This window comes from Triturus cristatus, chromosome 11 (assembly GCF_964204655.1).
Source record: "Triturus cristatus chromosome 11, aTriCri1.1, whole genome shotgun sequence".
Classification (NCBI taxonomy): domain Eukaryota; kingdom Metazoa; phylum Chordata; class Amphibia; order Caudata; family Salamandridae; genus Triturus; species Triturus cristatus.
In genome coordinates this window covers 766,817,060-766,889,148 of record NC_140594.1, presented here as the reverse complement: position 1 = coordinate 766,889,148, position 72,089 = coordinate 766,817,060, and the positions used below count along the sequence as shown (strand labels likewise).

The window sequence follows — 72,089 nt, the reverse complement described above, 5'->3', positions numbered from 1 at the left end:
CCTGAGTCCCAATGGGCCCCTCATATCAACCGTCACAAGCTCCGACAGCCGGGGACTCCGTCAGCAACCAATCGAGGCACCAGCCAACTAGGCGGGGACCCGGAGGGCCACCGCAGTACTGTGAAGATGGAGGCAGATGAGAGGACACCGGTGCGGCTGCGGAAGTCCCCCGCTGTCTCACCCCGCAGCCAGCCGCGGAGTGCCGTGCGACATCTCGGCCGGAGCTTCGTCTTTGCGGCGGTCCGAAACGTCGGGATCGATATCTCCGGATCTGGGCCGACGATTCAGGTCAGACAAGCAGCAGGCGATGCAGCTCAGCGAGGGGGTCACTCTCTCAAGGCTAGGTCGTTGAGACAGATGATTGAGGCGGATACAGGGGAATCAGTCGACGGCCGGAACTCTACATAGGCACGGCCATCTTGGGTGTTGGCAAGCCATGCCCCCCCTCCTTTTCAAAGTTGATTTGGTATCATCCACCAGTTGAGATCCCTCTTCAACTAGTGTGTCAGTATAATTTTGAAAGAGAGCTTCTGAGAACTCAAAGACCAATTGCTTAACATCCCCTGCAATAGCTTGATAAGGTGGAATCTTGCACACGGGACAAGGAAGATAGTTGAGGCTAAATCACCCTGAACCCTTCGCCATGCAGAGGCTATCAGTTCTTAGTGTTTCAGCAAATCTAAAATGTGATGTTGATGTTTGCAAAGTCTCTTTGTGGACAAAGGAACCATTCCAAGCTGTGCATGAAATCAAGCCCCATATATGATGTTAGGGATTAATCCTCCACAGTATTTAGGATGCATCAAACTCTGTGGTATTTCAAGCATGAAAGTTTAAAAGTAGAACCCATTATTGTGTTGCACTTTATTTTCATTTCTGTTTAAATAATGGCTGCACCCGCTGTTATCATTCCTGTTAATTGCAGACCTGCTGTCCATCCACATGTAGCACATCACGGACTTACTAATGCAGGTGGTGCTTTTATCTTTGATGCTTATTGTTTTGAAGTATTTTATTCTTGGGTCGGTTTTCTGTGGATGCTAATTCAAACACATTTCATACAAATACTACTCCTGCACCACCAGCACAATGCAGAGCATATGCACACATGGACATACCACTGTCTTAGTGAAAACACAATTATTGGTTCCTTAGTGCACCCGCCCCACATGTGAATAACCCCGCACACATGGGTCCCCTGGCCAGTACTAGTTGGATACACACTATACCCAGATATTGGAGCTCTTAATCTTTTGCAAATAAAAACATTATAAGATGCTCTAGTTACATTAAAGACACCTGGCTCAATATGTTTTCTGTAATTTGTTGCCTGTGCTATGGCCTTGTCTGCTAGGAAAAGCCCTGTTGCCAGCAGTGCCTACTATAAGTCCTGTAATTGTTTATTCAGTTATGAGCAAGGTGTCCCCCAATCGTGAGGATGTTCCATTTTGTATTGCCCAAAAAGTAGATCAACTTGTAGCTGTATTTTCCCTTAAGGGAACACAAGACAAGCACAGAATATTAACTATGTGCTTACCACATGGGATGCTTTTCCGGAATAGGTTACTGTCAAGCTTGGGGGGTAGTTTTTGCCGCTGTATATACCATCAGTCATGGCACTCCATCCTTGTCAGTTGTGCCGGATGTGTTAAAACAAATACAGAACATGAATGGGGCAGCTGCTGCCCTAGATTTGGGGATGAAACTAATGGGAAACTTTCCCGTGGTCTTCTCAAAGATTCTATCTAACATTAAAGGCAAAGGGGCATCTCTGGTTATACGCCAGAGGCTCTCAGCGGTCGCACAAGCCGACAGTAAACTTGAGCTACCTATAACGATTGCTGATGTGTACATATCCTTAGGATGCAATAATTTGGGAGTCAGAGCTACTAAACCACCTCTTGGCAAACCTAGTACTGACAAGGAAGCCAAGCAAAATCATGAGTTTGCTAAAAAAAAATGATATAAATCTAAACAAACACTAAAAGGTGAACCTCACACAGGTTCTCCACCCCAAGAGCCCTCTGAGAGATGCTATGATTTTCGTGTTTGCACTAAAATCAATGTTCCAGACAGGTATCAGAGTTCTGATACACATTCTCCTTGTTCCTTGCAGGACTCATCAGAAAAGCAGTACGAGAGAGGAGGGCGATCTGAACGCAGACAAGAAGAGTATGTGACACCGGAAAAAGACTCACAAGAAGGAGGAGAAATCTCCTCCATTTAGACCCCAATTTCAGAAAAAGAAGGTTGCGGCTATCACCTCAAAATATGCCACACTGAAGTCCCTCCTCCAGAATAGGAGTTGGGTGGTGACTCCCCTCGAGAGAGCACCAGAAGTCACCATAGTGCGAGGGAATATCCAGGCGTTTCTGGTAGCGAAAGTTGAGGGACCAGACAGGCATGTAGCCCCTCCTGATAGATTATATGATCTAGACATTCAAATTGAGGGTGAAATACAGCGCATCATTAAAGCAATATTCTGTGAAAATTTTACTTTTTCTTTTGACATCCTTCTAGCGGAGGTCAATTGGCCCCCACAGTTGCTACAAACATCCCCACAGGGTGAGGATGTCATAGTTTCTTCCTTATCTGCTCTTGTCCCTCAACATGTCAAACCAGCTAATACCAAAGAGTGTACTCTTGCACTAGCACCTGCGCAATATCACAATCATATTGGCTCCAATAAGGATTCTCCTTATCATATCATACCCATAATGTCCAGCCCGCAAGTGCAACCACAATATCCCATTAAATGAAATGCTAAGGCACCTGTTAGAGAAATACTCTCGTAATTGGAATACCAGGGAGTAATAGAATGCTGTGTCTCTCAGACGAATAATCCTCTTTTTCCTTTTTTGAAACAGGTTCATTCAGATTAAACAGTCTAAGACTAAAGACATTTAAACAGTCATACATGCACATTTGCAATACAAAATGCACACAGTATGGCACTAATAAACAATCTAGTCCATAAAAATTATTAAATAACATTGGATATTTCCCAGTCATTTTCAGTCACAATCTAGCGCCTGAGAGCAGGGATTGGACAGCCTTTTCGGCACTTGGCTTTCAGCGTCGCTTTGTCCACTTAGCTAAGGGATATAAAAATAGTCAGGGATTATATGCTGCCTGCATAGTGTCAATTATACATAATATTGACCTGGACGCATTGTCTTATGTAGATGACATCTTCCTGACGGACGATGAGTTAAACCCATTCTTGGCCAAAGAGGATCACATCATTTTAGGATTCACTGCATATGGCTATACATAGAGCTTTCAGAAATCACTTATTGCATTTCTAAGTGTCCTTTGCTTAGGATATGAACTTTACACATGAGGATAAGAGTCTTGTTCCTCACTTTTTGGAGAAGTGTGCCATTTGTAACCTCCAAATACTTTAAAGAAACTACAATCCAAATTAGGATTCCTCAATTTTCTTAGAACATACATTCCTTATTATGCCCAATGCATTAAATCACTATATAAATTAATTTGTTCTAATTTGTCCAATGCACTTTGGACATCATAATACACAGATACACTCAGATCTTTACAATCTGACTTGCTCACCACTTATCACTTACATACACAAATAAATACTGAAATCCGTGTTTCACCGGATGCAATTGGATTCACGTATATCACTTTTAAGAAAGGAGAGACGGTACCAATGAAATGTAAATCATATTTATATTCCAATACGGAAATGTGTTTTGCCTCCACTGAAAAAATACTGACTGAGGCGCAGATGGCTATTCATAAGGAGAGTCCACTCGCACAAGGGAAACACATTATTGTCATAGGCTTGAATTCCTTACACTAAAGCCCTCCATCCTAGATGGATACAATGGGCAGCATCCTTAACAGCTGTTGATGTACACTTTGTCTTTGACCCATCTTTACAGACACAAGAATTCTTGCAGTATAAGCATGTTTATTTCATGCCCACTTTGGTCTTACCTCTTGCATTGTTTACACTGATGGTTCAGCCCAGCCTGTTATAGGCTCTAAACATCATGTGCCACAGCGCCACCGTTGCTGGTGTGATCTTGGGCAGAAAATTCCAAACACAAAAAACTCACACTCAATCCTTAGGGGACTGCACTACGGAGTTGGCTGAACTAAAAACTTTGCTTCTTGCACTCAAATGATTGGATCCTGAATTTCCCACACTTATTGTGTGGGATTCGCATTACTGTGTAAATTCCTTTAATGATCATTTGCATTATTTGTGACAGAATGGATTTAAAAATTCCAAAAGCAACACAATCAAGCTTAAAATGCTTAGGGTTAAAGCAGCGGATCTCAAAGATAGGTTCCCACCTGCTCACGTTAAACATACATTGAGTCATCAACATGTTGGAACGCACATTGAAGGGAATTCTTTGGCTGATGAAGTGGCCATAGCTGCAGTTGTGACTGCTACTGTTGCTGCAATTACTCGTTCTAAACCAAGAATAGACTGATAATTTAGCACCCATTAATGCTTATAAAAACGGCATCCGCTTACCTAATGAATTTTCATCTAAATATACCTAACAGTTGAGTGAACAAAACATTTCTTTTGTAACTATTCCTGGAGTTGGTGATCAATTGATTCCCAACCAAGACTGCCAACAAGCTTTAGCGATACCTGTGCAACACAGGTATTGCTTCGGCACTTGCAGGTGTGGAGGCCACAATTTGGCTGCTAAAGCAACGTTTTTTGTGGCATGGCTTATATCAGCAGGACAAAAAATATGTCTTTTGCTGTGTCATTTGTCAACAAATTATAGCTTCCACTGTGGCTCGTCCACTGCAGACACACCTGTTAATTCCTAACAAACCTTTCAGGTGCATTTATTTGTACCACTGTGGTCCTCTTATTTTGGATACAGCATTTACATTAATCCTAGTTGCAGTTGATACTTGCTCCATGTTCCTCTGGGTTTGGGCACAGTATCCAAATGATGCTCACACTGTTATTAAAGACAAGCAAGTCTTCATAGGGATGCATGTATGCTGTTTATTCCACTCGGACTAGGGCCTGGCTTTTGCCTATAAAGTGTATAGGGATACTATGGATTCTTTGGGTGTACAGGTGCATTATTCTTCTCCATATAGGCCCAAGGGCAATTCTGTTGTGGAGAGGATGAACCATGACTTAAAACAGTTATTAACAGCTAGAGTATTAGGCACTAGGTGTAGTTAAGTCCACCAACTATATGAGGTTCAGCGGGTCTTAACATCCTCCCTAAAAGATCTCTGGGTGGGTGGACCCTATACAAAGTACTCTTTGGCATTAAAATGTTTATTCCTGACCTTGATAGTCCAGACATTGTGGCGGCAGCCACACCCTGTGACCTAGGTAATCGGTGTGCTGTCTTACATGACCTGCAAATGTTCTGTGACACCCAATCCAGTGAGCAGGTGAAGACGTCTGATTCTGCAAGAAGAAAGGACAAACCAGAACCTTCAGGCTGGATTCCATAACTTTGGGATATTGTGTGAGAGAAGATGGAGGTAAAGAAGGAGTTTGGCACATCATACAGAGCACCGGGGCCAGTCCTTGGCATTCAAGGTGCAAGAACTGTAATCTTGCCACCGCTTCCTGGTTCTAAAGACAATTGTTTGGTCTCCATTGATAACATTAAGTTACATAATGTGGCAGATTCTCAACACTAGGCCATGAGGAGTCCTTGGTAGTTCCCTAACTCGTCACTCTAACATACAGGAAATTCCTCTATCAGAGGATTTGTACCTTAATTCTGCTATGGTGAGATGTTCCGTTACCACCATTTTGGACATCATTATTTATATCTAGCTAGTGTTCAATGCACACCTTTTGATTGCTCACAATGGGAGCATTGTCCCACTCCCCCACAATGGAGTTCCCAAACATTTGCATATTTTTCAGGATATAACACGTCAGATTCAATGACATTTTATTATTAACTTGTCCCTACACCCTTGAAAAAATATATGCTTACACACACTAAATTAATCTATACGGAATCATTTGTTGCACAATTGGCTATGAGAGGCTATGATTATTGGAAGGACACCATTGATTTGAAATGTATTTGCCGTACCAAAGCCTGGCAGGTCCAGGGTACAGATACTTTATTTCAAGCCTGTTTAATTTGAACTCAAATGATTTTCCTGAATGACAACGTTCAGCAGACTACATGTCTAGGATTGGCTAAAATTAAAGAAATTAATGCACCAACCATTCCTTCCTTTGCATGATTGGACAATTGGCAACATCTAACAAATGTTACTCCTGACTAACTCAATAGTATGTTACAGATTGATACATTTAACACCACACTTTCATGTCCTCACGGACGGTTATTGTGGCCAGTGGACACAAATTGATGTCATGACTGTTTTTTGAACTCCACACCAGGGTTTAAAGCTAGCTAACCTGATCTTAGCTATTCTGAATTCCAATACTCAGGAATTGTTAATACCTATTCAGTGGGAAAATTATGTCAACAATGGTTAGAACACTCTAGTCTATCTGCAATGAAACAACATCTTTCTCTCCTATGGGAGGACATGGACCTATCTGATTCTCTGTTGGGTCCAAAATCTCAGCGTACTAAAAGATTTATTTATGCTAAATATAAATAAACTTGGAAATTGTCACAAATGGAAGCTGCTGCATGTTTAAGACAAATAGCTCAAGATAATTCAGATAAAGTACTTGCTGTTGTTGATAATAGTATTAATATGTTATCTTCTTGCATTTACATTTTGAATAACATTGTGTCATCTGTTATTTATATCAAACAAAGTGACCTATCTTCATTGTACCATGGGCAAGGTCAGCTTAGATCCATCATGCAGTTTAGCTGAACCGTTCAAACCCTTAAAAATGGGCACATCCCTGGGCGTTAATTCCAGCCATCTATTCTTGCCTTTCAATCTGACACATAACCAACGACTCATGGCAAAAAAGGACGCAACCTACACAATGTTACATCTTGAGCAGTCAGAACAGCTCCATTTCACTTTAGCAAAAACCTCTTCCATTGTATGATTAATACATGGCATAATATCTCTGCTGATTTCAACATTTCAATTTATAGCTTGCAAGAAACTTTCCCTGTAGGTAGATGTGAGCCCCTTGGAGGCAGTTTTATTTCTAAATTATGATCCCTTCCATTTTCTTACTGTTGTGAATGTGTGAATTAGGAGGTCTACCCTACTGGAAAGGAATGAGACTCCTCTGTTGGACATTTACTTATTTGTCAACATGTTACCATTCATGGCACATATAACGCATCTGTACTGACTTTGGTCTGCTTTTCAAAAGGAATACCAGATGCTGTGGAATGAAAGCCGGGATCCCATATATGTTGTTGGGTTCCCAGATAATCACCATCTGCAATAACGTGCTCTTTCCCCTTCTACAAGGAGGATATAATAGCTCGTTGTGGCCTTCCATTCCAATGTTGAAGACAGATTTTAACAAGCTAAGCAGACTCAAAGCACTGTTGTTTCAAAAAGAAGTGGCGCGGACAGCTGCTCGAGAAATTTTTTCTTTGCAAGTTGCCAGACACTCAGTGAAATACAGTTCTTGTCATCATCATATTAACTTTTTTACAATCTCAGAGATTCAAAAAAGTACATCACAGCACAGGTTCCATTTAAAAGACAATAACAGCATATGATAAAATCATTAAAAAAGGATTATCAATGGACATTGCAGCAATTCATTATACTATTCATAGATGAAAAGGCAAGAATCAGAGTAATAACTTCTTCCGCCTAACCCACACAGCATACAGAAAATGAGAGATACTGAAGACTATCAGTCTACGGGTATCCGTAGACAGCAGCCTCAGGATTTCAAGATAATGGCCCGGACCAACAGCTCTACATAGTGGCATTATCCATTTTTTTCTCAATAGTACATAATGCGGACAAAAAAATAATAAATGAACAATAGATTCTGATGAGGATTTACACGCGGGACATAAGTCAACTACAGGAGGATACGTGCACCATCTCGAACAGAAAGAGTTAGTTGGTAGGGTCTTATATCTAAACTGCAAAAAGAGCTTGTGGGCCAACAGAGGAGTGATTTCATCTAATGCCGTTTCAAAACATGGAACACGTTTATAAGTTAAAAAAGCTTTAGTTAAACCTGTGGCTTGTTCTGTTATTTCCAACTGTACTATTTTTTCCCAGTACATCTTTTTCAGCTTATCTCTCGAGATACTGCTCATGATTCCTGGGCTAGACCAAAAGCTGTCCATCCCCAGTTTCCCTAATAGATCACGCAAGTGGGAAAACCACCTTATAGATGCTGTCTGAGGAAATCTTAAGAGATCCCTTAGTGCATCCCGATAGGGATCCAGCTCGGCTGTTGTCCATAGTCTAAACCAGGATGATATTATTTTGTAATTTACTTTATGCTTTAGTTGTTTGTGGGCTATGTCAAAGTAAAAAGGGATCAAAGGGGAACTGGCAGGGAGATCTACAAGCGATCTTAAAATCGATTTTCAACTGTAGACAGTCCTTGTTAAAACCTCCCAATACATTTCGGCAAATTAGCTCATTGCATCTTTAAGGCATTGGATACTGTAGGCCCTGTTCACTTTTTTAAAGTTCTTGGTTCTGGCATAGTCAGTTCCTTCCAAAAACATCTTTGGAGTGATACCGGCTTTTAATCATTCTTTTTTCCAGGGCGTTCTGGGGCACCCCTTTGGTATTATTCCTAATTTGTGGCATTTTGGTTCTAATTTTGCTCCTCCGCAATGGCTGTTCCACCTCAAAGCCCTCTGGAATGACCACTGGTTCAGCTATGTTGTGAACGCATGGTAAGGTTCTTCAGAATCCTATACTCCAAGAAATAGCTCTTGACTGGTCATTGGCTCTCTGACCTGTCTGGTTTGCCTAGGTACAGCTGATGTTTCATTGCCTATGGTGGCCCTTCTAATGGGCACTAGATATTTGCCTGGCTCTGCAAAAGCCTGTTCCTGTGGAGATGAACCTGTTGATGAGTCCTCTAATGACCCATTTTCTGAGTTGTACCATGGGCTTGCAGCTGCTGGATAACGCAAGGTATGAGCCCCTCCCTTCTGAGGAGATGAGTGCTTCGGCACAAAACTCAATAAACTTTGGCACTAATGGCATGGATGCAGGTTGCCCGGATAATTCCTCAGCATCAACTGATAACGAAGAGCATGTCTGTTTTCTGGATGTGTTTAAATGGGCTATAGCGGAGTCATTGTCTGCTGATATTAAATTAATGGGAGACATCAAGGATACCTCCAAAACAACTTCATCTGGCTACCATTCAAAATTGAAATCCTTTTTTTCAAATGATCATTATTATAATCTTTTTTTGAATAACCTGCTTATTAGCAATGCATTGAATTTGCCTACCTTGTGCTTGTTCTTTATTAGCTCCGTTACTAGCCCGACCACAGGAGGCGTGTCGTGTGTTTCTTTAAGGGCCCATATAGTTTGCTCACATTTTAGTTTGCTTGCACATTTAGGCTGCTTTGTCTTGCATACGTTATGCTTGCCACGTTTATTTTTGTGCCACAACATTATTTTAGAAAAGCACTGTACATGTTTTTGTTATTGGTTCGGACTGTCTGAACAAGGTCAAACAATACTGTGCCCGGTGTTCTTGTGATCGGTTAGCAAACGTAGCTTGGCACGTAAACACAACATACATTCACATCTGCTGTTTTCAAGAAAACACCAAGTGAAATATACATCGTACAGACATGCCATTTTGAAAACAGAGAGAAGACATTCTAACAGACCAAAGTGCCTGACAAGAGAGAGAGATCCACTGCCTGAGATGTAGGACAACTACCTAAGCATAGCAGGCATGAGGTTTGCCACTAAACCCAAATATCTATAATAGAGCATTGCATTTCCATAGAGGGGGGTAGGCTGAAGCAGATACATAATTCACCATGGTAGGGATTCTTATTGTTTATAGTTTACTTGTAATGCTCCTTACTCTGTTGGGATGGCTATGTTTTCTAGTTGCAACGCAAATGTTTTTTAATAGAGCACAATAGGTTTTAATAAATATCGTAAGGTGTTCTCATGTCTATTTTGGTTATTATAGACATGCATGAGTGAGAAAACAAAAGGTTGACGATCATCTGTTTCTATGGTTTCCTGAGGGGGACTACAGTATAGTGTTTTTGGGCGCTAACTTACTTTTCACTCTAGGAAGGTTAGGAGGGCAGGTTAGTATGAGCTAGTGTGGATTGATGGCTCATTCCCTATATACTGAAATTCTGTGGTCCCAGGCATAGTTCTGTTTACAAAGAATCCATGTAACACTCTGAACTACTTCCAATATACCATCAAACCCTGAGGCAGCCTCAGAAATCCACGTAGATCCAAATCACAATGCTTTGTACTGACCAGAAGTGGAGAAGCCTCCACATTACCCTTGACTTTTCTGGGTTATCATGCAGATAATGAAATAACCTCCCTCACAAAATTATAATATATTCTTAGTTCGCGTCCTTTGGAAATAGACTGAATGAGCTTCCACATATCTACATAACCTAATCAGTGTATTTAGCTTAAGTCACCCTGACCTACTTTCCTATGTGTGTCACCTGAACGATGTATTTCTCGCTCATGAACTTGCTTGCAGTCACTTTTGCCAACTGTTTAGCATGTATCTATGAGAACTGCTGCAGGCCTCCATAATAATTTACAATCTACCTGATCTCTACCTAAAACAACCATTGGCAAATCCAATAGGTGAGGCTGTGGTTTTGCAAAACGTTATTGTTTGGGTAGCTGCTGGACCCTCATCTACCTATAAAAGTGACAAAAAGCAAACATATTTTTTGGGGGTCTCAAAAAGCACACAAGTCTATAGCACTTAAAAGAACTACTTTGTACGTAGATGAGATCCTTGTCAAAGGGCAGAATACGCCACTCACAGTGAAGTCAGCCTGTGGCTGAAGTAGGATGAGTCACTGTCTCATTCTTTTGCTGTAATATCCAGATCTAAAAAAACAGACTAGAAGTTGACATTGGGTGCTAACCCTGTGTCTGCTAAGGTCTTGAAAGAAGAACCTGACCAAATGTATCCAATGCATATTTCCTCTACTATACACTGAATTATTCCTCTGTACATTATATGCTGATATCTCAATGTTGTAAAATGCTCTAACATACAATCAGGAGTATGTTCTAGCTTTAAAGGAAACTGAATAAATAAAAGAATACATTTCTCCTTTCAGAGGTGTTAGATTTGATTGCTATTTTTCCATAGGCAAGGGCGCTGTTCCTTCCGCTTTGTCGAGTGGAATTCTGTGTTCTCTGTTGGTAAACTGTGAATTCCAGTTCATTTTTTGGGTGCAATATCCCTAGGATGATTTAACAGGTTGTGGTGACAAATGAAGAGAATTAAAATGACACTGCAAGGACGAAACAGACTTGGGGAAGCAATCTGTTGTTGTGGTTCCAGGAATAGTGAAACTATGGCACTCATTTATGAGAACAGACAGATTGCTGATGCAAGGCAGCGATGTTTTAGAAAACGTTGCACTACAGAACAACAGTTTTAAATGCAATGAATGCGCTGTATTTATGGTTTGTGCACCATGTTATAATGTCCCAAGATCCATCACAAATATTGCTGCATCCATGGGATGGATGGTGCAGAAAAAAGTGATGCATTTTCAGCCAAAGTGATAATAAGCTACTTTGCGGGACGTAAAACAATGCTTACGTGGCGCAAATCACCTTGCGTCACATTGGAGTGCGTCATGCATCAAAATTCACTTAAGAAGCGATGCATTGGCAAGAAAAAATTTTCATACACATCAAAAGGAGATATGGAGCAGGCAGCAGCATTCAATGCAACAACCTCAACACCAGCCAGGATGTCCAAACAGACCACCAGGGGAAGAGGATGAGTAATTTCAATGAGGAGATCCAAAAATTAATAACTGAAGTGATATGGAATTAATATCTTCTCTTTACCTCAAAATTGCCATTAGGGAAAAAAGAAGCCATTTGGCAGTCCATTTTGGAGAAGATAAACAGTGTAGGGCAAACTAAAATAACAGTGTAAGAAGCCTGAGGGCAGTCATGTGGACCAGGAGTATCTGAAGACCAGGAGGTCATGGACCCCGTGGGGGAGCAGGTGGCATCAGTTATACCAGCAGAGTTGGTGGAAGAACAGGACAGTGCTGGTTCTGAGGACCAGCAAGACTGACAGGAGAAGCGGCAACAAGGGACAATATGGTTAAAAATGTCATGCTGTACCGAGAGCAAGCTACATTCCTGCACTGCACTGTTCTCTGTGAAAAGGAAAGGGCAGGAATCTCTCACATGTTAATTGATACATCACATAGATGTAAGTAATACTGCCCAGTTAAATGTTGTACAGCACATTCCAGCTCCATCAAGTTTGTCCACTCCATTGGTGATGTGCAGCACCAGTCTAGGTCCATCTTTGTATACAGGGACTTGTAGTGGAATGAAGAACATGAGTGACCAGGACTACAAGTCCCACAATAGAAAGCAAAAAACCTGGACTGGAGCAGCACATCATGAAAGGACACGTGATCCCTGCCCAACCGGCTTGTGACAATGCAGGCCTTTTTGCACCATGACCCTTGTGTGTCTAACTCAGGCCCATGCAGACAGATCTGGACTGCAAAGCAATGGAATGGAATTGAATGGGGTTTCCAGAAGAATAATTCCTCATCTACGAGGGGTTTTAGGTGTGGAGTATGTGAAGTATCACCAATTAGGATCATGCAAACAACCATGTGTATAGTTAGTAGTATGAAACTACATTTCATGCAGCTGTCCTGATGTGTGGGGTGAGGGCACACAGATGTTGCCCGCCATGTTAGAAATCACCCTACCTCCTATCATGTACAAATGTGTACTGTGGGTGAGGGTGTGGATGAATGCAAGTGAGGCACATCAGAGGACCATGATTGTTTGTTGGGATAATAGATGGAGTGTTAGCCTGGTTTGCCCTTGATAATGTAGTGCAATGTAGGTGTGGCTGAGCACATTGAATTGGCACTGTGTCTAAATGAGGAGCCATTGCATATTAAAGAGTTGAGTTGTGATATATGTACTGCAAGGTAGCCTGAGTGATAGTCACACACTGCTGTGTTTGATAGTGTCACACTTGTGTCACAGCTGGGAAAGGATGCTGTAGAGGAGGGCATTGGTGTACTACTTCCTACATGTAATATGGACTCGGGTGAAGATGTAGCAAGTGTCAGGAGGGAGCTGTGAAAACAAATGTCTGACTATGCCACATGTGTCAAAGCAGGAGGATGTGAAACAGGGAATAGTGAAATGACAGGATGATCTAGGTGTCCAGGATGATGGGCATGCTTTGGTGATGGTTGGAGGGTGAGGTGTATGGTCCTAGTTGTGTAACCAACAAAAGTAGGTACATGTCCTTAAATATCATTACTACTAACATGTTGGGTACAGCTTGAGGCATAGCTCTCACATACAGGTAGACATGTTGACCAATTGCATATGGTAAGTTATATTGGTGGTGTTGGTGTCACATGAGAGTCAAAGTATGATCTGGGTGCCATCAGTGTGTGACAGTAAGTAGAGTCTGTGGGTCTAAATGAGATTGCCAGAGGCATCATATACAGGTACAAGTGAACTGGCTGAGTTACGAGATATGTAATTCTCTACAGATAACAAACACTGGCAATGATGAAATGGGGCGAGAGTCAGTGGTTGCAATTGTATATGTTTGACGATGCCTATCCCCCACAGAGATGGTATATAGTGCCTACTGTTCTGAACTATGGAGACGACTGTGTCTGTTATGAAATTGCATTTTTACACCCAAATAAGCAAACCATGGTAAGTACATGCCCTTAGACATTCCTGCAGTGTAGCAAGGTTGCCAGCTGTGTATAGTAGTGTGGATGTGTGTCAAATATGAGCCTCTGGCCACATTTTAATGCACAAAGTGAATGCAAGACAGCACAACAAGGCAGAGTGGCATGGTATACTGTGTGAAAGACAGAGTGCAGGATCAAATCAAATACATGACCAAGCCTACATCACTTTCCTAGGAGCTGTGGGCTGATTAATGGCTAGAGGAAATGCTGGTCCCTGGTGTACATCTATCATAAATCACCAATCACATATTCTAATTTCATTGTAGAGAGAAACAACATCTCCTGGCTAACAGTCTGTCCTGGATGACCAACCTGTTGGCAATGACATCCTGCCACCCATAGACGATGACACCTTCCAGCAAATCCTGGACTCCATAGGAACACCTTCTCTGGTCATAACAAGGGATGGAAGCATCACGGGGTCTCCAGAGGAACCACCTACCCCAGGACATGCCCCAGATGCCAGTCCAAGCCCAGCTGTGGACTCCAAGGACCCCCAAGAAGCCTTCCAATGGAGATCGGTAGGAGTCCAGCGGCATCTGCTATATGAGAACGTTTTCATCATCATACTTGAAAGGTCTCAAGGTCATACAGTCCAGGTAGTGTGCCTCTATGTTGCTGGAGTAACACAAGGTATCACACAAGGCACCATGCATTGCTGACTTCACTTACTCAGTGTCAGCTAGCTACTACATGGATAGGAGCTGTCATTTAGTTCCTGAAAAACATGACTGGGGTACATTCCAAATATGTACCCTCAGACAAATGTACAGAAATGTGATATGTGGCTTCTGGTTCACACTTGTAGCTAAAACATGCTGAATAATAGGTAAACCTGTTTCTGTACACACATCCTTCCAGTACTGCATTCAGCTTCTGAGCAGTGTGTGTTTGTGTGACGGGGCACCCATCTGACCAAGTACTTTGTAGCACATATTGCAAGCACCCTTGCACCATGACACTGAGGAAGGCTCAAGTACCCTGATACTGGATTATAACAGCTATACCTCATGCTAGGCCACAGCATTGAAGATCTAGGTATCCACTTGATGATCTACAAATACATAAACAGACACACATGTAGCTTTGTCATTTGTTTTCTGTTATGGATAAACTACATATATGAGGAAGGCCTTTGTCAATCTGAAATACAAATGATACCAATAACACATGAAAAATATGCTAGATTGTGATGGCTACCCTGCTGACACTGGCATACATCTCTTCACAAATCAGCATTTTGTCTGACATATTGCTGCAGGGATAGATATGTTGTCTACAAACAAATTAGGTGTAACATATCAGGTATATTTGGCCACCCTTATCCTCAGTCAAACAAATATATTTTATCTTGGAAACTCAAAAGTATGCAGCATGTCTGAGCTAAGTCTGCTGCTTGTTGACGGCATAATCACACACTGTGCCTCTGATACCATCATAACTACCTGCAGGTGCTTGCTAACAGTATCTGTATTTAAATATTGCACATCATCACCACTTATGTCATACACAATTTTGGACACATGCAACAGAACCCTACCTAGACATGCTTAGCAATGCTCATTTCACTGTGCTACTACAAATGTTAAAACATGCTTGTATAGCTAAGTGCCATTTGTTGTATGAGCTAATGTGTTTCTGCTGACCACATGCAGATTCTGCACCAGGGGATGGTTACTGTGCCCAAAGCCACATGACTATAGATGTGCAAACATTAACACAAATGTTAATATGCTTGCATCCTGTGGGCCTGCTTACATATACCGTACATTCACCATGGAATTATTCCTTGTTCTTTCTATATGAATCTGTGGGCAGGTTCTGTTGTGTTCCACACACTGACAGCAAATTGATAGTAGGTAATCATTACCTACCATAGAACATCACAGTGTTACATTTCCCTTAGATCACACAGACTTAAAAATGCTACATAAATGTACTTATAACCTTTACTGGCAGCACTGGGGTCCTGGAAGTAATCCACCTCTCCCCGGGTGAACGGTAGATGTCCACCTACAATACATGATTTGGGACATTTCATTGTAAACAGTGCTTTAACATATACTTACATTTCAATCATACAAACTATGCTATCCCAGCATTTCAGATTTACACAGCAGCTTAGACACACAAGTCTGAATATTATTGGATGCAGTTAGTCCACGTGCAGACATGAGCTCACTGGATGATGTAGTTCAGATTTATCCATCAGCACATGCCTCAAGCATGCCTCAGGGTTGTGATGTATTAAGCTATGCTGGCCAGCATCATGTCAGACTCCATTGTACCATGACTCACTAGTGACAAGATTGACCATTGAAACAACTAAGTAGTGTAATGCTAGAATAGGACAGGTATACACCATATGTAGCATTAATGAAGCTATATAAGTTTTGACTTGCACGGGTGGACAGAGTGCTGACTAGTGTGCATTATTTGTACATTCCAGCGCTGTGTAAGGATGCATGCCTTATCGGTTGGTGTTGACCTGAAAAAAACACAGGTTCGCACATGTGGGATATATATGAGGCATAATAATCTGTGTAAATGTGTAGCACAATGCTGCACACATGGCAGATTGTACATATATGGACTTTGAACATAGATTGGCTGCTTGGTCTTCACTAGTGGGTGTGCTGCCAATTTAGAAACATCCCATGCACATTCATGTGTATCACATAAGGAAAAGCTCATGATTCCATGCATTTACATTTAAAACTGACACCCCATAGCTATTGAAGAAGCCCATGTGCCAGGGTATGGCAATGGACCAATTCACACTGTACTCGCTTGATGTTTGATTAGTTGAGGCACTCTGAGGCACACAAACTTCCCTTATCTTCCTTTAGTTCCTGATATCATTACAATGTGATATAAATCTTACACTTTGCAATAATTAAAAAGAGCTAGAAAAATTAAGGACCGTTCATGTTTATGTTTGGCTTTCAGATATAGCTACATCACACAATCAGAAGGCGCAAACTTGCATACCTACGGGTCTGCCAATCTCAAGTCCAAGGAGGTCAATTAGATTGGCCTCCCGTGCCACCATGTCAGCCAGCCTATGCTTCATGTGGATGCAGGTCTGATTGACCTGGAAGGTTTTCTGGTGATGCTAATGCACACACTCCCACCAATCGTTTTTGTCCTTTGCAGAGTAGCCCTGGCTCACCCTACTCCAAGCCACCACCATCCTGAGCAGGTAGTGGACTATGAGCCAGATCAGTTCTCCCAACTCTGGCTCACTAAAGCTTTTGCCCCTTCCCTCCTCGACATGTCCCTATCCCTCACACAGACACTGTAAAAAAAGAATTAACTTCCAAACCAGCTATAACTATACCTACAGGAAAATACTCCAAAAATGACAAACTCCCAACAATACAGTGACAATAACTAGACAAAACTTTACAAAAGGGCAAAAAGGTTAGGCAGAGACACAATATAGAGACAGAGCACACACTGACAAGACTAAACAACCAACAATCTTACTGACAGTCTCTAAATACCTCCAGCACCCAGCACAGACTAACAGCGAGTAAGAGAAAATGAAAGTAACTTTCCACTTCCTAGTATGCAGCCTGCCACACCTATTGCATAGTTTACTGAGTGTGTACCACCATTTTCGATAAAGTATAATTTTTTCTGGCGCGCCAGTACTGCCACACAACAGGGGCATTGCATGGTTTGTGACAAATCCTACTGGCCTAATGGATCTATTGTAATAGCAGACAAATTTAAAGTTTGGTTATGTGTGACATTTCATTAGTCATAGGGTACTTATATGTGACATTCTACCCTCTTAAGTGTTACATCTTGAGTGCCACTTTATTGTGAGGGGAACAACATTATTATTGTAATGTATTGAGACATTTAGCAAATGATCTACCTTTAGTGATATTAATTAGGCTTGTTGGGACTTGGGTAGCTGTGTTGGTGCCGAAGTTATTTAATGTATGCATTACTACATCCAGTGTTTCATGGTATTTGGCACAGCTGTGGACTGGGTTGGCACCACTTAACCGATTTGTGTGACAGAGGGTGTTGTCCAGGTGATGAATCTGGCTAGGATTGAATGGTTCATATCCCTGCCACTTCAGGGCCGTTGGCCCAGCACATGTCCCATGTAGCGAGTCTTGGTTTAAGGAGTGCATGCGCATTCCTCTGCACCCGGCCTGGGCAACAGCAGGCAACATGGCAACATCAAGGCTGGAATTAGGAGCATTTTCATCACACTTTTGTTGTTAGAGCCGTTACCCAGATACACACCTGAACGTCCCCCACAGTCATATGTTCATGTGAAGAATGCTCCTGGATCCCATGTGCCACGCTATTGAATTCCCTATTCTTCCCAATATATTTATTCATTCACTCTGTCAGGATTCCTCCCATGGGATGTGTTACGGATGTAACACACACTTAGGGAAGCCCAGAGACAGGCTGGCTCACCCATACTACAGTGTATGTGCCACCCAGATTGCTGATTTACTGGATATTTCAGAAACATATGTTGTATTTCCAACATGGCACATGTGATAGTCAGGCAGCCATTAATTTGCATACAAAGCTAGGCAAGGTCTGCCTTGTGATGTGGTACTAAAAAGAAATAATATGCGTGGGGCTTGCACAATGCACCATGGTAGATGTGCTATGGATATGTTTGCATATTGTTTGAGCCAAACAAAGGCAGCTTGGGTACCTGTGAGAAGTGTCATTAATCATGAGTGAAAAAAAGTATTGCAAATCATTGCGTTGGCTTTCTCTGCACCAGAGAAAGGCTCCTTGAGCATTGCATGGGGATACCCATACACACCTAATAGTTAAATACGCATTCCCAAATATACCCACCTAGGTAAATTGGGAAATGTGCCAGTAAGTAATTCATTCCCATGAGTGGCATTGCAAGCTCACCTCCTCACTTCATTTTCCATGTGTGCTGCATTCTGCAGTTCACATAGATGGTGAAATTCAGATCACAAATTATTTTTGTTTGCAAGACAATGCCCCTTCATGCACACATACATTCCTGGATGAGATAGTTGCATCCTGGAACCATGGTGCAAGTGTACCTGCATAGGACCTGGGCAGCCAAAACAGCACTGGCGCAGCGGAAAAGGCATGATTGTTTTGTATTCAGTTAGGTACAGCACATTTCATGCAGAAATCCAATGCAGTGTCCCTCACACATAGCCATGCAGTAGGGATATTATCTGTGCTGCACTGTGTGGCTATACACATTCTATGTCCATCTGTTTACAATCACTGGACATTAGGGGAACTCTACTGTGATCCACATGTGTCAGACGTAAACAAACATCATGAAGTGCAGCACACACACTCAGTCATTGTACAATGTTTGGACCCACACTCCCTTTCACCTGTGCTTAAGTGTCAGAAGGTGAACAAACTCTTGCAGCATGTACACATTGTTGCACATTGCAACAGTTCTGTTGTGTATGTCTTGCACAGGCACATATGTTATGCACATGGTGTTAACATGCACACATGTTTTAATAGACATAATGTTGGGCAGGGGTGAGTGTGACACACAGGAACAGACATTTGGAATAGGTGAGTGAGCCATTAGGCCTCACTGCAGTGAACTGGGGCACATGGTCAGGAACACTACTGAAGTTCAATAAACATTATTCTGCCAATGACTCATGTCTCTGTCTCACTCCTATCACAGGCAGTTGCAGCACATCTACTCTGAGGGCCAGCCTTTATGTGGGCCTCCGGGACCAAGAAGACAGCATTCCCTGACACAGGTCTATGTAATGGCACACACTCAAATCCCAATTCCCCATTGGGAGGATACAATATAAGCGAACCACTAAACTATGCACTTGTACACTCAGGGCACAGGTATAGTACTCTAGCCTTGCTGAGGTAAGTGTTTATCCTAATTTCTAAATCACACCATGTTAAATGAATGTGTGTGTAACCATATGGTTTTGACGGACTTTTCACATGAAGATATCACACTCTTGACAAGATATTGGAGTAGATACCTCACTCACTATCGTGACATGCTTCATAATCAGCACCTATCCACACCCTGGTTGAGTGGTACCACCAGGGGGGACTAACCCAAAAGAATGCAGGTATCCAGAAGGGAAGAAAGGGTTTAAAAATATCTATAGGTATACCCAAAGAATTTCTTTATTTGTAGGGTACCTGGTGTATGGATAAAAAGTTATTTCAGGTTCTTTATTGAATTTAGTTTGTCCAATTGACCCTAATATATAAGTGCAAAGATGTTTCGGCCCACATTGAGAGCCCAATCGGGTCTGGGGCCTTTGTCAGGGCTATCAAAAGAATCCCTGCCAACACTTCGCATGGATACCATGCACATACGTGAGGCCTAAGGCTCTCACCTGTTTCATTCTTCTGTCCTTGGGTGTACCCTTATTCTGGGTCTCTCAAGGGTCATACGTGTCTGGGGCGTGATGTCCTATAGTCATACAATCATCAAGGATCGGACATCACCTGCACACCGATGTGTTGCCGGCTCACAGAGCACGGACTAATACGCATTACTTACAGTATTTGACAATATATGTTGCATATACATTTGCCCACTGTATTACACATGTCTCTTACAGTTCTCTGTGTCATAGCAAAATGAACATGCCCTGATAATTTGGGCACTTCTACATGCAGGCATTCATGTTTGGCCAGTAGCTTTCTGGGATAGGTCTTTTGAGAGTGTCCTTACCGCTCTTATGCACACTCACTGAATGTGCAAAGTGACAGAATATTGATCTAATGTTTAACCTTTTGGTCATCCCTAGGTAGGCTGTGACAGTGCAAACATGTTTGACACTCACTCATACATATGTCCCTGTGGAACCACTGATGTTGGTGCTTCCCTACATGACAATGACACAGCCTTTCTATTTTTCACATCCTTTAGCATTTGAATTTGGGATGTCCAAAATAAAGATCTTAGTGAATGGCATACTTTAATTAAAAACTGAAACAGTCAGTCAGTCCTTACAGCTTTATTCGATTGTTGTTATACCAATCATAAAAGCACAATACAATAACACACATAAACATTTCATTATAAATTTAACAGGTTAAAATGTATTTACACAACAACATTAAAATCGCGCCATCAGGAGGGACAATACCCTTACTTTACACATCAAATACCATACTTTTCCTCTGGTAAAGCGCCTTTTTAAAAAAACGTACCCACCCTCCACGCAGTATGTTCATCTTCCAAAAATTGCAACCTAATAAAAGCTGGGTGGCATTGCCTTACGCCCAAAGATTTTAAAAGCGGAAGTAACCACACTCTCCTCAACTCTGTGTAGATCTTACAGAATAAAACTAGATGAATCGTAGACTGCTCAGAGTGGTTATCACGCAGGCAGGGTATCAAATTTCGGGTCCAGTCGTTCATAGTTGGTATTGACCGTAATCTATGAACGACACCCAGTCTAAATCTCGTTAGAAGCATCCTATCAAAAGTTCCAGGACCGAATAACAAGTAAGGCTCCATCCCCAAACAGGTGAGAGTTAGTTGATGCATCCTTACACTAGGTTTCAACACTTCATCTGCCAGTCTTATTGAACTCAATAATTGAAGGCCTTTTAGCTTTAGGGTCTTTCTCGATACTGACGTCATAGTAGAGGGGTCAGCAAAGTATTCCGGATGAGCTATATCCTTCATAAAGTTACATTTGTATTTAATCCAAGGAATCTTAGTGGCTCTGTCCAAACTCATGCTATCCTTTAAAATCTCTCTATTGAACTTAGTCTGCTCCTTGGTCAAAATCCTATGCCATAAAAGCACTGGTTCCATTTTGATAAGATCTGAAATAAAAGGGAGGCCCAACTCCTTGTGACATATATATGAGGACGTGCATGGGAGAGCTGACAAAATATATCGTAAAAAGGAATTCTCCACCAGCTGTAATAGAAGAGTGTTAACAAAACCCCACACTCTTGCCCCATACATTGTGGCTGTAATGCACTTTGTTTTATATATTTTCAAGAGTTCCACTGGAGTCTTCCTCCCTAGTTTCTTGGCAAAGGTGACAAGGGCTGTCGTTGTTCTGGTAAATGCAAGTTTTTTCGCGTTTATCATCTGAGACCAGGTGTCATTCTGATTTACTAAAATGCCAAGGTAGGTAAAATTCCTGGTAGATACTAACTTGTTTCCATCCAGGAAAATTTCCCTCACCCTCTGAAACCCTGTTCCGCATCTCATAATGAATGTCTTAGAGACATTAATGCTTAAAACTAGGTCCTTCATAAAGTCATTAAAAGTATCCAGGGCCCTTTGCAAACCATTTTGTGTACGCGCCATTAGGACCGCGTCGTCCGCTTAAAGGAGGGCTGGAATAGGTTGCCCTCCAATTTGCCGGAAGTCCATACCCTCATTAAGCAATAATTTGCCAAGACCGTTTATATATAGATTAAAAAGGATGGGGGCCAGGACACAGCCCTGTCTGACCCCTCTCTTGATGGGGAAAGAACCGGTACGTTCCCCACCCTGGCCATAGCGAACACTGGCAGAGGCTCCCCTGTACAAACATTGCAAAAGGGCTATGATATTTGAATCAACCCCTAAATCTATTAGAATCTTCCACAATCTTCCATGCTGTACAGAATCGAAGGCTGCGGGAAGGTCCACGAACACTAAGTACAAACAGCCCTTTTTTGCTTGTGTATATTTACCTATAAAGATGGATACATTTAAACATTGTTCTAAAGTGCCTAGGCCTTCTCAAAAGCCATACTGTAAGTCAGAAATTACCTGTTTGTCTTCTGCCCAGTCTTTCAGACGTTCCAGAGCCACACATCCTGCCACCTTTATCATTGAATCAAGTAAAGAGATCGGCCTAGAACACCCCGGGTCATGGCGGTCCCCCTTCTTAAAAATTGGAAATATAATAGATTCTACCCAGGTTTTTGGTATCGATGTCCTAACACTAGCATTTATAACTTGTGTTATTATGGGGCCCCAAAGTGACATGTTAGATTTAAATAGGTCGACAGGCACTCCATCTGGACCTGGGGCCTTGCCCCCTAGGCTACGACTAAGGTCTCTAGCACTTCATCCAGGGTAACCTGCAACTCTATCTTATCAAGCTGAGCTGGAGGAGTTACGGGTGAATGAGAATCAACATTTTCTTGCCCGTTATACACCTTGGATAAATGATTGACCCAAACATCCTCAGATATCGCGATCTCAATAGATGGGCCATCTCCCTCTTGTAAGAAGGGAGCCCTTACTGCTCTCCAAAATCCCACACTATCTTTTTGTAAGGCCGCCGTATGGAGTGTTTCCCAAGCTTCCTGCTGAAGGATACATTTCCTATCCAAGATGGCCTGCTTATACTCCACCCTGGCCCGTCTAACACCATTGTGGGATCTAGGTTGCCTATGCAACTCATGTTTCAAATTTGAGTCGGCTTGGGTGCACTTTTTGTCAAACCACCCATGCTCTTTGCGCTTGTTGTGATGTTTAGCAGTTAGTAGACTCCTAACCTCATTACCTATAGCAACAAAAGAATGAACAATAATATTTAAAGAAGATGTCTCACACAAACAGTTATCAAAAGCCAATTTGCAGTTCTTAATTAATTACATGACCAACTCGCCGGGATCGACTTTAGACCACCGTCTGGCATAGCCATTTACACTGCTCAATTCAAAGTTGCCTAGTATTGGGTAATTTATTTTGAACTTCCAGTTTCTAAGAGGAAGCAACGTAACCTCAAGACATAGCGGGAAGTGGTCGCTCATTGCATTGTCCCCGACGGTAAAAGAAAGCACCCTCTGTGCGAATGTACATGAAACTAGGATAAAATAAATGCCATTAAATGTACTAGGCATGGGTATAGGGGGAGTTAGAAAATCATTTATAAAGCCCAAATCGTTAGAAAATAAGAGCTCATTAAACAAATCGACCATCAAAGTGTGACAAAAGTTTGTGTTACACCTCCCAACATCGTTCTCAAATCCACATGTTATGCTATCAACATGATTACACAACGTACAGTTGAAATCCCCCATCAAAATTATCATACAATCATTGGTACCCACATTATGGATGTCAGTTAATACCCCAATTAATTTCCTAGTTACCATGCCCAGATCCCCCAATGGAGCATCATTATAAAGATTCACCAGGACAATAGAGTGGACTGGACTCAAAGAGAGTTCCAGTATATGATAGTACCGTTCCCCCCCACGGAAGGCTATACTTTCTGTCACCAGAGTGTTAGAAATATATGTGCAGAGTCCGCCCTTGGGTTTACCCCCTAGACCGTTAACCGCAAAGGCGTCGAACGTCTTAAAACCGTTAATATGAATGGGGTCTAAACACCATGTTTCCTGTAGGCCCAATATGTCGTGACTTGCTAAAACCTCACACCAGGCCGGGTCTTGGATTTTAGAGCGCTGCCCAGCGATATTCCTTGAGGTAATCCTCCAGGTAGGGTCTACGGGGGATTGCAAGGGACTTCTGGGCGGGGCAACTGGGGGGATATACTGATCGATACCACTTAACACCTGTGGGCTAATAACATAGGCCATTTGATCTGAACACTGAGCCAGCAAAACTCGATCGTTATTACTCCCTTCAAAGTCAGTTTCCATCCGAGTATAAGATGTTCTTTTCGCCACATTTATATTTCCTATGCTTGCGCCCTGAACTGGGCACCCCTCTTCACGGCCCATTTGCAATCTGCCACTCAAATCTGAGTGCTGGGAAGAGAGAGTCAGTCAATCAATATCTTCCAGATTATTAAGAGGTTCAAAATAATTGTAAATTGGTACAGTATAGCTATGCAGGGATTGCCCTAGACAAAAACCCTCCCCTGGGGGATTCTGTTGTAATCTGGGGGGTTGGTAAAAGAAGCCCAAAGGAACCACACTTATCCCTTTACTTCTGACCGGCCAATTTCCCACCCTGTCTAAAATTAAGCGAACTAAGGATGGGGTTCTAAAGGACAGTACTAAACACTCACCGGGCAGAGATTTATTAGATGATCCAACCCATCCAATCCTCCGAGCCATCTTGAATTCTGAAAAAAGTTGAGTATTCAAACCTGTTTTCCTGCTTAAAAAATGTAGTGCTTTATTTCTCAGGGTGGGCCACTGTTCGATCTCTCCTGATGTCAACGTAGGGACATTTGCCAACACTACAGTGTACGGGGTAGCTTCCGGAAGCAGATGCAATAACTTTGGGCCCTGTGGACTGGCCCATACGGACTTTTGAGTACCCACCCTTGATTTGACCACATTCCCCCAATTCCATTATAGCGCCCTCTTGGCCTGCTGTTACCCATCTTGGTTCAGGTCTGATATTATCTTTACCCCGAAATCCATCCTGCCTAAAATGAGAACCCTTTTGACGAGTTGCTTGCGCATGAGCCCCTTCTGCACTCCGAGAGTTAGCTTGTACTGGATTGCCTGAGGAAGCTTGACGGATGAATTCTTGATGAGACAATGAGTCATTGGTCGGAAGATTAACCTGAGGGTGTTTTAAGCCACTATCACCAGTCATAATGGCGGGAGAGGCATTAAAACTGCATAAAGGGCCATTAACACTCGCGACAGGTGGTGGGGTTTAAGAGATTTACCAAGCTAATTAGCCTCTCCTCTATGTTAGTCAACATTGTATGTAAAGGCTGTAATACATTTGAAACTATCTCCTCCAACTTTATCCAACATGCCCCTTGATCAAAAACTTTAGGGCCACTACTACTTACTCTAGCATTGGTGGGGGTACAGAATGCTGATCCAGCTCTCTCACCCCCATCGTGGCTTCAGTTGTTTTATGGCTAATGGAGAACTGCCCCTTTCTCTTCCTTACATGAGGAGCGGTGCTCTTAGCTTGAGTGTTTCTCGCCGTTTGACCTCTAGTAGTAATTTACATTGGGAAGTGTCTCCAAAGCCTCAGGTGTCTTAGGATTTTCTCGATACGTTTCTGGGGGACGGAAAGACGTGGATACCTTAGGATTTATCACATGGGCTATGTCTGGCTCCTGTGTGAGCTAAGGCAAGTGGGAGGGGGCTGTTAATGGGTCAAGCGAGAGTCTTTGTTCAGTTAGCGCAATATCATGAATTAATGCAGACTCAGCTCTTGTCTGGAAAGCGTCCAACGTTCCCACCACCCCCTTCCCTGTTAGTGACTTGCGTTTACTCATAACAAAGCACCCTACGTGAACAAGATTATGTTACAATCCAATCCGTTATCAGCGGAGGGCCAACACGTTCTTAATAGGAAAGTATAACTGTCAAATGTCAAATAACCTGGCCCAGCCTGGACTCCTTCGCCTCAGGGGGGAGAGGCAGCGCTTTATGCGATGGAAGGAGAAGCGCCTCCCCCTCACTCGCTGCACCTGTACAAAAAGAAGTGCGCCCTGGGGCTTGCAGTCCCTTCCCAGGGTGGTAGCAGCAATCACTGGTGCAGGTGCAGGGCAGGTACACTGGATCTCAAGGACTTCTGGACTCAAGGACTCCTGTCCCACCAAGGTATTCACCGGGAAGGATTCCCAGCACAAACGGCAAGTCTAAAAAAAAACTCCTCACAGGTGAGCGTAGTCAGTGGAGAAGCACGAATTAACACCAAATTGACACCTCTTTCAAATGACCAAGACGGTATCAGCCTTTCACTTATCAAACAATGCCCTTCGGCTCAGTTTCTGGTGGAATAGAGCCAGTCGTCACACATGTCGGTCAAGGAGCTTCGTCACCAGCAACAACGTGTGCTCTTGGCAGATAAGCTTTCTGATAAACACGGGCGCCGGTTGCCAGGCAAGCACTGTTCAAGCACTGTTCAAGAGTCAAAGGCCCTCAAACGTCCATGCCGAGCCGAGGAGGCGCTCATCAACTCGGAGCAGGAAAACACCTCCTCCTCACAGGTGAGCGAAATCCGTGTGCAGAAGCCTGTCTGCTTTATTGTGCAATACTGGGAACGGGGTAGCAGAAGAAGAACTGCCGCCTGCTTGGCTTAACCCAGCACGACCCCCCTCAGCTTGACCCCGACTCCTCCAAGCCCTGGCTCCAATACACTTAAAGCCCCGTGGTGAGATAGTCTCATATACATATTGATATAAATACTGCACGGTCACTGGTCGCTCCTCGGGGCTTTGCTACTCTTATTCCTTCATCTCCGCCTTTGCCTGTCTTCCCGTCAGACCACCTTTGGTTCCATCTGGCTCATCTGTTCCTGCGCCCGACCAACACAGCAAATGTTCTGAACATGTTAAACGCAATTGCAGAATTTACATGGGTAGTGGGGTATACGGTCAATCAATCCAAAATGGGGATCTTCTGTTCAATACTTCCCCTAATGAACTTTCTTGTGATCTTCAGCACCAATACTCTCGTCATTGCACCACCAGATAGGCTGTGATAGTGCAAATATGTTTGATACTCACACATACTTATGTCCCTGTGGAAACACTGATGTTGTTGCTGCCCTACATGACAATGACACAGCCTTTCAGTTTTTCACTTACTTTAGCATTTGAATTTGGGATGTCTAAAATCAAGCTCTTAGTAGATGACATATTTTACTTAAAACCCGACACATCAAATGTTCAGAATATGTTAAATGCAATTGCGGAATTTACTGGGGTAGAAGGGGTATAAGGTCAATCAAGCCAAAACAGAGATTCTTCTGTTCAATACAACCCCTAATAATCTTGCTTCCGATCTTCAGCACCAATTTTCACTTCAATTCTCCATTAGATACCTTGGCATTCACGTAACAAACCATTATTCTGAATTATTTGATTTAAATTACAAAGCAACTTTTTGTAAGACCAAAACACTTTTGGACAGACGGAGCTCCCTTCCTCTATCCTTAATCGGCAGGGTGGCTTTGATAAAGATGTTGATTCTTCCTCTAGTGCTATTTTTGTTTGCCACGCTCCCTATTACAGTGAATTATATTTTAAGGAACATGGCCAACTATTTCAAAAATTCATCTGTAATAATAAGCAGCCCAGCACTAGAATAGCAGTACAGCAATTAGATAAATCACAGGGGGGACTTTCTTTACCTCATTGTCAAACATACTATCAAGCTGCTCTTTTAGATAATATTGCCTGAACAATGGTCAATGTAGACTTTTGACAATTTTATCCTGTTGTGTATGGCCAATGAGTTATCAATCAATCTACAGTCATTTGTTTAAATAGCTAAACTTCTAAAGAAAACAAGATATAAGTTGCTTCATACCTTAGAGCATGGGTACCTGCAATTATTTCCCCAGGTGCCCCAGACTATGGTCTTTGTTGTGCCAGAGGGCCACATTAATGGCAGCATGGTGAGAATGGGGCTTTGTGGGGGGTTAAGGTGGGCGCAAAGGAATCGAATCACATACATGGTGTGGTGAGTGAGTCGGAGTTATTTTAAGGCTTTTCTTCCATACTGCCCTCTAAAATAAGCCTCTAATCTCTAGAAGAGTCATAGATTTCGTAATACTGTGTTATTCTGTATTTGAATTGCTACCCTCTACTATTCCTTGGTGTAAGCCTTTCTGCTTGCTATCACTACTTTGGGAGATGCAAGTGTAAGAACGAAGTAACAAATATTGAATTGAATTGAAATGAAACACAATTGCTCAACGTGAAACGAGAAAATCTAGGATCAATCCCAGCATCCCCACTGACCCAATTGTTTGAGCCTAGGCAATTACCTCCTTTTTTAGGTCTCGCCTGACCCAGCGTATGCACTGGTCTGGCAAGACATTTTGTGAGGGCTCCAAAAAGTGCTACCAGGCCAGCCTAGACCTACAGTGCATGTGCGCCGGCGCGCGCATCGCGCTTTACCGCTATTACTTTCACTTTCGCGGCCGCCTTGATGTTTGATCGCGATCACTTTCGCTTTGATGTTTTCCGTGAGGCTTCAATAGATTGCAGCAGTTAAAACAACCATTGGCATAGCCAATAGGTCTCGCTTTTGGGACCTTATAAGTGTTTAGTTATGCAACTGTTGCATGGCTAAACACTTATAAGGTCCCAAAGGCGTGACCTATTGGCCATGCCAATGCTTGTCTTCATTACGGCAGATAGGGGCACATTGTAATTAATGAGTTCAGGATATACGCTATATAAACCTCTTGTGCTTGATTTAATAAACTATAACGAGCCCAGAGGGCTCCATGTGGCAAGTGCCTTGCCTCAGATCACTTTTAGCATTGTTGTCAGGGCATGAGGAGGCATGAATATTTCTACACTCATTTTTAAAAATGATCAGTTTTAAATAAAATACTTCTGAATGCACTTATCTATTCTGATGTACTAATGTGTAATGCTTGTGCATGTTAATGAAATACACTTCTGAATTTTAAAGAGACTTTATCTTATTTTTACACATTTATGGGGTGATTTATTTAAAAATTAACGTGTTTCTAAAGTTAAGTTTTATAGGGCACCTTATTTGCTTTGTTTCTTTTACTTCTGTTAGGCTGTAAATAAACGCTTTCCCGTTTATATAACATATTTTTAAATGCTAGTACTTTCTGAAGTAAACAGCAACGCAGTGCAGTCATTCGGCTGGTCAGGTCAGGGGGGCCGCATGTGGCCCCCGGGCCATAATTTGATTATCACTGCCTTAGAGCATCGTATGAAGACATTTTTTTAAGCATGGGGGTCCTGAATTGCCACGTCTTTACTTTATTAGAGGACTCCCGACTCTTTGTCAAAGTCCTTCCTAACTCTATCTTGGAACATTGGAAGCAGAAGGGATTCACTACACTAGGCGATTTCTATACTAGTGAAAGGCGACTTATGTGGGGCGAAATAATCTTGCGTCTGGGGGATGAAGCCAGAGGCATAATATTTAGAAGCTGGCAGATATTTAGCCTACTTTCCACAACGTATTCTGTATTGAGCCCAGACACACATGTGGTGATGCACCTTTTATATAAAAGTCAACTAATGGGTTTTGGGAACTGGTATCGGTCTGACATATTGATTGTTACATGTTGAGCCCTAATTCAAGTTGAGCAGATATGAGTGACTTGATGTTTATAGTGACTGTGGCATAACATTTCCAAAACAAAAAATGAGTACAAACATATATTTACATTTTGCACAATTCAGTTCGTATCTGAGATTTTGTCTTTCCCGTAAAACGGAAATGTATACAAAGCAATTCTGCACAATGTGGTCGCTCACAGCCTACCAGCCACTGTGTGTCGGATCTCTCCTCCATCACAAGAATGCTATGTCTGGAAGAACCGCTACCTAGCTGACGGGCACACTTAGATTTAAAACGAACAAGTTTTTCAGCCAAATTAAATCCGTTCCATTCAGTGTTCATGAATGAATCTGGCATTCATATTCGTTTTTCATCTCTTTAATCATTCATCATCCTTCTTAGAGATGCTTCATCTTTGTGATTGAAACTGAAATCACGTAATCACCCAATGTATTTCGGGTCATGCAGGACCCTTCATCAGGGGTCTCCAATAAAGTGAAATCCTCCGCGTTCCCGCATACAAATCACAACGGTTATCCCTGTGTATATCCACCCGTCAACTAGGCAGCAATTCTTCCAGACCTAGCATTCTTGCAATTGAGATTTTTTGAGCGCTTAGAGACACAGCGCTAACGACTGGGACGCACATGGAAGAACAGAAATTTGAAAACAGAATATTTGAAACCTCAAAAACTTTGAGGTTTAAAGAAAGAGTGCACTGCGATTAATTTTGTTATCTCTCTTCCAGCCTCATCCTTCTCCTTGTTGTCCATTAGTTCCTGGTTTTCATGGCCCACGTCTCAAGGGACATTTGTCCCTACACATATGTTGTGTAGGATGGTTTGCACACCATAGCGAGTCAGTATAGGAATCTCCCCCGACGTCCAGGCATTGTAACCGGGACTTCAGCACCCCAAACGTACGTTCCATAATGTTCCTGATCTTGGCCAGTGCCTGGTTGGACTGTCATTCTGGCTCATTCTGGAGATGTTTAAATGGGGTCATGATCCATGGCTGCAAACCATATCCTTAGTCAGCTGAAATTAAAAAAAATATAATACAGTTAATGATTGTGCTGATTGGTACAGCCACATTCCTGTCAATGTGTCTTATGTGTACTGAACAACTCATACACATTACTTACAGTATTTGACAATATATGTTACATATGCATTTGGCCATGGTTTTACACATGCCTCTTCCAGGTCTCTCTGTCATAGCATACTGAGCATGTCCCTATACATTGGACACTTCTACATGAGGCTTTCATGTTTGGCCAGTAGTTTACTGTGATAGGTCTTTTGAGAGGGTCTTTGCCACACTATGTTCTACGCACTCACTGCATTTGCAATGTGACCGAATGTTGATCTGATGTTTGGCCTTTTGGTCATCCCTGAGTAGGCTGTGACAGTGCCTACATGTTTGACACTCACACATACCTATGTCCCTGTGGAACCACTCATGTTGTTGCTGCCCTACATGACAATGACACAGCCTTTCAATTTTTCACTTACTTTAGCATTTGAATTTGGGATGCCCAAAATCACGTTCTTATTGGATGACATTATGTTTTACATAAAAACCTGACACAGCAAATGCTCAGAACATGTTAAACGCAATTGTGGAATTTACATGGGTAGCGGCGTATAAGGTCAACCAAGCCAAAATGGAGATTCTTCTGTTCTATACTTCACCTAATTATCTTCCTTGTGATCTTCAGCACCAATATTCACCTCATTGCACCATTGGATAGGCTGTGACAGTGCCAACATGTTTGACACTCACACATACTTATGTCCATGTGGAAACACTGATGTTGTTGCTGCCCTACATGACAATGATACAGCCTTTACTTTAGCATTTGAATTTAGTGCGTACATGTGGTGCACTTTGAGCATGTTACAGGGATAGTTGTACAATTTATTGTCAGCCTTCAGCTGTTGCTTTTCATCAGACAATTTGTCATGGTGCACTTGGATTGACACATAGATATTGCAATGTGGGGCATCTCTATGTAGGACACACAGATGTTGTTCCAAGCATTGGTTTGCCACAGACCTGGACATGATACTTTGGTTCTCACATGTATGAGTATGACTGTAACTTGTAGGGGATTGTGTACTTCTACGCCTTGATTTTTCACCTGAATACCGAGACATGAGTGGGTGACAGGCAGGGAACACAATGCAAATAGGTATGCAGCAGCGAACAATAGAGGGGCAAGCCCTACCACATGGACTAGCTCAATTTCACTGGTGTATACTAGCTGCCGTCCAGCTCTTCTGGACATTGCACAGAACTCTTCCTTAGAACCCAATTGCCAGTTGAACATCGTATCCTGGAACGTTGCAGGGCTGAATAACAAAATCCACCTTCCTCATTGGAGTATTCCTATGGATAGGTTTGATATATGCATCTTCTAGGAGACCTGGAGCCTTGTGCCTTTATATAAACCAGGGCATGCTTGTTATTGCTCCCCAGCAACCACCGGGGAAAAGGACGCCTGGCACGGGGACTGATAATATGGATTAAGATCACATTGGGTGGCCGAATCACCTCCCTTGCCACTGGTAGTCCAGATACTCTGGGGATTCGCATTGAGGGCCCTTCGTGGAAACCCATTGTCATATTTAACATATATGTGAGGGAGACCAGAGGGGGTAGACCTTCTACAACACTGGTGCAATTAGAGGAACTTTTGGATAAAAGTTCACCGCAACTGAGAACAATAGTAGCAGATGACTTTAACGCCACCTTTGAACTTTTAATCCAAGAAGGCCCAATGGGAATATGTGAGGATGATCAGAAGTGGGCCGTTCCTCCTCTGGACCTTCACCTATAAAGAAATGGATGCAGTTGGCACTTCAGGTTGATGCCCTTAGCCTCGCGTACGGGCTAAGAGCAACGAACGGGAGAACTAAATCAGACAGCCAAGGTGCTAATACCTTTAATAGGGTAAGTGGTCCATCATGTATCGACTACATTCTCCTGGACCTGAGACTCTGGAGAAGTGTGGTCGATATGGCCGTTGCAGCCACAATCGACAGTGACCACAATCCACTCTGTCTTAGTATGACGCCTCTATGGGGCAACCTCTCTATTGGCAACCTACCCTTGAGCACTTCAAAGGAAGTCTTTCCATCTAATGATTGCCGCAGGTTGAACTGACGGAAGGTAGCCTCATATGAAGAAAAAATTAAGGACATACAGAAAGATCTGGTAGTGGGCACGCTCGAATTACAGAACATTGTTCAAAGTGCAGGAGGGTTAGCAGAAGTGGATTCAATCTACTCCCACTTCTTTGATCGAATAAGCTCACACTTCCTTGCACCCAGTAGTAATTTAAGGGCCAATAAACCCAATGGAGGGCCAGCTTCCTGGTTTATGAGGGAATGCAGACTTGAATGCTCCAACTTAGTACTGGCAATCAAATCAAAAGATGGCATTTTAATTTGAGATTCTAGAAGGCGGTACAAGATAACTCTGCTCTACGCAAAAAGGGTGTGGTACAAGTCCCGTTGGCAGCTACTTTAAGAAGCCTGTGCCGCCAAAGATTCTAAGAGGTATATTCACAAGAACGTGTGATAACTACCGCAACACTCCACATCGCAGCCCAACACGGGAAAATTATGCCATGCCAACCAAGTATTCATAACGCGGCCGTAGCATGCGATAGTCACCAGATAATGCAACAAATGGCCATGCAAAATCCAACGCCACGCCGTAAAAATGCAAAACGCGAACACAAAAAAATCATGCGATGAGGTCAATCGCGTTAAAAAAATCGCGAAAACCAGCCACAGGCCTGCATATCCCATGCGACTGGTGGGAAAATGCACCATAAAAGAAACAAAAAAAACCCACCAAAACCAATTCAAACTGCGTAGCACCATGGATGCACCCGGACCGAGTGCAGAGGACATGCCGAACACCCCAAGCCCCACGGAGGACCAGAATGGTTCGGGGTAGGGCAAGGAGAAGAGGAAGAGGAAGACGGGGTCCAGTCCGCAGGAAGACCGGATCATTGTCACAGAGGTGATAGAAAACTATCAACAACTGTTCGGCACCTCCCCTGTGGCACTGGCAACACAAACGGAAATATGGCACTCCATCATCACAAAAGTCAATGCAATCGGAGTGTCGAGGAGGTCAATGGAGGAGGTCAGGAGGCGCTGGCATGAAGTGCACAGCCAAATGAAGGAGAAACTCGCCGCCAACAGGAAGGCAGCAACGATGACTGGAGGTGGGAGTCTTGTGACACAAGAGGAGTTGGATGAGCTGGAGGAAATGGGGGCCACAGTCAGCAGTGTGGAGACGATGGCAAGAGTTGGGGGCACGGACACAGCCCAATACGACCTGACACAACAGCAACAGGGTGAGTAACCACCAGGGACTGGGGGGATGGGGGAGATGGGCACAGTGGCACACATGCACAAATATGTAGCACACACTGCTCTCCCACAATGATCATGGAACATGTCCCTGACAGCCGTGGCACACTGCAGCACACATAGAAAACACCAAGTAGGCCCCTGTCCACTATGTGCACAAAGGGGCACCCTTCCCCAACACCAATATCACAACCTATCCATGCACATGTGCTGAATCCAGGAAAGCAGCGGCTCTGTGAGCCACACTGACTATGCATGACCAATAGCATGGCTGCAGTCATAATACATGCCATGGCCCACGAATCGACATGGAGGTGTCTCATTGCGGATCACATCCATAAAGGAGCAGGTCACACTCTGACACATCCACGTGCACCCACAACCCATGTCGCACAACACACGTAGCACACAAACAATGCACCAGGCCACAAAATCTGTCCGAGAGCACATATGACCCAAGTCAAAAACAATTCAGCCCCCGAAAAGCACACAATTCAAAGGCACCCCGCCTCAAAGGGAGATGGGTACACGAAATCAGAGGTGCAGGGGCAACTCCCCCACAATGCAGTGAACACACATAGCAATCACAGTACATCAGCAATGACGGCAACGTGGTACAATGCGTAACACCAAAGGACAGAGCTCACAACATGTTCCGCTCGTGTGTATCAACTGTCCACTCACATCATGCATTGCCTGACACTGTGTGATGACAATGTACAGGTACTACCACATATCCGTCATGTAGATGGTAAACACACCGTCTCCCATCAAATATCCAGCTCCACCAAACCAGTCACAATGTACATTGGCATGCAGTCTGAATGTAAACATCTGCAATCCTTCAACATACATGTGCAACACTGTTAACCTGCATCACCCCTTTACATTTCAGAAGGACAAAGAACACCTTGTGCAGAGCACACCACACTTCCCATCAGTGATGATGAGGAGGACAACCTGCACATATTTCAGGACACCCTCCAACGGATAATTGACAGCCTCTACACCCCATCCCCAGAAGCAGGGCAGGCCAGCTGCCGCGAGGTGACCCCACCACCTGCACTGACCACACAGCAGGAAACACGCACCACCACGGCAGTCTCCCAGGACCCACCCAACCAAGACACGGAATTACAACAGCGTGTGTGTGAATGCCAGGTGGAGTTGGCTGATCAGCTGTGGGTGGGATTCAAGCTCGTGGCAGCCACATTTTATGCCATACGTGGGTGTCTGAGTCCCATCAGGGACCACGTACAGTCCCTATTGGACACCCCCTGCAAGCACCATGCTCCACCACAGACCTTGGCTGACCTCGCTGGGGCCATTAATCGGATACAAGAACTGTCTGGTAAGACAAACACCAGCGATGACAGCACAGAGTTGACACAGATGTGGAGGGCAATGGAGACCATGGAGCAGACGCAGGCTAGACGTCTGGCTGCCACGTCTGGACACCAGCGAGCAGTAGCTGGGACCTCAATGCCCTGCAGTACATCATCTTGCCATTGATGCCACTGAGCCTGTCACAGATGGCTGCAGCGGGAACATCGACACACACAGCACCGCCCCCTGATGTGTCAGTGGCACACGGTGATGCAGCCCCATCACCTTCGCAGTCTGATGTGTCAGTGGCATACAGTGATGCAGCCATTACACCACCACACACATCGGACACACTGAACACAGAACCCATATCAAGGGAGTAAAATGGGGATGGAAATTACTGTGTGAGGAAGGAGACAGTAGCATCCATCACCGCCATATGGCCTGTCCCTGCCTGGCTATGACCTATGCATCATGCCCTGGGACAACACCTCCCACTGACCCACGGACCACTCTATGACATTCACCTGGACCCCGACACGGACTGCCATATCCTCACTGTTGGTCAATCACACAGCAAGCTTGCTGTGGACTGCACTACCCCTCGTCCAAAACACTTTTCATTTCCCAAAGGACTCTGTGTGGCTCACCGCTGGGCTTCCATGTAATGTGGGCTAGGATGGCCATGTACAGCTCCAGCTCCGTCAATCACCTGCATGTGAATAAAACATTCTAAATCACACATATCTGTCATGACTATGTTCATATAGAGGTATGGCGGGACGTAGGGACAATGATGCACATGTAGGTACACCCTGGTAACTGACATCTATGAGTATGTGTATCCCTGAGACACATGGCCAATTGGATGACTGTAGAGGTGAGTACAAGCTGTGTCCCCATTCCACATTAAATACAGTCTCACAACCCCCCAACGTAGGCACACGTACATATATTGAATAGGGCTGTGTTTAGGAATGCCCTATCGGTAGCAGGCCACAGGTAGTGTCCTACAACACATGTGACAACTGGACCTCACGTCGCATACCTACATGCACACATCTGTGTGGTACGTCCTGTTACAATTCATGACATAGCTACACATGATCTGAGTTTGGACCCCATACTCACATTTCAGAGGTCACGTAAGTGCACAGGTCGGCCAGCAACTATCCCATAGCAATGTCTGGCCCACAGAGGTGGTGATTGCAAAAGGGAGCCACCCCCATTGTACATGCGTCAGTCAGTTCATCCCTGTGTAGGGACAATGCACATTGTGGCACACGAGTGGACATTCGATTTAACACTCATCACAGTTAGACACCAGTGGATTGGCATAGACTTTATTGGCATGTGTGTGTCAGTATAAATGAGGCAACAGCCACAACAGGCTGGGACAGGCTTAAGGCGCTGTCACACAGCATGAAAACATGTTGAGGTTCAGAAAATGGTGAGGCAAAAATGAACAACGGTCTCAGCACACCTTGCCGTTCTGGACGAGTCATGTGTTGTCTGGCGTCTGCCCATTGCCCTGTGTGAGGGGGCTCGACTCACTGCCATGTGACCAGCATAGTGCTCTGCCACCGGAGTGCGCAGATTGTCTGCTCTGCTGACAGTGATCAGGTGGAAGGGTCCGACCGGTTCACATGTCATCCTACATTGCCATGTGTGTTCACTCACCCCAGCAGTGTGTCCGAATTGTTAACGTTGCAAAACGATGCTGTGTTCCTCCGAGCATGGACTGGCATCACCTTGCACAGGTGGGTGTACACACGCGTAGTTCCATGCACATGCATCCAGAGTCCTGACGATGGCAGACATGTCCTCTGTTGTGGTGGGACATGTGAGCATTACTCATGATGCAACAAGTTGTTGGGACCTGTGCTGTGGGTGACAATCCGATGTGGCTGCAGGGACGTAGTTACTCGTCCATGAATGTCAGCGCAGCTTCATGTGCAATGTGTTCCAATAGTATGTTGTTGTCATGTTTGAGGAACACCAGGGTGAGCCAATCCATTAACTGGTCCGGGCAGGTGTGCTCAGCCCATGCCGTTTCCCCAATCCGCCACACAGCCCAATAGGGGAGCGCCTCGATGTGGTCACTGCACACGAGGAATTGTATAATCTCCCATGCACAACTGCCAATACATACGCAGTATGTCAATGCATCCCATGTACGGCTGTCTCGCTTACACTCCTGTGCGTGATCCAACAGGGGGCGCAGACACAAGTCATAGTCCAATTCATTTACAGTTGTGTTGGATAGGCAGACATCCATCGGACACTCGAATGTGCATGTTCAGCAGTGGAACCAGGGCTGATCCGCAGCACTGCCATTGGCAGTACACCCAGTGAATGCAGCATACATGCACGGTATGTTCCACCTGACGGGGGTTGTGCATGTGCCTGGGATGGCCTGACATTGTGTTGTTGCGTCTCATGGAACCGGCACTCTTCTGGACTGTGGCAGTTTTGTGGAGGATATGCCACAGCTCTGGGCTATGATCAGATTGAGTGGGCCACGTTGGGTAGAATGGGTTGCTGTTTCCGTGAGTATCAAGGGCATCCCATGCGGGGGTACCTCAGGCAGGGCCTTCTGTGTGTGGGGTATGGATAAGTTGGATTGTTGATTTGCGCAATACGTAGTGTGGGAGTCGTCCACGTCTGCCATGGCATCTCTCTCAGGGTGTTCCAGCCGCATTCAGGACAAAGGTCGGAGGTGCAGGTGTCCTCCAGCCTTCTGCATTGGTACAAAGGAGTTTTCATCCCTGATGTGTGTCTGACTACTACTTGCATTTTTGGAATGTGATGTGGCTTTGGTGCAGAGATTGAGGCAAGGCCTTGGGCTCATGGTGTCCCAATAGCGATACACACACACATGTTGGCATGTAGGGCCAGGTGCCCGGGAGGCCTTGCACTGCTTGTGCAGTCTCAGTCCGTCTCTCTTGCTCGCTCTCGCCCTCCCTCTCTCCCTCTCTTTCCTTTGTTGTGCGCATGGCACTCCTTCTTCCCTTGGATTTTGCCTTCCAGGCTGTGTCCTACAGATTGTCCAGTGCAGACCCGCTAGGACTCATCCAAATGCTTTTTGGGTTTTGGTTTGAATGGTGTTTTGTGTTGGTGATTGCATTGCTGTAAGACTGATTCTCCATTTTCTGGGCACGCATGTGTGTTGGTATTCCTGCTTGTGCGACATCAGTCAAAATTGTATTTTTAGCAGGATTCGTGGTGTGGGTGTGCAGTTTATTTGTCTGGGGGGGCTGGGGGGGTTGCAGGCCTGGTGTCGGTGGGTGGGTGTTGTGGCCTTATTGGGTGTCCGTGCTACATGGGCAGTTGCTCGGGAGCATCTGTGGTTCTTCATGTGTGGCTCTGGGCTGGGCTCCCTTTCGTGGTGCAGGCTGTGGTCCGACTTAGCACCAGGTCAGAGCAGATGTTTTTTTCCTGCAACTAACGCGCATTATCACCTGTTTTGTGTTCCTATCGCAGTTCTGTCTGGTCGTTGTGAATGTTGTGGAGTGGTGTTGTCGCGGCTTTGGGTACGGGAACGCCTACTCTGCACCTCATTAGCGATAGTTGCGGGGGTCTGCTGTGACGATGATTTTTGCGGCTGCTATCGCGGGTAAACTGGTGCTGTGGGCTCTTAACACCAGCTTGTGAATGGGACGATAAATTTATCGCAACTTTGGCTACGATGAAGTGCCGTCGGCGATAGTTCCTTGTGAATATGCCCATAAGTCTTTTCGGTCCCTATTTACTTGGGGTGATGAAGCAGGGGCTCAATCCCCCCAAACCATATTACAGCACAAGCTTGGTATGAGTTCTTCCATTTGCTTTACTCAGAAGCCTACTCTCCACCCCTGATAGAGCGCGCTTCATGTTCCACCCAGTTGCAGAGTAATAGTTTCATCTTGAGTGAGATTGAGGGTTCCATTTACCAAATAGTAAAGTCCAAAGCCCCAGGGCCTGCGACATTCCTGGGGATCTTTTCCTTTATGACACTGCCAAGTGGGTTCATTATGTCCTTCTTCTCGCCAACGCCATAGCGAGTGGCTCACCCGTCCCTGAGTCCTGAAAGGGGGCAGAGGTGAGCTCTATTTTCAAAAAGAGTGATAAAGGAGAACCCTGGAATTATTGGCCTATTAGTTTGATAGATGCACTACAAAAGGTGTGCTGCAGAGCTCTCCTCTCCAAGATTCAGAAATCGGCGGAATCCACCACAATCCTCTCACAATACTAAGCTGGTTTTAGGGCTAAGACACGGACCATCAATCAGGTTTTTCACCTCCTACTCCTCTTCTGGAAGTTTGTAGTGATTGGCTGGGGTAGCCTATATCTTGCGTTTATCGATCTGAAGACAGCTTTCAATTTAGTACCTAAGAAGATGCTATGGAAGGTACTTGCAGATATGGGTATCCCGCCACCTATCCTCAACCTGGTTATACAGTTGCATGAAGATAGCATTGCACGGATAAGATGGGGCTCACAGGGACAACTCACAGACCACATCCCAGTCAGCAGGGGAGTTCGCCAAAGCTGTGTCTTGGCCCCCACCCCCTTTTTCCTATATATGAACAGGGTGGTTAGTTTCTTATCACAGGACCCTGCTGATGCTCCATCGCTGGGAGGGGAGAAGGTTGTAACCCTTTTTTTGCAGATGACACCTTCTTGGTGTCTAAAACCCCGGCAGGGCCCCCAGCTACTCCTCAACAGGTTGAATCTTTTTTGTGACACTCAGGGTTTGGTAATAAACACTACAAAAACAAAATAAATGGCTTTCAATCCCTTCAAGTCTTATAAAGGCAAACCCACTTTAGGAGGGGTTCCCCTAGAGCGAGTGAGCACTTTTGACTACCTTGGAGTCAGACTTTCCGACAAAATGACCTGGAAGTCCCACCTTAAGAAAATGGTCCTGACTGATAAGCGTGTCACAGGGGCACCAGGGAAAGAACACCGCTCCTCCCTGCAGACCCTTGCTGCTGCTTTGCAGATCTTCAATTTAAAAGCAGTCAGCTCAGCTCTGTTCGGGTCCGAACTATGGGGTTTCAACAACACTTCAGAATTAAGTAGATCAGAGCACAAGTTCCTAAGAAACTTAGTGATGCTGCCGCAAAGTACCCCACTATCTCCTCTTCTGCTTGATTTGGGACAACATCCTATAAGCGACATTGTTGAGCTACGTCCATTGTTGTTCTGGGCCAGGATTTTGCGGACCCCAGATCTCCGGTCTTATGCCGAAGCCCTGACAGAGGTAGCCCTCCTGGATACAGGCAAAAAGATGGGGTGGATTAATAATGTAAGGAAGCTTGTGTCCAATGTAGGACTCCGAGAAGTGTGGGATGATCCTGCCTCTCCGCTGCTACAAAAAGATCCAGTAAAACGACTCCTCTGGGAGTGAGTTGCACACCAAGACTCTACCAGGCCCGACCAGGGGAAACTTACGATAGAGTTCTAAACACAGAAATACATTAGATCGTTGGAACCCTATTTGGATCTAATACAGGTTCTACAGGACAGGAAACTCCATATACAATTCAGGCTTGGAACCCTACCTGTTAACAAGACATTAGTTAAATGGCACAGCAACGGTTCATATTCTAGCACCTGTCCAGGATACATTGCAGCAGTGGAGTCCGTTGCCCATGTGCTGTTTGCATGCCCAGCTTACATGCATCATAGATCTAAATGGATAAGACCCATCTGCCAGCAACTGGGAACACAGAATTTCTGGGACGACTTGCGAATCCTTAAATCAGATGCTAGACCTCCCTTCGTTTGTGCAGTAGCTAAGTTATTAGGCCTTATGTGGGCCATGAGGAGAAAGCCTCAAGGGAGAAGTATTGCAGAATGAAGCAGGCCAGTCCCAAGTATGCAATTGGCTGTGATCGCCAAGCACTACTCCCAACTGTAATATCCTTTAGCTGAATTGATGCATAAGCACTTTATTGTTTTTATTAACTGAGCCTACGGCTTATGTTGCCCTTTATGTTAAGGCCACACAGGGCGAAAATGATACAATTAGCAGTAGGGCAGCACAATGTTGCTATATTTCCTCTCAAAACTACTGTAATATCTAGATTGTGATTTGTCTATTTATCTTGTATGCTTGATTAATCTTAACTTTTGTGTATTTTATTGTGTGATTGTTTTTTATGATGGAACGTTGTTCATAATGATTTAGATAGTTGGGCTTTGGGAGCCCTCTGTAGCTATAGCATGAGGGACAGATTTCTGACAAACATTTAAGATTCTGCATGTTGTACGTAGTACTGTCTTCTTCCTCTTTAGGAGTGATTTTGAGCGTACCAAATGGTATGCCTCAGGAATTGTTGTTGGCCTCTGCTTTACAAATTTATCTTGTCTGTACAACTGCAAGAGGGACTGATGTTTAACCCCTTCAGTGCCCCGCCCTTTCCCCCTCCTGTGCCGGCCGTTACATTAGCGGGAGGGGTTCATGACGAGATAGTCTCGTCATGGGCACAGCGCAACCGTGCTCCATGACGAGACTATCTCGTCATGGGCACAGAAGAGGTTAAGGAACACCAAGAGACTCTAAGTCATAATGCCTATGCCTTTTTAAGATAGAATGTTCTTTGGATGTCCTTTTATAGTGTACTTGTGTATCCCGTTTTTATTTTTTTTAATTCTATTATAGTCTTGCCTGTTCCTTGCTTTTGTGACATGAGTTGCCGAAATAAAGCTTTGTTTGATTGATTGATTGTTGACTTTGGTATCCCGAGTACACTGTGGTGCCTTGCTCATGTTCAATTGAATTTTATTCAAGGTTCATGACTAATGTATGACATGTTTGCCAGCTTTGTTAGACTTTGTGAGTCTCACATTACTTGATTCATATATCTTTCATTTGGGCAACTTACACCACAGAACAGGCGAGCAATCACATTGTTTACAAATGTGAATACAGTTGAAAACCTATGTGTATGTGTGTACGTTTACTGTCATTACGGCTGAGACATATGTTAGCTTTGTGCTGCTGGTGTCGCAATGTTATCCAGAATTAACACTGCACATCTTTGATCCCAGCTTCCCAGGAATTGTTTGACATTCTGGCTTTGAAGAAAAAATAGAGACTAGCTATAGGAACCTCGTTAACCTCCCTACTCCCACTAACTCTTTAGCCACCATTTCCGCATTCATAAGTCTTCCACTGCTTTAGAGTACCTCAAACCCATCACCCTGGAACTAGCTCTAGAAATTATGAGCAAAATCATGTCAGGATTCCCCTCTGACCTCTCTCCCCCATATATTATGGTGACACTTGCTCTCAGACATCACAGCACTGTTTAACCTCTCTCTAAATGCTGCTACCATACCTCAGGCATGAAAAACAGCGAACGTTACGCCCATTTTTAAAATATCCAACGCGGACCCTCAGAAACCCACAAACTTTAGGCCTATATCTCTTCTCTCCTATCTCAGTATAATTTTAGAAAGCCTATTTAATCAACAACTCTCCAGATATTTGGAAACCAATAACATCTTGGACCCTTCGGAATCAGATTTAAAAGCCTCACACAGTATTGAAACCACACTGATGGCGGTTCTGGACACCGTCAGATTCACTGTTGCGTATAAGACCCCGACCGCTGCCCACTCCGCAGTCCAGATGGCAAAAACGGGCTTCTGGGAGAGGACCGTCGTCCGTCTCCGTGAAATGCGGGCGTTCTGGACAGTCAGAGCTCCCAGACTACAATTCCCGGCCACCAGTGCGAAAAAAGACGTGCGTGCACAGGAAGTGACGCAGCATTGAGTTCCGGCCGGCTACGTAAGCCGGAGCTGGAGCGAAGGATCCCGCAGATTATTTTGGCTTCGCAGAGAGACGCAACCGAAGGAAGCGGGCTGCCAAATATCCCGGGTGGGGTAAGGGTGTCGGTGACACCGCCAAGAGTCTTTTTCCTTTTTTGAAGCATTACCACGCTAGCGGCTGCTAGCGTTGCACTTGGATTATAGAAGTTGCAAAAATTTGACAAACAGCGAGGTGGCCTTGGAGTACACCCCGTTTTGGCTCATCATTGCTGGAGAACTCAGATGCTTTAACTGGTATCCTTACCAGGTGGTATATTGTTTACCCAGTCTACGTAAAACTGCACCAAGACTGGTTGCTTTTTGTTCAAAAGTGTTATACTGCAATCATGGCTGATTTAACCTTTTCAAGGAATTTACATGAGTTATAAGTGTGTGTTTGTTTCGTCTTCTAGCAGGGGAATTGAGAGAGGTAGCTGATGTAAAGCGTAAACCTTCCTCCCTTGTGAGGTCCACACACACACCCTTTCTGGTGGGTAAAATACACCTCCATTTGCAGTGTCTCTGGTATAGGAAGATTGTGATACGTTGTTTATATCTTTATGTTCGTTTGTCCACAGTTCCCATGTCTGAGTATTACATGTCTCTGCTATACTGTAGAAAACAAACAAGGTAGCCAAGAGAAGGTCTTGATGACTGCAAAATCGTCCTTCTTCTTGTAGTTGCCAGAACTGGTTCTTTTACGTTACAGGTAGACCTGCTTAGTTACGAGTGAACCAAGTGTGGGATGAGATGTAATGGTGTTCCAGCACAGTGTGTCTTAACAAACCTTTTCTTTTCACAGGTCTCCCTCCCCGCTTTTCCCTTCCTTTCCTTCCCCGATTGACCCCCTTAATCTTCCGTTCCTTCATGGCAATTCGGAATTGAGGTTGTCAATAGGTGGACCCCATTGAGCAACGAACCGATCCTGAGGGGCCTCCGAGGGACCCTGACATTCACCCTTGATGAGGTCTTTCCAGCCATGATGGTGCTACGTGACCTATCTGCTGCCTTCAACACCATCTCACACTCCATCATTGTTCAAAGATTTTTTGAGATTGATGTCAGAAGCAAAGCCTTTGACTGGTTTCAGAACTTCTTTAGCAATCATACTCAAACTATTAACTGAGGTCCTTTCAAATCTCATGTCAGGTCACTAGACAAAGGAGTACCGCAGGACTCTTCTTCGAACCCCTTGCTCTTTAACCCCTTCGATGCTGCGCAGATTCCGCCGCTGTGCTGGCGGAATCTTGCGCGGGCGTGGTCATGACGGAATGGTTCCGTCATGAGCACAGCTCAACCGTGGGTCATGACGGAACCATTCCGTCATGAGCACCGAAGGGGTTAACCTATATGTTGCCCCACTGGCTCAAGTAGTAAGATCCTGCAGCTTAGATGTCATCTCATATGCAGATGACATGCAATTGATCATTTCCATGGGTCAAAATCCCAAATCTACCCAAGCCAAATTTAGGGAATGTATGAGGAAAATTGCATCCTAGATGTCCCAGAACTTCCTACAGTTTAACAGTGATAAAACAGAGATTGTGCTGTTTGGCAAGGCCCACCACTACTGGTCGGACGACTGGTGACGATCAGAATTAGGTACCTCACCTCAACCAGACAAGGTGGTCAAAAATCTTGACATCTTAATACATGACAATCTCACAATGAGAGAGCTGGTAGCCTCCACATGCGGCAACTTTTTTGGGATAATGCGCATGCTGAGAAGAGAGTTTCAGTTGTGCCTCTCCACACAAGAAAAAACTCTTACACAAGCTCTTGTGGTCAGCTGCCTGGACTATGAAAACGCCCTATTGGTAGCAGCTAATAAATCACTTTTATCAAAACTAAAGGTGGCTCAGAACACTGCGACTCACCTTGTCTGCAAATTTCTTCCTCATACTCCCTCAGAACATACTCTTTGATCACTGCATTGACTTCCTATCAGGAAATGAGCCATTTTTTTTTTTTTTTTTTTTGAAACCGTTTATTACAAGTCTCAAGAATATACAAGTATGGGCCTACAACCTTCCGGCCGGCCGCTAGTAATGATAGGAGCATAAGACATACATTTATAAAACACGTGGCGTTGCAGAGGAGCATGCTCAGAAGGTAACAACGTCATAAGCCACATCAGCCAGACCCCACTATACGGTTTCATTTTAAATTACGAACAACAAGAAAAACCACACCCACAAGGCAACCCGCAATCGGAAATAGCAGCACGTGCTCCCCTAGAGGGGGGATCCCAGCTATCCACAGGAGTCTAAAGAGGGGGAAGAGAACAGAGCGAGGACTGGGGGAACCCAATGCCCGGTGCCGGGGGAAGGAGTCGGCTAAGGGGACGGGGCTGGTGAGGTATCAGGCAGCAACGGTGGTGCACAGATACCCCCGCGGTAGGCGTTCCAGGGGCCCCATACTTTCACCCATGTCCCAGGCTTACCCCTCGCCACATACACCACCTTTTCTCGAAACATGCACCAGTCCATGTGTTCTTTCCAGGCCGATACCGTCGGGGGCCTCTGGGATCCCCACAGTTGAGCAATATCACGCTTAGCTATCATATATCCCAGAGTCACCCACCACGTCTGCGGAGCCGAGTAATCAGCTGGTTCCCACACATTCAACAGGCATCTCCTCGCTTCAGGCAGCAGCGCCACATGCGTAACCACTCGCAGGACCTCATGCACAAATGAGCCATTTTTAATCTATTAGGCCTAGTACAGAGAACCTTATCAGGTAAAGGCCTTGCGTATCTCTAAAGTAAACTCCTCCCCTACCTCCCCATCAGCAATATGAGATCCAAGGTTCAACTCTTGCTCGCCCTTGGCATATTCGCACAGCCAGGTGCGGTGGCTGATCCTCCTCCTATCTCAGCCCTCATCACTGGAACAAACTTCCCCTACACTTTTGTGTATGCTCTGATCTTGCTAGTTTAAAAGAACTTCTCAAAACATGACTTTTCTAACCACTCCCTTCTTCCTTCTTTCCTTCCTCTACTGGGTCTGTGCTACAGCGCCGAGCTACCCCTTCGGAGTGATTAGTTGTGGTATATTACGTTTCTGTAACATAACATAGCATAATATTTACACATGTCTGGGACCTACACTGGCATAGTATGCCAGGCATGGCCTTTACAAATACTTTTCCTGTGTTGTTCCAGAAACTTTGGTCAATATACAAGTATACTCTCATGTGTGACAGATATACTCATTTCCACAGTACTTGTTATCACACCATTGAAATTGGTGACCTTTGACTGATACCAAGAGTAGGTACGCCATTGAGGATACACTCGCCTCACACTTATGTCGTGTTGTCTTTGTACTCATATTGGCTTGTGTGTCATACCACATGTTTTTTTATCATCATTCCTTACCATGTGCAGATGATGTGGTTCTGTCCATTCACACAGAGTGGAATGACACATTGCTACTCACTGATGTTCTGTAGCAACTACCATTGACAGATTAGTGAGAGCATGTCAATGTGGGACATGACATGCTCATGACACAATGGCCCATATTTGGGGAAAGTGACACTGTGCAGTGCAACAAGTCACCTACCTGTGCTGCACTGCGTCACAGTCAAAGGACAATGGTGCACAGTATTTAGGCCACACAGCGCATTCCTGTTTTTTCAGCCTTTACTTGCACACAATGGGCTGCCTAGCACAAACACAGGCCCACTTCCACCATGGTGCTAGGGTGCCTGCATAGCATGCAGTATTGTCTTTGTGCAGGAGGGATCACCTTCCTGTACATAATGAACCCTTAGAAGCATAATCATCTATTTATGTGTGCCACAGTATGCAGCACACATAGGAAGCAGGGGTGACTTGGAGGACTGAAGTTATTTTTCCTTGTTACACATCACCTGGGGAGACCAATTGATTTGACGCATTTCCATGTTTACCTGATGAAGTATACATGACATGCCTCATGAATCATGGGAGTTGCGGGATGACTCCCAGACAACGCCCATGGAACCCCTCCCTTGCACAAAGTGATGCAACCCTGCATTTTGAACAGTGTTGCATTTCTCCAGATTTTTACACCATTCAACGGTACACAAAGTGGCTTTGCGTGTATTAACATGTCTGAATTAGGGGTTTGCATTACACATGTACTATGATGCATATTGCAAGTATGAGGCACACCTCTGATACATACGGCCCAGCTCCATCGACAGATGCAGTGATGACTATTATGGCAGACAATTCTTAATTTTAGTAGGTCTGTGATGTACTTCAAATTTGTTTACCAACAAATAGGCCATTCCCATATTGTCCATTCTCGAAGCGCTCACTGATGAGGCTGTGCCTGAAGATATAAGCATCATGCCGGCACCCCGGGTATTTTGCTATCACATTGGTGAACATCCCCAGATAGTCCACGGTGGCCTAGACGTGGATGGATAAGATGTGCTTCTGGTTCCTGTACAGGTGTGATGTTTCTGCAGGAGGAACCAGATGCACATGTGTTCAATCCGTGGCACCTAGCACAAGAGGAAATCCCGCAATGGCATAGAAACCTTGCTTGGTCTCCTCCTGCTGTTGTTAGGGAAGAGGAGGTACTGGGGTTTGAGGCAGATGATGGCATCCAAGACAGAGGATAGAGGTAGAAAATGATGGCTGCGATATTCGTGCCATTCTGTCTGTTGTGATATGGAAGGAACCAGATGCCAGCATGTAGAGGACTGACATCAGCTTGACCTGTGGAGGTATGTTTGTGGGCCTGGCAGTAGTGTCTGACACCATGGCACTATCTTGTTCAGCAATTCTATAATGGAGTCTCTCCTGAATCTGTAATATTTGCTGACCTCAGCCTCCCTGAGGTCAATGAGGGAAGTTTGCTGGTCCTTCTCCTGTGTTGCCTACATGATGGTGGTAATGTTGGTGGTGGTCGCCTTGTAACACCCAGCTGCAGAATGAGTACCTCCATGGCGTGGTTGGGATTGCCAAATTGTTTTTTGTGGCTTGTCTCTCTGTCCCACAGCCATTGCATTATTTCCTATGCCTGGGTTCCTGATGCGCAGACATTTTGACCCAGTTCAGGCTTTGGGCGGCGCTTGCCGACGATGCGTCATACATTGACAAAAACATAAATATCACTGCATTAGTTTTACATTAGAATTTAGCAGGGAACTCTTACCTTACATATCTTACTATGTGAATGGCACAGCCAGTTTTGAAACAGGTTTTTTTTCAATGCAGACCTCCAAAAACTGACTAATTTGTCCACATGCATCAACTTGCAGATATGTAGTACTGTCTTTGTCACCGTCGCCTCAAAATTAGTAAGGCTAAGGTTGCGTAAGCCACTCAAATATGCTCATATGGGTTTTACTTGCTCAACATATGATATAATTCATCAGAAAAGCAGAGAGTATACACTGCCGAACAAGTGTCTTGAATTGTTTCACAGAATGACTTACAATTTATCTTTAGAAAGTCACCCTCTCACCAAGAGGTCTTTCTCACCTTCCTTGAATCCCCCTGCACACCACTTTAATTTTTATTATTTTTCATCTACTCTTAGCCTACAGTCAATCACAGAGTGGGGATTTCATTGCTGAGGCAAGTGGATTTAGCACAGTCCCACCACATAAAGGCACAGGCAGTAAATCATGGACTGCACATCCAGCCAGCAGAGCAATCATAGAGTGAAGATAGAACTCGGAGAAGTACGGTGTTTTACATTAAAAACGTTAGCTTCTTTTGCTGGTAGGTTGCTACAAGCCCTCAATGATCTTCGAACAGGATCGCCTTTTAGTTTGCCCACGTGCTGTTTCATCTCTTTCATTAAAACTGGTTGGTAATGAGTCTCATGGTGGCTCAGAGGCACTTGTAAAGAGATACCACACTCAAGCCAGAGGCAGCTGGGCAGGACTCTACATCACTGTAGCTAACACAAATGCAGGGCCACGATGTGACTGGCAGACATCGCCATCGCCATCCCAGAGGGTTACAAGATCACCCGAAGAGACCGCGGCAACCAGACTGGAGGAGGCATCGCCATCATCTAAAGGGACACCATCCGCATCACGACCAACACCGACGACACCCTGACAACCGCCGAACACCTGCACTTCCAGATCCACACGGACCCCAAAACCACCCTCAGAGGCACCCTCATCTACCGACCCCCGGGACCACGCACACATTTCAGCGAAGACATCGCCGACTTCATCAGCCCGCACGCCATACCCTCCGCTGACTACATCCTCCTGGGGGACATCAACTTCCACCTGGAGAACATCAACGACCGCAACACCACCACCCTGCTTGACAACCTCACCAACCTCGGACTCAAGCAGCTGGTGACCACCCCCACCCACCTCGCCTGACACACACTCGACGCTGTCTTCTCATCCAGCAAGGACATCGTCTTCAGCCACGCCACCGGACTCCACTGGACGTACCACAGCTGCGTCCACTTCACCTTCAGAAGATCCACGATCCACCACCACCAGCAACAGGTTGCTCGAAGAAACTGGAACAAGATCACAGCAGACCAGCTCGCCGCTTCCCTGAGCCAGCACCCTCCCGCCAGCTCAGCGAACCCCAGCCAGGCCGCCGACAACCTCACGAAGTGGATCAGCGACTGCGCAGACGACCTCGCACCACTGATGACCCCGCCTAGCAGACCCGGCAGCAAGAAGGCCCCATGGTTCACCGACGAACTCAAGAGCTCCAAGAAGAACTGCCGAGCCCTCGAGAAAGCCTGGAGAAGGGAGCCAACACCGGACAACATGACCACCCTCAAGCTCGCCACCCGGAAGCACCATCAACTGATCCACGCCACCAAGAAAACAGCATTCAAGGACCGGCTGGACAACAACGCACACAACTGCAAGGAACTCTTCAACATCGTGAAAGAGCTCTCCAACACCAACGCTGGAAACAACGACATCACCCCGTCGCAAGACCTCTGCAACTCCCTCGCCTTCTACTTCCACAACAAGATCGCTGACATACACAACAGCTTCAGCCCACAAACAACGCTCCCCACGACCGCACCAACGCCCCCCACCACCACCCTCAGCGCCTGGACCCAGATCAACACAGAAGACACCATCTGCACGATGAACTCTATCCACTCCGGATCTCCGACCGACCCCTGCCCCCACCACGTCTTCAACAAGGCCGACGCTGTCATCGCACCCCACCTGCGGGACATCATCAACACCTCCTTCGACACCGCCACCTTCCCTGAGAGCTGGAAGCACGCCGAACTCAGCGCTCTACTAAAGAAACCAACAGCGGACCCCACCGAACTCAAGAATTACCGCCCCATCTTGCTCCTCCCGTTTCCAGCCAAAGTCATCGAGAAGACCGTCAACAAGCAGCTGGCCGCCTTCCTCGAGACGAATGGATCCCTCGACCCCTCACAGTCTGGCTTCCGAGCCAACCACAGCACCGAGACCGCCCTCATCGCTGCCACCGATGACATCCGAGCTCTGCTGGACAACGGTGAAACAGCGGCCCTCATCCTCCTAGACCTCTCCGCGGCGTTCGACACTGTTTGCCACCGCACCCTAGTGCAGCGCCTCAGCAACATCGGAATCCAGGAGAAGGCACTGGAGTGGATCATCTCCTTCCTCGCTGGAAGGACACAGAGAGTCCGCCTACCACCGTTCAGATCTGCAGCCACGGAAGTCATCTGCGGCGTTCCCCAGGGCTCCTCGCTCAGCCCCACCCTCTTCAACGTCTACATGAGCCCCCTTGCGGCCATCGCACGCCAACACAACCTCAACATCATCTCCTACGCCGACGACACCCAGCTGATCCTCTCCCTGACCAACGACCCCGCCGTCGCCAGAACCAACCTCCACGAAGGGATGAAAGACGTAGCCGAGTGGATGACGACCAGCCGCCTGAAACTGAACTCAGACAAGACGGAAGTCCTCATCCTGGGCTCCTCGCCCTCCGCCTGGGATGACTCCTGGTGGCCCACCGCCCTGGGCACCGCACCCAAACCGACAGACCACGCACGCAACCTGGGCTTCATCCTGGACTCCTCCCTCTCCATGACCAGACAAGTCAACGCCGTCTCCGCGTCCTGTTTCAACATCCTGCGCATGCTACGGAAGATCTTCCGGTGGATCCCCACCGAGACCAGGAAGACGGTCACCCAGGCCCTCGTCACCAGCCGACTGGACTACGGCAACGCCCTCTACGCTGGAACCACCGCCAAGCTCCAGAAGAGACTCCAGCAGATCCAGAACGCCTCAGCCAGACTCATCCTCGACATCCCCCGACGCAGCCACATCTCCGGACATCTGAGAGACCTGCACTGGCTCCCCGTCAACAAGAGAATCACCTTCCGTCTCCTCACCCACGCACACAAAGCCCTACACGACCAAGGCCCAAGCTACCTCAACAACCGCCTCAACTTCTACGCTCCCAAACGCCACCTCCAATCGACCAACCACGCCCTCGCCGCCGTCCCCCGCATCCGAAGAGCGACAACAGGAGGAATATCCTTCTCCTACCTGGCCGCCAAGACCTGGAACACCCTCCCGACCGACCTTCGCCTGACCCAAGACCACCTCTCCTTCAGGAAGAAGCTCAAGACCTGGCTGTTCGAGCAGTAGCGGCACCCCACCCCCCCCCCAAGCGCCTTGAGACCCTCCGGGTGAGTAGTGCGCTTTATAAATGCCTTGATTGATTGATTGATTGATTGATTGATTGAGGCATGGCAGGTACTGGAAGGCATGGGTTTGGCGGGCCACTGGTCCCTGTGAATATGGCATCTTTTGAAAAAGGCTCCCTAGTGATCAATGAAGTCATTCTTTTACATACTGCTTTGGCTAGGTCTGACTATGTTGTGGGTTTTACTATGCGCACTCTAGGACCAGCCGTCTTTGTGTATACAGGGTCACCAGGTGCGTGGTACTGAAGGCAGAAACTATTGGTTATTGTGTGGTCTTGTTTAGGTGTTAAGCCTACTTTTGCCCTGTGGCAGATTTTCACAGTGTAACATTATGAACTTTATGAGGATAAGCTGTGTCTTTAAACAGACAGGAGGTAGACCCTAGAGGCGGGACTAACCCCCGGGGGATGGGGTTTGGGGGGTGACCTTGCAAAAGCTAAGGAAGACTGGAATACATTCTCCCGGAACATGAATACAAAACAAATAAAGTATCCCTCTCCCTGCACAAAAGCACATCCCGGTCGCATGTAAGATTTTGACCATCTGGGATGGAGTCTTTCTCTTTTTTATATATAACCCTCACTCCTACAGTGACATGCTTCATCATCATCTTCATCCTGACTCCTAAAGGCCAAGATGGGCTCAACCATATTCCATAGAGCTCTTTGGATATATTTTCTGGTGACCAGGCGGTAAATCTAAAAATGACTCATCTACACCCAGGTATTCCTTTATTAGCGGGGTGGATGGTCACAATAAAAATAATTCTTAGAATTATAAGGAGGGGCACTCAAGGAATACAATGGTCCTATGACTCTCAGCTTGTCAACATGTTCCTGTTCTACTCTGACTGCCCAATGTGGTCCAGGGCATTTGGCAGGGCAGAAAAAACGATCACTGCCCCGGTGATAATCTATGAGTGTCTAATCACTTGTGGCATGCACATATATAAACATGCAATGTAAGTGTCTACTCACTGGTTCGGAGACTGGTATTAGAACACTTAATGAGTGGAACCTGTAGATGGAGACAAGCAGATATGCATGTTGTCAGGTATCACAGACAGTCATCAGGTTGGTGCACTTGCGCAAAGAATGCTGCGTTCCACATCTCTTGTATACCTTGAGGACTTAGCTGTTTTTGGCCCTGGGGACCCCAACTGCTGGTGCCTGCCCTTGCTAAAAAATGGGAGGGAGGCCCCCCTCCTGGAGCCATTAAAGGTCCTGGGGACCACATCCCCCAGGGCCAGGCTCAGCTATGCCCCAGCCCACACCGACAGCTGTGGGCAGGGAAACATCTGTTTCTGCCGAGCAAACAGTAAGTCCGCTCCCAGCGGGCGGGAGCAGGAAAAGTGCTCCCACCCGCTGGGATTTGACCTTACATCTGCTTCTCTGCTTGCTTTGATGCAGGCAGGGAAATAGATGAAAAAAATGCTCCCATCCACTGGGAACAGCATGTGTTTGCTGCTCCCTGTGGGTGGGAACAATGCCAGCCCCCGCTGGAAGTGAGGAGATGGCTGGGGCAGCGAGGGCATTCAGGCTCCCCTGCAGCCCCCAACAAGGAAGAAGTGGGTGCCCTGGGTGGGCTCAGGGCACCCCCACTTTAGTGGCCAGGCCCTTAGGGAAGGGGTCCCAGTGTCAATATTGGCTATGGGGACAATAATTTGCACACTCGCCATGCACAGTTAATTACCCCACATATTACATCACTCATTACATCTTCTATGACATCATTAATAATATCACTGCAACATTTGAAGTGAAATTATTGATGAGAAGATTGTGGATGATGGGGGCTTGAGTTATAAATATCTTCGGGCACAAGTTATAGTTTCTTGAGATAACTCTAACTCTAACTATAACTGCTGCATTTCTGTGGTGTTATTTTTGTCTGAACCTAACTATAACATCCCTGTCACCTTTGTTTTAATTAAGGAATACAATTTTACTAATTCAAAGCTGTAATACTGTGCCTGGAGTGGTATAAGGTTTTTCTCATTTTACAGCTCAGCATGGACAGCACTGGGCTTGTCCTATGCTTAAAGGCTTTGCTGTGGAAATGGCAAAATACTTTGCCCCTTTCTATTTCCGCGTGGATAGCACTGTGCTAATCCTATGCTTAAAGACTTTGATAGAAAAGCAGACATTTAAGTTGAGCAGATCTAGAGTGTTGAGGTTGTTCTATACAGGAGCTGCTTTCCACCTAAACTTGAGAACTACTATCCACGGTTCTCTGCTTCTTTTTTGCAAAATGTATGCAATATATATATATATATATATATATATATATCGAAAAAACACTCCTGCTCCAAACGAAGAGGCACGTACCCAATGTGTGCATGGGAAAAACTTCTTTTATTGTTGTTCAGGTCTCCCACGACCCCCGCATAAAAAGAGACGCGTTTCGCCTGCGCAGCAGGCTTTGTCAATCTAATTGGCGCCATAGGATTTTTAAAATATATAGCCCTCCTCCCGCCATCAGGCATGCAATGGACATAGAAAGTGGACTGTGTCATCGGGAAAATAGCTAGTGCAACATACTGATTTTAACATGCAAAGATGCAAAATGCAAATAATTCATTGACAAATATGAAAAGCTGCATATTGCGCAAATGAGCAGGTAATGTTGATTATTGAACTTGATCAAATTCCCAATGTATACATAACAATGTAAATATGTCTCGTTGGCCTGAGGTTTAAACAAGTCATAATGACATGCCGAGGTGCATATACAATAATTAGAAATATGGCGTCAATGCTCTCAAAACAGTCTGCCTATCACATGCAGAAATGAAATTGCACAAATAAATGAAAACTGCTAGAAATGCAGATGGTGCTATAACATGACAATGCGTATTGATTCTCCCCTCATTACCTCGTGACTAAACAAAGCAAAGAACTGTCCGGTTAGGTGAATGAAAGCCTTGCGCTGAACATAACTGCATCGCACTGTGTTGTCAGCTGCATGCAAAAACGAACACGAGAAATAAAAGCTGGTAATGAGACCACGGGGTTCTGGTTTATATATATTTCGCATACATCGCAGTAGTTCAAAAGGAGGGTGTCGGTGATCTTCCAATGAGAAGGGCGTCTGATGAAGGCACACCCCACGCCGAAATGCATTATGCCCTGATGGTCCAATAAAGAGCTTCTGAAGGATTCCCCTGTGTGGCCTCTGCTTCTTCTGCTTGGAGGAGGTTTGTTTGGATATATATATATATATATATATATTCACTGAAAAAACCATAGGTTTTAGGCACGTTATAGTTAGGAATTAGCATTTAAAAAACCTTAGAAATTCACTGAAAAAACCATAGGTTTCAGGGGCGTTATAGTTAGCTGGACTTTTCACTCGTACAAAACCATTGTGATGTCACTGACCATGTCATGAGTGATGTAATATGTGATGTCATCAGCAGTGCATTGCGGGCGCGCGAGTTATAGTTAGCTGAACTAACTATAACGGGGGAATTTCAATGGTTTTGTACGAGTGAAAAGTCCAGCTAACTATAACGCCCCTGAAACCTATGGTTTTTTCAGTGAATTTCTAAGGTTTTTTAATTGCTAATTCCTAACTATAACATGCCTAAAACCTATGTTTTTTTCAGTGAATTTCAAAGGTTTTTTAAATGCTAATTTCTATCTATGCCTACAGAGATAGGACATGTGAAGAAATAACAAAAAACACACAAAGAAAAAAAAGAAGTGCAGAAAGAAGCAACAGAAGTCCTCAAAGACGAAGAAAAGTGCAGGAAGAAGGATAACGTGCAGAAAGAACAAACAGAAGAGCAGAAAGAAGCCTTGTTGCAAAATCATCCTGTACCCTCAACTTTTTCAGACGGATACTGGTGGTAACTGAGTCTGACTAACCAGTCCTAGAGCCAGTGCTATGTTAAAAGACACTCAGAATACAGTGAAACCACCTACATACACTAGGGAACACTATGCGTTGGGATCACCGTGTGATCAGCATGACCTCCTCTGTAAGCCCCTAGTATATAATAGGGCAGGGGATTAAAACTACCTCTTAAAACGCGCCACCGGGCGTGTTTGCACACGTCACCTCAGGCCTGTCCCCTCACTTCCCCACTGTGTAAACACGCCCTGTGGCTGTTTTAAGTTGGGAGATTGAGTCCCCTTGAATCCTGAGGGTCCCTAGGGTCCAACTAGACCACTAGGTACCTCCAGTAAGCGCCACAGAGCTGCGTTGCAGAGAGATGTAAAAAGGGGCACGGCCTAGACCACCTCTCTGCAACGCAGCGCAGTGGCGCTTACTGGAAGCACCTGGTGGGCTAGTTGGCCCCTAGGGTCCCTCAGGATTGAAAGGGAATTATTTCCCCAACTTAAAACGCGCCACAGGGCGTGTTTGCACACGTCACCTCAGGCCCCGTCCCCTCCCTTCACCACTGTGTAAACGCACCCTGTGGCCGTTCTAAGTTGAGAGATTAAGTCCCCTTGAATCCTAAGGGTCCCTAGGGTCAAACTAGCACACTAGGTACCTCCAGTAAGCGCCACAGAGCTGCGTTGCATAGAGGTGTAAAAAGGGTCGTGGCCTCAGAACACCTGTCTGCAACGTAGCTCCCTGGCGCATACTGGAGATACCTGTTGGGCTAGTTGGCCCTCAGGGACCCTCAGTATTGAAGGGGAATTAATTCCCCAACTTACAAATTTGGCCAGGGGGCACGTTTGCAGAGTGCTGCAAGGAGGGGGCGTGGCCTCCGGCGCACTGTCGGTCTTTTATTTATTCTTTTTCTAATTTACTGGCCCTGGGGACCCCATCCCCCAGGGTCTGCACCCTAATTTTTTTTGTTGAAAAAAATTAATTTGGCCCTCCCAAGGTCTTAATCGGCCTCGGGGACCCTAACCCCCGGGTCATGGCCTTTTAAAAAAAAATTATTTAGGAGGGTGCTGCGTGGCCCCCCTCCTCAGGCCACTTATGGCCCCGGGGACCCCATCCCCCGGGGCCGGCCTTTGTTTTTTATTATTTAAAAAAAATACATATTTATAGAAATACCTAGGACATGCTGGACAAACCGTATGTACCTATCAATATGACGATTTGCGTGATATTCATTAAAAGGTGACTATGCATAGAATGAATCCACGTGGAATGTATTTACACCGCTAGTGAAGATCTGACGTGTCTGACGACCCACCGTGCCTAATCCCGGCGTCCCCGCCAGTGGGTACTCTCCAAGTAGACACCCTTGTCGTTTATATATACAAACATGGATAGCTATTGACGGGCACATTTAATATACACGCACACCAAGCCATTCAAAGGGGATTCGACAAAAATTCGACCAAACTATGCAAGAAACCCCCCTCACGGTTAATAAAATACACGTCCACCATCGGATGTGTAATACTTTTTATTTTACTCTCTGGAAAGGAGATGAATCTCACTTGAAAGTCACAGCGTGCTCCGGGCTGAGCCCAATGCTGTGTTACACCCACCAGTGCCCGCCGAGTGCCTCACACCTCTGTGTTGTATTCCACCAGCTAGTGCGTATGCTATGACACTCTCTAGCCCATGTGCACTGTAACACCACCCCGTGAATATGTCATGCCACACTTGCCTTCGCACGGGTTATATTGCCCCATCTAACGTGCCTTCCTCGATGCCTATGTTATAATGCACAGCACTATGCCATACATATTACAATCTGGGATCCATATCTTTGTCACAGTGCATATGCAACGTTACACTCCCCAGCACATATTTTATATTACAACTTTAGAGACTAGTTAGGTTACACAACACTGCCCTGTGCATATTACACTCCAAGGCGCATATTGCATTGCACACGCTAGTGCCTGTGCTATCTCGCCCTCTCCAATGAATCTGTCATTGCGCACAATGTATTGCATATTATATTTCAAGCCCCGGTTCATCTTATATCACACTTTTTGGTGCATAGTTTATACCATATACTATATCTAGTTTTCATTTTCAATCGTGCTCTCAGGAGTATGTTCTATATACCACTGCGTCCACCTACCCTTTTCACGGGCATTACATTTTGCGATGGGGGTGGAGGGTCAGGGGCTGTTTCTGTCAAGTGAGCCCGGAGTCACAGTCACAAACGTCCTCTTCTTCCTGAATAAAAGTGAGATTATGCTGCATACTTGTTCATATTTTAAGTAGTTCGCACAGACACACATTTTAAAAACAATAAAGTTCCTAATACCCACCTTCTCTGAACAGTTAGCTTGCTGCCCCATCCACCTCCTCCCTATCATCTGTAGTCTGAATCCATGGACTAGCCTCCTTCCTCCTGCCATGCATGGTCTGATGTGCTGCCACTGCCCTCCATTTAGCATGAAGTACCAGTCCACTCCACCTGCCCTCCATTGCCCAATTCTATGGCCCATCATTGACCTCCTGCTTAGCCTCTGTGCTTAGCTTGCCGCCCCTATTCTCCTTCCCCCTGCCCTCCGATGTCTTTGTGCATGCCCCTGCTCCATCCTTTTTGCCCACCATGTACCATGGACCTGCCACTCCTATCTACTCTGAATGTTCTGTTGAGCTGCCATTCCCCTCCCACCTGCCTAGCATTGTCAGATGACTGTAACTTGTCCCTGCCACCTCCACCCTGCCTGTCCACATGCCATGCCCCTATCCCCTTCCTCCTGTCCTCCAAGGTCCATTTTACTGCCACACCCTTCTGCCCTCCCTGGTCTGTTGTGCTGCAACTGCTCCTCCTGCCTGCCCCGCGCGGTCTGTTGAGAAGCCTCTTCCCCTGAACTCTCTTGTCTGTGCCAGGTCCTGACCCTCCCTTCTATCCTCCATGGTCCTTTTTGCATGCCTCTGCACCCTCCTTCCTGCCCATCATAGCCATTGTGCTGCCACTAACCCTCCCGCTTGCCATGCATGGTCTTCTGTGCTGCCATGGCCCCTCCCACCTTCCCTGTGTGGTCAGCTAGCTGCCCCTGACCCCCTCCCACCTTCCCTCCATGGTCTGTGTGTATGCCATCATAGTCTCATTGTTGCTCTCCATGGTGTGTCTTGTTTCTAGTGCCCATCCTGCCTGACCTCCATGGTCATCTTGCTGCTTCTGCCCTGCCCCCTTGCCCCCAGCCCTCTGTTTCCATGTGCAGACCCCTATTCCCTCCCTCCTGGCTTGTCTGTTCTATTGTAATGCCCCTGATCCGTCCCTCCGCCATTTATGGTCTGTTATGCTGCAGCTTTCTCTCCTGTCTGTCCATTATGGTCAGCTAGCTACCATTGCCTCGTTCCCCTCTGTTCTCTGTTGTCCATGTGCATGGTCCTGTCCCCTCCCTATTGCTTTCTATGGATTGTTGTGCTGCACTCCCGTCCCGCATGCGCTGGGTAGTGTATTGTGCTGCTGCAAACCCTGATGCCTGCCCTGTAGGGTCAGTTTGGTGCACCTCTCCATGTCCCTCCTGTCCTCTGTTATCCGAGTCCATGTCCCTACCCCAATTCCTCCTGCCTACCATTATCCAATGTACCATACTTGCGAACATTTTGAACTTGGTAAGAGGGAGATTTTGAAAGAAACTGGGGTATTGATTTTCCCCTTTGAGTTACATTGAAAAAGAGGAGATTGTAGACAGGATGTGAAGAGGAACAAAGTGGGGAGTAGAGAGGTACCACTCACACGAGTGGTGGAGGTGGATACTTCCTCCCAGTCATACGTTCATAAACATGGTGATCCACCCACAGGTAGGTATGATATGTCAGAAACTCCCGCAGAAAATATGTATCCCACAGTCGTGGAGAATACACATTAGTTGTTAAAATACCCCTCACACACCAAAAGCGCCCTTTGTGTCATGCTTCATCATAGGGGTCTTCCCGCCCCTCTACGGGACGGGGCGTGCTACGACCTACGTTTGCGTGGGAGCACTGTTATTTATGAGACGACTATGTGTGATGCTAGGGTGTGAGAGGAAGGGTCAGGAGTGGATAGAAAAGTGAATTAAAAAATACCTGGCTCTTTGGTCTAAAGAAATGTATTATACCGTTTTAACTGGTATCAGTAAAAAGGTGAGGGGGAGGAGGAATGGATGCCTCAATGAGCTGTGCCTCCTAAGTGTGTCAATAAAGTACAACAGAGGGACCCTGAATGAATAAATAAGCGAGGAAGGGCTCAGGGAAAATAACAATTGAAAAAACAAAACTTCCTACACTATATCACTTAAGTAGAAGGCAATATGTCCATGCAATGAAATGATACCCACAGCAAACGGTATGTAAAACTGTATTATTTCATTTATTAATTATTTTTATCATATTTTTTTGTTATATTTAAATCATTTTTTTGATCAATTTTTGTGTTATAGTATATACAATATGATTTACATCAAACTGTAGAAGCATAATTTGTAATTAATTGTACAACCATCATACAAATGACCAGACATATATACCACATATAGACACACAATAGAAGACAATAAATCTATAACAATTAACAATTAAAAATCATTGGTTGTAGATTATGACCATAGGACCAACGCCTACGCGCGTTTCGGAGCTCAAATGTGATCTTAACCGGCTCCTTCTTCAGGGCGTGTAACTGTGGTCTTTCAGAGGGGAAAAAAGGCTTCAAGAACTAGTTTGATGTTCAGTACTCTTATGCAACAGTTATACAGAAATCTTTTTTACAGCCGTAGATCTGTGGGTACAAAGAATCACAATAAGTGATTGGGAATTTATTTAACTACCTTTACATTTATTTAAGGCTAAAATGGAGCAGGAGTCATGGAGAGAGAAAGAAGTACAGACCACCATTTATATCCGTGTTGATACAAACACCCAAAGATAGAGGTTGATGTGTGTAATAGTCCCAAATCACCTAAATTAAGAGAAGATGGAACTGGAGAATAGATAAACGAAACATATTTAAAAAAATATTTTTTAGTAATGAATAATAATCTCAACATACCTGCCAGTGGCAGTTTCTTATATATAGGAGAACCAATACGGACAATCCTAAATCTTTAGTTAAGATGATTAACCCTATGGAGGGAAAGAAACAATGACTAAATTTAATAATAATGGCACAATGGACTCCCCGAAAGATGCCAATTAGTGCTTGCCTCGAGAGTGCAGGGCGTTGCGGAGTTTGTTCTAAGTAGGGAGTTCTTATATAATTGAAAGCTGTACCTTCTGGGGAAAATATAATTATATTCAATTATTTGCCCCGATAGGGACGGATTTACACTTCCCGTTAGATGCCAATATTACTTCTCGCAATGCACCGTTTAGATATATTTAGTAACTATCAACTGTCCAAAAGGCTACACAAAATTCAATTTGAAAAAAGAAAATGGGAAAGCGCGTCTTGAAAAGTAGTGTGGATGAATGCACGGTTTAATTAAGTGCAGACAGACTGATTACCTGTTCTCTTTCTTCGTGCAGTATATACAAACGACTGGAAATCTCAAGTGTGAGTCTGGTCGGTTATGTAATGCTCCAGGCACGAAAACGTAAGTCTAAAATAGATTTATAAAGGGGTTGACTGGAATGACGGCATGAGGATAATTCTGTCATATTTATAGGAACAGTCAAAAAATGATAAAGATCAGAGGCGCCTCTTACCGGGCAGTAGGGCCGAAGCTTGGCAGGGATTGCCGCGTATTTATTTCAAGTCTGGGTTTCAAATTTGTAAGTTCGTCCATAAAGTAACGAGAGGTCACTCAGCGTATCCGATTTAAAGTGTGATTGCCAATGTTCTGTAAGAAAATAAATCGGCGTTTAAAAACAATTATTTAACTGAGCCTGCAATAGTTGATTCCAGTCTTCTACACGGAAAAAAGGACGTGGGGATAGAGACATCGGAGCTACATGTAATTCTTACCGTTCCGATCAGCTAAGGTTCAGGAAAGATGCCATGGCTTGCGCTCTTCGTCATTACCCAGTAGTACCTGGCGTTTCCCTTATAAGGAAAGTCAGGAAGTGGTGATTACGTAGTGGACACTGAGGAAGGACTACAAATGAGACAGGAAAGCGGCCTGACAAAGCGTTCACCATTAGAGATGCAGGGCTACAGGTAGTCTGTATCGGCGGACATTTTGGAAGTGTGTTAAAAATCAATATCAAAGTTGAGTGGAACCCAGGCATGATATTTCGTCCTTATTAAAAAATATGTAATCACAGCTAGGTATAGAATACAAAAATAATAATTGTCCCTAAACGATACTAAATAATTACTCTGGTGCGTATAAGGGATATATATATCTCAAAACAGAGTATGACTCTTAGATGTTATATATAAAACCTATATATATGGGAAAAAAAACCCACGTGATGAGTAAAGCGGGTATGGATAAAGGAGTAAGAATATAATGCGGTCGGGCATAACCCAGATGTATTTAAAATAAATCTCTTAAGGAAGAGAAATGTAATTTCTTATAGTAACTATACCAAAACCGATTTAAGGGTAGTAAATATGGTGCCCTCAATGTGGATTAGGTAGGGCCAGCATTATTCTTATGTGGTGATATAAATCCTTTAGGGGAAGTTTGTACATATCCAGCGTACATGTATCCAATCCGCTTACCTGCTATGTCTAAGGGCGGGATAGAATCAATGTGAGGTGTGCTAGTTAGATCCATGGAATCCTCAAAGAGTGATGCCAAAGAAGGGGGCAATTTATATAATAGCATTTTCCCAAGGTAGATGTTCGTTAAGGCCTTTTTCTTGAGTCTTAAGGACATATATCCAAAATACTTCTCTTTTGCGTCTGATGGCATCCACATTGGTATTGTTGGAGGGATGTATGTGTTCCAAAATGAGCCACCTTAGTTCAGAGATGCTATGGTTTTTCTCAGTCCAATGGGCCACCAGAGGTGCTCCTTCGCGTTTATTAAGAATTGCTGACTTATGTTCGCTAAAGCGTACACGGAACTCTCTGCTTGTTTCTCCAACATAACCTTTGTCACAGGGACAAAGGATAAGATACACTACATTTCGAGTGCGACAGTTGGTCATTTCTTTGAACCTGTATTGCTGTTTATCCCAGATCAGTTCATCTTTCACCATGGCAAATGGGCATGCGTGGCAACTCCCACATTTGTGAGTACCACTAATAGGCTTATTTCCAGTGATGGATTTCTGTGCAAATCGGTTAGTAGTAGGTACTTTCGATTTAACCAATGAGTTTCTTAAGTTTTTATTACGTCTGAATGCAAAGATCGGCATCAAGAGGTTCTTTTTGGTGCAGTCCGTGTTTAGAATATGCCATTCTTTATTGATGGCTTGTCGGATTTTGTGATCAATGTTGGAATGAGTCGTAATGCAAACCAATTTCTCATCGGTTTTTGGTTCTTTAGGTTGCAGCAAAATGGTTCTGTCGTGATATTTAGCTCTTTTGTAAGCATCTTTGATAAGTCTATGGGGATACCCTCTACTTGCAAACTTTAGTTTGAGTTCCTCAGCATGTATATCATAGTTGGATATGGTGGTGCAGTTCCTGCGTAGCCTTAAAAATTGGCTAAAAGGGATGTTGTCCTTTTGGCTACGGGGGTGAAAGCTGGAATACTGGAGGAGGGTGTTTTTGGCAGTCGGTTTAGTGTACAGACTCACTTCAATCTTGGCATCAATAATTCTTATCCAAATGTCTAAGAATTCTATTTGGGATTTACTAATATTGGGGCCAAACTTGAGGTGAACATCACATAAGTTAATCCATGCCATGAATTCATGCAGTTGTTCTTCCGGACCACTCCATATAAAAAAGATGTCGTCAATAAAACTATACCAATTTTTTATGTTTTCACTGAATGGGGCTATCTCATTGAAAATGAACTTGCATTAAAATTCACCCATATATATATTCGCCACATTGGGTGCACAGGCTGCGCCCATGCTTACTCCAAGTATCTGTTTGAATATTTGTCCGTTAAATTCAAAATAGTTTTCTTTTAGTACAACTGCTAAACATTCTAGTAGGAATAATCGATCAACCATGGTATTATTCTTCTCCAGAGTGTGTTTAACAGCTTCGAGGGCCCCTAGCTGTGGAATATTAGTATACAAGGCTACGATGTCCATAGACACTAGAAAGTCTGTGTGGATATTAAACTGTGTGCCTTCAATTTCTCTAATAAGGTGTCCTGTGTCTTTTATGTGCCCTTTAAGGTTAGATACCAATGGTTGTAGAATTTTGTCCACATATATAGACAAGGGTTCAGTCAAGGACCCTATAGTGGACACGATGGGTCTGAAAGGAGGGCTGGAAGTATTTTTATGTATTTTGGGCACTCCGTATAGAATGGGTATTCGGTGATGTTCTACATTGAGGTAATTGAATTCTTGCATACAAATAGACCCCCTCTCGAGGGCTCTTTGTGTGATCTCCAGGATATCTCTTTTAATCCTTAGTTCTGGATATGATCTGCATTTGGTATAGTGTTCTGGAATAGCAAGCATTGCCTCCATTTGTTGTATATATGCTGGGCTATCCATAACAACAATACCACCACCCTTGTCTGCGGGTTTGATGGTTAACTCAGTGTTGTTAGCAAGTTGTTTAAACGCTTGGTATTCCGAATAATTCAAGTTGTAGTCTGGTTTAGGAACAAATGAAAGAAGTTTCTGGACTTTCGTGGTGACCACCTTTTCAAAAACTCCCACTTCTGGGCCGACTTGGTCCAGGGTGGGGGTGAAAATGGATTTAGGTCTAAGTCCGGTGGAGTTGTCATTGGTCTGGATGGGATTATCCTCAAAAAATCTTTTGAGTCGGATTTTGCGGAAAAATGATTGAATATCTGTCATCAACTTAAATCGATCAAGATAGGTGGTCGGGATAAAGGTGAGTCCTCGAGATAACAGGTCGATGGCAGTAGTGTCTAATTTAATCTTCGAGAGGTTGAATATCGGTATGGTTTTGCTATCTCCGGTGGTGTTATTTTCTAACGTATTTTTAGTGCCTATAGAGAGGCAGTCTTTGGAGGTACTGGGAACAGGACCTGGGTTGTATTGAGGCGATATTTCTGTGAATTTTTCTGGAATATTTTTAGTCCCCATAGAGAGACACTCTTTGGAGGTACTAGGTAAAGGGCCCAAGTTATAGTAAGGCGATATTTCAGTGATACTATAATTATCATCAAAATTAGTATCTATTCTCTCCAATATTGGTTCCTTCTTGTCTGAAGGAATTGGGGGGTGTTCTCCGATTGTTGGTAGGATCCCCTTTCGGAATTTCGATACCGAGTTCTCGTTTGGCCTCGTCTGTTGCCTAAAAAATGGGCATTCCTTCTAGGGCCTTGATAGTTGGCCCTTCTTTGTCCATAATTGTCAAAAGAATTAGGACCACTATCCGTATCTGATCCAGAGGTATCTGAGAATCTAGTTACTTTTTTGTTGGACCAATATTGTCGATCATTGGAGAAAGGTTGATCCATTTGATTTCTATAGTATTCAGGTGCCAGATATGGATAAACTCTTTGCTCACTGAAATATCTAATGTCCTTCTTAAGTTTCTCTGTCTTTTTCTTTATTAGATATTCACAGAAAGAATTCATCTCGCCATTAATTTCTTCTAATTTGTGTTTGGCTTCTTCCAGTGAGTTATTTTTCTTTAAGTTTTCTTCCATCTCAGCTATTTCTTTTAGTAAATCTTCCACTACCTCTCTTGCCGTTTCTATAATGAGTATCATTAGGTCTCTTGAGCATCTGTTCGCTATAAGAGACCATTTCTCTAGAAACTTCCTCACCTCTACAAATAGACCCGGTATATTCCTTATGCGAAGTCCATTTGGAATCACCCCAGCTCTGAGGTACTCCAACATGAACTCCGCATGAGACTCAGTCCTTCTGGTTTTCTTTTTTAAGTTGAGCAATTTAAGCCAGTCATCATTAAAGTTATTCCCTGTGGCAAATTGTTTCTCTGTGGTGGAGCTACCACCCAGGAGTTTAGAAAAATCCTCATCCGTAAACCCAAAGGTCTTGATCTTGTCCATATTGGATCTGCTATTACAGGTCAAAAATGCAAACAGGCCTTAGTGAATATAGATTATAGAATAGAATAGAAGTGTGTCCGAACAAGAGGTTTAACCATTTAGACCAAAAAAAGCAAATATGTATGAAATAAAAAAGAAAAAGACAAATAGAGAATAAATTGTGGAGAAACTCAAGGCTCCAGTAAAAGAGAAAAGACCCTCACAGCAACGTGCTGGGGAAATCAATAAAGTACAACAGAGGGACCCTGAATGAATAAATAAGCGAGGAAGGGCTCAGGGAAAATAACAATTGAAAAAACAAAACTTCCTACACTATATCACTTAAGTAGAAGGCAATATGTCCATGCAATGAAATGATACCCACAGCAAACGGTATGTAAAACTGTATTATTTCATTTATTAATTATTTTTATCATATTTTTTTGTTATATTTAAATCATTTTTTTGATCAATTTTTGTGTTATAGTATATACAATATGATTTACATCAAACTGTAGAAGCATAATTTGTAATTAATTGTACAACCATCATACAAATGACCAGACATATATACCACATATAGACACACAATAGAAGACAATAAATCTATAACAATTAACAATTAAAAATCATTGGTTGTAGATTATGACCATAGGACCAACGCCTACGCGCGTTTCGGAGCTCAAATGTGATCTTAACCGGCTCCTTCTTCAGGGCGTGTAACTGTGGTCTTTCAGAGGGGAAAAAAGGCTTCAAGAACTAGTTTGATGTTCAGTACTCTTATGCAACAGTTATACAGAAATCTTTTTTACAGCCGTAGATCTGTGGGTACAAAGAATCACAATAAGTGATTGGGAATTTATTTAACTACCTTTACATTTATTTAAGGCTAAAATGGAGCAGGAGTCATGGAGAGAGAAAGAAGTACAGACCACCATTTATATCCGTGTTGATACAAACACCCAAAGATAGAGGTTGATGTGTGTAATAGTCCCAAATCACCTAAATTAAGAGAAGATGGAACTGGAGAATAGATAAACGAAACATATTTAAAAAAATATTTTTTAGTAATGAATAATAATCTCAACATACCTGCCAGTGGCAGTTTCTTATATATAGGAGAACCAATACGGACAATCCTAAATCTTTAGTTAAGATGATTAACCCTATGGAGGGAAAGAAACAATGACTAAATTTAATAATAATGGCACAATGGACTCCCCGAAAGATGCCAATTAGTGCTTGCCTCGAGAGTGCAGGGCGTTGCGGAGTTTGTTCTAAGTAGGGAGTTCTTATATAATTGAAAGCTGTACCTTCTGGGGAAAATATAATTATATTCAATTATTTGCCCCGATAGGGACGGATTTACACTTCCCGTTAGATGCCAATATTACTTCTCGCAATGCACCGTTTAGATATATTTAGTAACTATCAACTGTCCAAAAGGCTACACAAAATTCAATTTGAAAAAAGAAAATGGGAAAGCGCGTCTTGAAAAGTAGTGTGGATGAATGCACGGTTTAATTAAGTGCAGACAGACTGATTACCTGTTCTCTTTCTTCGTGCAGTATATACAAACGACTGGAAATCTCAAGTGTGGGTCTGGTCGGTTATGTAATGCTCCAGGCACGAAAACGTAAGTCTAAAATAGATTTATAAAGGGGTTGACTGGAATGACGGCATGAGGATAATTCTGTCATATTTATAGGAACAGTCAAAAAATGATAAAGATCAGAGGCGCCTCTTACCGGGCAGTAGGGCCGAAGCTTGGCAGGGATTGCCGCGTATTTATTTCAAGTCTGGGTTTCAAATTTGTAAGTTCGTCCATAAAGTAACGAGAGGTCACTAAGCGTATCCGATTTAAAGTGTGATTGCCAATGTTCTGTAAGAAAATAAATCGGCGTTTAAAAACAATTATTTAACTGAGCCTGCAATAGTTGATTCCAGTCTTCTACACGGAAAAAAGGACGTGGGGATAGAGACATCGGAGCTACATGTAATTCTTACCGTTCCGATCAGCTAAGGTTCAGGAAAGATGCCATGGCTTGCGCTCTTCGTCATTACCCAGTAGTAATTTCCGTCTTGGAACCCATATCTGTGGGCTCAATGACGAAATACCATGGAATCAATTCCATTTGTGATTTTCATCTATTGACTATTCATGTAACAGTGAGGATTTTCTGTTTTGTGCAGCCTTCTTCCCCCCCCCCTTTTAGAGAGATTGCCTCTCTGGTGATCGTCTCCCGTGTTTTTTTGTCACCATATAACTATACTTGGGGTGTTATCTTTATCTGTTCTACTATTAACCCTCCTTATAATCATCTTTCTGATATTTTTGAGTATCATTGTGCCCACACCTGGTTCTCTGTAACCAAGGTTGTATTCCTCCAAAACACCCTTCAATGTATACTTTCCGATCAATTGGCAACTGACTATGCCCAGACCTGGTTCATTGTAACATGGGTGTATGAAATTCTATCTTTATTATTATTATTTTTTTTCGGCGATAACTTTTTTCACCGAAGCGGAATTATTTCATTTTTATATACCACCTTTTTGATATACCAGCTTTAGGATTATTGTCCGCGGTTTCATTTAATGTCACGTTAGTGCTTGGCTCACAATTACTTTATTTAATCCCCTTTTCACACACCTTTTGACCCGGCCGGCTCACTTCCGGTACCGGGTCTTTGATGGCAGAGGCAGCGGGTCAACGCGCAACGGTGTAAGCACAGGTTTTCGCGCGCTTACCTTGATTGAAGCCTATATTTAAACTCCCTCCCACCCGCTCAGTATCATCTACGGAGCCGACCGGGGTGGTTATCGTGGCAGGACATCGTTCCCGCGAGTTGTAAGTATGGCATAGCCGTTACGTCAAGGGGTTGCCTAACTCGGACCAATTCCATGTAAGTCTTGTGTCCCATCGGGAATATACTTTTATACATGAGTGTATCCCCCGTCTGCCTTATTAATGACCTCCCAACGGAGGCACAGTTAGTAAATTCGTCATATATTAATGCCTGCTCATCAATTTCTTCCTGGAATATAGCCGGACTTCATTCTAAACTGGCTTCTCCTGACTGGGTGGCGTTTGTAGATCGGGTGGACATTTGGTGCTTCCAAGAAACATGGGCAGTTGACCCAATTTATCGAGTAGGGTACCTAAACTTTTATAAAGCAGCTACGAGGGGTATCAGAGGCAGACCGGTGGGTGGCTTGTCAATATGGGTACGCCAACGTGAAGGTATAGAAGTAAGGGAAGTCCCCACGGATAGCCCTGATATATTGGCCATACATATTTCCTCTACTAGGGGCCTCAACGTTTATATATTTAACATCTACCTTAGGGGTGTTCCAGGTGGAAAATGCCCTCCCCCCGTCTTTGTATTGGACCAAACTCTACGAATTTTGCCTAGAACTGGCCACAGGATAGTGGCAGGTGACTTTAATGCCTGTTTTGAACCGCTTGGCTTCGATGATGGGCTTCTTTCAGAGGCTGAGGATTCCGTGTGGGGCATTCCCCAATTAGAATTAAACCCCATAGGCAAATGGTCACAAATAGCCCTGTTCCTAAAAGGGCTCTGTTTGGAAATGGGGTTGCGTGCTGTCAATGGAAGAACACCATCGGATAGGGTTGGCAAGTTCACCTTTGATAACGGAAGAAGTAGGAGCAGAATCGACTATATTTTAGTTAATTGTGAGCTATGGGCAGATGTCATTGACATGGTTGTGAAGGACAGGCTAGAGAGTGATCACAATCCCCTGATGCTGACCCTTTCCGATAGCAGTTTTTCAGGAGGTGCTACGGATGATGTATGCTCCTTTCAGGTCCAAGTCACCATGCCAAACGATTTGAGAAGGGTCCGTTGGCCTAAGATTGCCCCTGATCCTACTGCTAGGGCTGCTATTAGGGTACTGGTTAATGATGCTCTGTCTAAGTTGTCTAATTGTGACTCAAAGGAAGAGATTATTAACTGCACCCCAGACATACATTGTGAATTATTTACTGCTCTTAAAATCTTTTTCACTAAAAATGTCCCAGCCACTGTTAAACCCATTAGCCAGCGGGAAAACACGTGGTTTGATGCAGGGTGCAGAAAGTCACGTAAAGCCCTAATTCAAGCAATCAAATTAAGGGAGCCGATATTGATCAGGAGCTGTAGAGCCGCATATAAATCCGTCCAAAGGGCAGCTAAGTTAAACTGGGATGAATCTCGCTGGCGTGAGTTATTTGAGGCTTGTGTGGGCAGAAACATGTGCCATTTTTGGCACCTTTTGAAATGGGGCAGTAACCCGCAGGCTATGACCCCGGCCAACCATGTTGTACCCGACCAGTGGGTTAGTTACTTTGAAAATCAGTTTAAGTCCACTAATACCTCACTTAATGCCTCGCTGCATCTCAGTGATGCAGGTGTGTTAGAGTTTACCTGTAGTGAGGTGACTCTAATACTAAAATCTCTCCCCAACGGTAAGGCCCCAGGTCCTGACTGCATACCTGCTGATTTATTTAAACAGGACTTGGATCTATGGGTCCCCTATCTAAAGAACTTAGCTAATGCCCTGGCCTGTGGTGCGTCGGCACCGGAATCTTGGTTCGGGGCTGAAATTTTGCCAATTTATAAGAAGGGCGATCGTTCAGTCCCCGCCAATTATCGCCCAATTAGCTTAATAGATGCGGCCCAAAAAATTACTGCGCGGTTGTTGTTGGGCCGCATCACTAGTTGGATCACTGATAATAATGTCCTGACGCCCCTTCAGGCCGGGTTTCGGTCACATGTTGGAACCTTAGACCAAGCCCTTAGGTTTACACTTTTATATTGGAAGGAAGTCTATTTAGGGGGGGGTATGCTCTTTGCAGCATTTGTCGACCTAAGGTCCGCATTCGACTTGGTGCCTAGACCAAAACTGTGGGAGGCTCTTCGGGAGATGGGCATGCCTGCCGAATATCTGAGGCTTTTAGTTAAATTGCACACTAACACATATGCACAGGTTAGATGGGGTAAGCCTGGGGAAGTGACTACGAGATTCAAAGTGTCTAAAGGGGTCAGGCAAGGGTGTGTCCTGGCCCCTACACTGTTCTCCTTGTTCATCAATGGAGTAACTAGATACTTTTCTGACTGCCCGACTGATGCCCCCTCGTTGGCAGGAATGAAAGTGCCCCTGCTCATGTTCGCGGACGATACGCTCCTCATTTCTAAAACCCGACAGGGGCTTCAATTGGCCCTCTCTAGGTTTGAGTTATTCTGCCGCGAACATGAGCTCGAGGTCAACGTGGGGAAAACCAAATTTATGGTTCTTCGTGGCCCACGCCCCGTTAAAGCTAGGGTTGAAATGGGTGGTGCAAGGCTGGAACAGACCTCTACATTTACATATTTGGGGGTCACCTTTAGTGATAACCTAAGTTGGGGGCCCCAGATAGAATTGCTTAGGTTAAAGCACTCCCAACTTGGTGGTGCCTTATTAAAGGAACATATGCATTCCTGCACTAAACCCATTGCACCTGTGATACAAATTTATGGTTCTAAAATCCTCCCTGCAGTCATGTATGGCGCCGAGCTATGGGGGTTTAGTAATCTTGACTCCTTGAGGGTGGCCCAAAACAACTTCTTGAGATCATTGATAGGGCTACCCCCCTCCACCCCACGTATCCCCTTGTTATTCGATCTGGGCTGCCAACCCATAGAGGATATGATCCGGTATAGGCCCCTGGCGTTTTGGCGACGCCTATGGACTACCCCGGAGCTATCCATTTATGCTAAAGCGCTGCATGAGGTAAAGGATATGAGAGGCTCCCATAGAATTCGTTGGCTTACAGAAATTAAACTTATTCTGACAAAAATGGGCATGGGTGACTTGTGGTCCAACCCTGTGTCTGCTGTGTTTCCCCCTAAAAAAATATATAGGGATGCCTACTGGCTTTGGGCCTCACAAAAACGATTTACTCCTTCTACTGGTGGTTCCCTGACCTCAATTTATTTGTCTATTAAGGATCAATCATCTTTAGAAGTATATTGGGACGTAATACCCAAAAAGCTGGATCGGAAATTATACCACCAATTCAGAATTGGTACCCTTCCTTTAGGTTCCTTTACTTCTAGCTGGTCCTTAAATGGCACTGATAAATGCCCATCCTGTAAAAATTTGGTCGAAACAGAAGATCATTTT

The 72,089-nt window shown here is 44.5% G+C and overlaps 1 long non-coding RNA gene across 2 annotated transcripts; it reads right to left on the bottom strand.

Moving 5' to 3' along the window:
• Positions 1–20,913: 20,913 nt before the first annotated feature.
• LOC146785421 (uncharacterized) lies at positions 20,914–61,901 on the bottom strand. Of its 2 annotated transcripts, XR_014970647.1 has the most exons (5): positions 61,841–61,901; positions 61,582–61,715; positions 61,381–61,475; positions 60,926–60,999; positions 60,318–60,655 (listed from the first exon to the last, which is right to left on the bottom strand). It is a non-coding gene; the product is annotated as an uncharacterized LOC146785421 (long non-coding RNA). The 2 variants fall into 2 exon arrangements; XR_014970648.1 differs by lacking the exons at positions 60,318–60,655; positions 60,926–60,999 and adding an exon at positions 20,914–30,877.
• Between the last annotated feature and the right edge of the window lie 10,188 nt (positions 61,902–72,089).